Raw genomic sequence first — 70,726 nt, forward strand, 5'->3', positions numbered from 1 at the left:
CTGGAGCAGTCAAGATAATCACTGGGGAGGAAAATCCTCACCAGGCTGTGCCAGGGCAGCACCAGCGTGCCCACAAGCTGTGACATCCATGTCCTGTGTCACAGCATCCAGCAGCACGTCTCAGGAAACAACCAAAGTAGGAATAAAAGGAATCAAAGAGGTGCAGGCAGGCCCATCCCTCCCCACTGCAATGCCAGGGCTGGGGGCAATATTGCCTCTGCAGCTCAGAAATGGGGTACAAGGAGGGTAGGGACTATTTTGGTTCACTCCCAGGCCACATCACACACTGTTCACACTTACTCCAGCCTTCATGCATTACAAAAGAATGTGTTCAACCCCTAAGAAAATCAGCGTCATAGAAAGACCTTCGGGAATCAGTCGCTTGCAAGTGATGTGCAGGAAAGGTGGCAGAGAGTCCTGCTGCTGCCAGGTTTCCCATTGCCTGCACCACAGAGCAAGTCGGGAGGGAGAAATTCAAGATAACAAGGGAGTGAGGGGTTATGGGACAAGGAGAACAGAAAAATAAAGAAGTTCAGCCTGGAATCTGGAGCTGCTCCAGGCCACGCAGAGTATGGAACCAGAGAATGGGCGTGGCCCATCTTTCATCAAGCCAGATCCACTAGAAGTTCATTAAGGAGGTGAAAACTCCTGTTGTTTTCTGAATTTTATTTGATTACTGTGAAACAGAAGACACTGGCAAGGACAGAGGGTTGATTTTTAAGTAAAGACCCTGGAGCCAAAGGAGAAAGACGGGGGGGGGGCTGGGAAACAAAGCCCCTATTAACTTTGGTCCTGACTTTCAGGTCATGCATGTTCAGTTCTTTTTACCTGGAAATGAAGATGTTAATTGGAGGTGACAGCTTCCATTGGGCTCCCCATTAGCAATATTTTGAACCACAGTAGGGCCCAGATCTTCAAACACTTTCCCAAGGGAAGGTTTTAACCTTTCTTTTGAAACATCTCATACCACTTGCAGGGAAAAAAGACAGTTGTTTGGCTGGAGGCATTCCAATCCCCAGCCGCGATGAACTCCCAGCTCCTCTGGGCAGGAGGCACAGCAGGAGCAGGGAAAGCAAACTGGGGAGGGCAGCCGGGAGCCAGCACCGTGCAGGCAGCAGCGTCTCCCCGTGGGTGTCTGTCCATCCAGCCCCAGCCCTGCCCCGGGACAGGCTGGGGCACGGCCAGCCCCAGGGGACACTGGGCTGTGCTGTCCCCGCTCCTGTGCTGTGACAGCTCCAGCGCAGAGCCAGGAGCACAGCCCAGAGCCAAGAGCCCAGCACACACGTCCTGCTCCACACTTGGCTCTCCAAACCCTTTTCTGCCACAGACCACATCAGCTTTATCCACCTTGCTGCATCCAAGAGCTTTCTCTTTAAACAGCTGGTTTCTTCACACACTGTTGTCATCCATACATAATTTATCATTTTCAGGTGAAACAAAAGCCTCTAGAAAACACATCCAATGCTGAAGTCCAGAACTGAAAACGACACAAATAGCTAACTTTCCATATAAATATATTAATAGTGTGGATATTAATTTTAAAATACAATAAAAATAAAATTGTTTGATTTATATGTATTATCCATTTATATATATATGTATATTATAATATCAGGGATGACAGCACTTTCTCATTTTAGAAACTTTTTCCAGTACACACATTCCACTTACAACACCATTATTTACCCCTACCAATTTTCTAGTTTCACTCCAAGTGGAAACATCTTAGCTGAAATCTCCACTGCCATCTGAGGAAGCAGTTCCAAGCTCCCACAGGAGCCTCAGCACTGACCTCAATTGCACCCAGCGTGATGACTCTGGCAAGGCATTGTTTTGGAATGCTATATTTCTAAGATGGTGGCACCAAGGGGGACCAGACAATTTTGTGGCAATGCTTTACTCATCTGAGATGGGTCAGATCCTGTGGCTTTGCCAGAGCAGGGGCAAAAGGGGCTCATGGCTCCCAGGAGGGGGCAAGGAGCCCCTCTGGGGGCCCCTCTGCACAGGGCTACCTGCAAAGCCACCTGGGTGCTGCAGGGCTGTGAGGGATCAGAGTTCACAGCCTGGGATCCCTGGGGAACACTGGATTTATTGTGTCTGACTGGCTACAGAGTGCCCTTGGAGCCTGGTGTTCCCTCAGTAGTGCTGCCTTTCCCTTGGGTACCAGGGAAAGGTACCAGCACAGCCCCACTTACACCCAAACCCTGCAAATCCATCCCTGTCCAAGCAGGTGTCCCATCTCCACACACAGCAGTTCAAACGAGGCACAGGAGCTGCCACAACCACACACACCTCCCCAAAAATATTTACCTGGGAGACAGAAATGCTTCTCTGTGCTGCAGAGGACATCAGCAAGGACTTAGGGAGAAAACATCACCCCGCTAGGACACGGGGCTGCAGCAAACTCTGCAAGCTCTCCCCAGCCAGGACTGGGCTGTGAGGATGGGCTGGCCCCAGCTGGTGTGTGTTAGCCCCTCTCCAGCTGCCCCAGTGCTCTCCAAGCAGCCAGGGCCAAATCCCTGCTCAGGGATGCGCTGGGCTCTGGGCGCTGCCTGGCCCCCCACACCTCCATGGTGCCTCTGTGCTTGCTGGGGCCAGGCAAAGGGCAAGGGGAGCACACAGGCTGCCCCACGCACCCCAAAAACAGAGTCTATAAAATAAACTTTCCTAGGCAGCTGCTTCCCCCCAGCACACAGAGCAGGTTGTGGGAAAAATAACTTCAACATGAAACCCCAAGGCCCCAGGGAATCACTGCTACTCCAGGGCAAGAAAGACAGCGGAGCCTCCACCTGCTGTTTGCAGTTTATTTTAGCAGAGAAAGAAAGAATGTGGACAAGAGGCATTTTGCATAACTTAACAGAAAAGAACACTTTTCCTCCACTCTTCACAGATCAACAGGCAGAAGCATTTCCTACACACGGCTATTTTTGGGTGCTAACAGTTTGGTGTACTGGTAAAATCATAACACACTGTGATGGTTGGTCTGAAATCCAAAGCCAGACTCGGGCCTGGGGGCTCCTCTGCTGTTGAATGCAGCTCCTGTCAGTGCTGAGTGCCAGGCTCATCCCCACCATCCTCCAGCAGGGATTCTGCAGCCAGGGACTGGCTGGGCATCCAGGCAGCTCCATGGCTCTGCCAGCCCATGCCATGTCCTGGCTGTTCTAGCCCAGCACAGCTGGAGAGGTGGCCCAGAATGAGGGGGGTGTGGGCAGCAGCAGCAGCAGCCTCAGTCCAGGGCCAGCGAGGGGATCTTGCACACAAAGGGGAAGGCTCTACCACAGGCGTTGTCGTTCCAGGAGCGCAGTGCTACCCTCCAAAAAACCACAAGGCATTAGCTGGAAAAAGGCAAAAGGAGGGAACCAAGCACTGCCCTTGGCACCAGGGCCTCCTGCCACTGTGGGGGTCTTTCCCTGGATGTGCTCCCATTTGTGCCACTCACTGCCGTGCTTCCTCCCAGCATCCTCACCTGGGAGATGTGAGAGGGGAGGCTGGGCCCCAGCTTGGACTTGGTAGTGGAGGGGCAGCTGCAAACACAGCCCTGTTCCCCCAAAATTATCCATGGGCTGCCCATGGACAGACATTTAGGTACATCTGGGGGGCCTGGACACACCTGGCTGGTCTCACCAGCAGGGAGGTGTGAAGTGGGATTTTTGCACAGGCAGGGTCTTGTCCCACTTCAGCAAGATGTCCTGGCCCAAGCATGGGAGAGATAAGCTGGCAAAACAATGAGTGTTCCCATAGGTTTCCCGTGGGGGAGGGGAAATAGGGAAATTCAATCTTTGACTAAATTTGGTAATTCTTCAAGGCAGCTGATGCTCCTGCCCTGCTGCTATGGGAGAGGGAGATGGGAGCAGAGGGAAAATGAGTATGTATGCATATATGTACATGGCGAAAAGGAAAACACCTTTTCACTGTAAAGAAAAAAAAGACCATAATACCAAAAAATTAAAATGCAAATCCTCTGCCTGCCAGCAACCTCTTCAGAAAAGCAGAAGCCGCAGTAGATTGAATGTATTGCCACACAAATAACCCTGAGGGTGCCCTGGGTGCTCACCACTGCTGTGTCTGTACCAGATCTGCACGCAGTCCTCCTCCTCGGGGATGGAGTGGATCCCATCGTCTGGCTGGCTGCCATCCCAGTACTGGTAGTCGTAGGAGGAGCCATCTGTCCACTCAAAGTGACCCTCCTGCCATGAGGCCAGCAGAGAGAGGCTGTCACCACAGAGCTGTGACTGTAGAGGGTGGGAGGCCGCCCCCATGCAGTGCCCACCCCCATCCCCAGTGCCACACAGCCCAGGGACACAGACAGACACCACTCAGCAAAGCCCAAACAGCACGTTTGGGTTTTACAACTGGAAACTTGCCAAGAACAGCCCCTCACAATTTTCTCACCAGGGGAAGCCCAGAAATCAAATCTATGTATTTTTAACACCCCCACCCAGTTCTACGTTCCTTTTCCTTTTCCATTCCTTTTCCAATATCTACAAAAAAATTGCTGACATGAGACTGTTCTCCTGATGGTCTCCATTTGTCTTTCTAACATATTAGACTATATATTTCCAACATGTCAGCTTCCAAAAGTCACAGAGTAGCACAAGAGAACAATGGAACTCGGTGGTTTTTGACACTGAAGACCTTTTCAGTTAATTTGCTCTTCTTGGACCAGCAGTACAATACTCTTTCTATTAATCCTGTAATAAAATGTGATATCAGTAATTATTGGTTAATCTATTAATTCTAGTAACACTTCTATTTTGAAAGCAGACTGGAATGGGTGAAATAAGTTTCTCCACATGCTGCACCACAGATTCTATGCCACCTCCCGATTTCAGGGATATAAGGAGTAAAGAAGAAAACCAAGTGGCTTTCCAGGAGGAAAACACAGAGGTGAATTTTCCAAAGCCTTTCCCACGGGATTCCAGGGAGCTCCCACCTGCCGCAGGTCGTTGAGTCCTGTCCAGATGTCGGTGGGGATGCCGGGCACGCGGCTGTTCACCAGGTCATACACAAAGACGTTTTCTTGCCAGCTGGCAAAACAGAGCAGTACAGGGCAATCAACAGGATATGTCAACAAATGGTCACATTTAGTGTCCCTAAGCACTCACTCTACCACAGGACCCCTGGGCAAATGGGTCCCCAGCTTCCTACTGCTGGTGGTTACTTTCCCAGGTCTGTGCAAGAGGAGCATAGTGTTGGTGAGAGCTGGGGGAGAGGGAGTAAGGAAAAAAGCCTGTGTAATCATGTTGTACTTCTATCCCTTTTTCAACAGTAAAAAAACACAGTTTTGGGAAATTTAGGGAATACCATGCCAGTTTCCTGCCAGTCCAGGAAAAGGCATTTATTTTCTATATTGCCTTTGTGTGACCTGTGCATCAGCCTTGACTGGGCCGCTGCTGCAGAGGGATGTGTGGGCTGGAACACGAGCCTGCAGCTGACACAGAGGCTGTGATGCGGGAATGGGACTGTGCCCCCAGTTTCCTTCCTGCCCAGGCTGTGTCAGTGGGATGATGTTTCTGCACAGCTCACCTGTGGATGGAGGCCAGCTTGGCTGACCTGATGCCGATGGAGAACTCGGCGCAGTAGAGGTCGGCCTCAGCCCAGGTTTTGTTGATGGGGAAGTAGCGGTAGCAGTGCCCTTCGTACTCTGTCCAGAACAGCGGGCAGGAGTAGGCATGGACAGGCTCAGGCATGGCTGGGGGCAGAGCACAGGACATCCAGCAGCTGGTGGTGAGACAGCTTGGCCAGGAAGCTGAGCAGGTGATGGAGGCAGCAGTGCCCAGCCCTGCTCTCCCACCTCACCCAGGCAAATGACCACCAAACACATCCAGGGAAAACCCAGCAGCTGCAGGAGCCATGCAATACTTTGCAGAAATCAAAACACGTTTTAAACAAGCTGTGGGTTTCTCAGTTTTAGCATCTGCCTAAATCAGGAGGGACATTCCAAGCTAGCTTGACATCATTTCATCATTTTAGGCAGAGGATGCTTAAAATAAAGGCACTGACATTTGCTACTGAGGAAACCAAGATAAGGGCTCCTCTTGTCTCTATCAGCACCACTGGAGCCACTGTGCTGGGAGGGGAGCTGACAGCCAGGGCTGTGGGGTTAAGGCTGGGTTCTGCCCTCCTGCAGGGACAGCCTGCACCTCCTTCCCCCAAGGAACCCCCCTCCATGGCCTGTCCCTGTCCCTGGATGCAGCTGTGCACGTAGGCACAGGGTCCCAGCCCAGGAGCAGCCAGTGAGGCGCGTGTGCCACCGGTGGTGCCAGCCTATCCAACAGATATCCCACCACAGACAACAGCCTATCCAACAGATAGCCTATCCAACAGATATCCAACCACAGACAACAGCCTATCCAACAGATAACAGCCTATCCAAAAGGTTTCCCACCACAGATAACAGCCCTGCCACTGCTGCTGCTCCTCCCCTGCTGCTTTTCAGCACAGAGGGGAAGTTGTCCCAGAAGAGGCCCCTGTGGGGGCAGGATGTCCTTTTGGAGCCTTTGGAGTTGCCGCTGTCTAAACACAGCAGTGGCATTAACACATTGCTCCAACCTCCTCCGTGTTGTGCTCCCCCTCGTGTGGGGAGGATGCAGCCCTCAGGACCCTCAGGTCTTGGGGCACCCAGATTAACTCTCTTAGCTGCTGGTTTGTGAACGTGGGGGGATTGCCAGCCCCCCTGAGGCAGTTCCACATCCCAGGGAGCTGTGGCTGGGGTCAGTGCTGCTGTGGAGGCCAGTGGGCAGTGGGCAGGGTGGGTGCAGGGGGTGAGGGCAGATGTCAGATGCCATCAGACCATCCAAGCAGGTAACAGCCTCGAGCCCAGAGAGGTCAGGGTGGTGCCTCCAGCACTGAGGGGCCAGGGGAATGGCTTTCCTTGAGGGAAGAGCAAAACTGCCAGCAGCAGCAAGGGATGTGGCAAAGGAAGCAACAGCACGGAGAAAAAGAGAGGCAAGGTGAATCCAAAGCAGCTGTGTGAGCATTGATAGAGCCAAATCACTCCCTGTGCCAGTGCTGGCAGCTCTGGGTGATAATTGCATCTTTCATCAGCTCTTTCCACATGGGGATCTCTGAGGGCTCTACAAACAGCCACCAGCCAGCCCACGGGGTCCCTGCTGCCACATCCCCTCCGGGTGACAAACCACAAAGGCAAAGAGCATTTTTTTCCTCCTGAGCAAGGCCAAATCAACTGCCAAGCCCTGAGGGGCTGTCACCCCATCAGCCTGCCTTGGGATCCCCAGGCATCCTTCCAGAGGAGCTGACTGGGGGCAGCTCTGCATCCTACAGCAACAAACCCTTGAGGGGCTCAAGGGGCTCTCCCATCCTCAGCACCACCAATTATGGGCTGTGGAGGAGACAAAAGATAAGGCCTGCTGGGCTGGGAGAGCAAAATAGCTTTTGGGGAGAGTGGGTAAGACAAAGACAGCTCAGCAGCAAGGCAGAGTTCAGTTCTCTGATTCACACCCAGCCACAAGTGCACTGGGAAAATCCTTAGAACAGCCCTAGGAGACACAAACTACTTCAGTGGAGCAATAGAGCAGGACCAAGAACCCCAAAAGCTGATGTGATTCCTGGAGCCAAGCCCTCCTCCCCTCATGATGCTGGCCAGGGTTCCCTGTCTCCACCAAAACCAAAGCAGAACAAGGGTCAAACCTTCAGCATGAGGCTTCAGCTTTACCACAGCTCACAGGTGAGGCATGTACCCCCAGAAAGGACAGCCTGGGATCTGATCCTGGCTTGCACAGACTCAGGGCTGCTGTTCCCTCCTGCCAAGGACAGCCCAGAGGTCTGTGCCAGACAAGGCACCACCAGCTGTTCCAGCAATTGGGGTTTTATTGTAATGCCTTGACAAAATCCTCACCTCTAGCAGCACGGTGGCAAAATTCACAGGGCTTCACCCACCAGCATCCCCAGCAAACGGAGCCTTCACTCCCCAGTGCTAATTGCAGTGGGTGTCCCACTGCCCTGCCTCAAAGCCAGGCACCCCAACTCCAGGGAAAACCACCCCCAGGCACCCCAACTCCAGGGAAAATCACCCTCATGTTTGCTCAGAGCAGCTGAGAGCAAGTCAGAAATTGAGACAGCCCTGCTTTGTTATTCCATACTGGTTCCCATTAGGTAGCATTAATTTGATGAGCTTCGGTGAACCAGAGGTGCCTGAAGGAATTTAAGGTTAAATGTACCAAAAAGGAAAATATGGGAGGTCAGCTTTTAATTAGCATCTTTTCTGTTAGGTCAGGATCAGAGGCTTTGTCTGTCTCTTTGGAGGAGAACTACTGGTCCCAGTTTATCAGACAGGAACAATTAGGGGAGCTGCTTTATTTGAAATATTTGTAGCAGAAAAACCATAAGAAATCTGATGTAGGGTTGTGAGTATAGGGCCCTACTCATGGCTCTGCAGGAAAGCCTCACAACCCCAGCCAGCAGCTGTGTGTGGTATTTTGATCTAGAAGGTGACAAGGGAAGCATTTGGAGGCTTTTTAGATCAAATCCTCACTTTTAGGGAAAGTGAGAATTGGGTCTAAATGACCAGCAAAACATCAGCTCCTCCACACAGGGCAGGATCAGCCCAGCCAGTGCCTGCAGCATGGGGTTCCTGCCAATCCCCAGTCACTCCATCCATTTGTCCCCAAATTCCTGGTGAAAAATGACTGCAAGAATCCTTTCTACCCTTTTTTTTTTTAATTTACAATGCAGCAGTTTTAAAGGAGGACCACGTTTTAAAGCAGCTCCATCAAAATAAATGTCCGGACTTGGCTGAGAATAAGATTCAGATCAAGCAGCTGTTACTAACTCAGAAAAGCTGGAAAACAAATATTTGGGGTCAGAAATAAAGTTTTGTGCTCTCTGCATTTGTGTCAGTGCCAAATTGGAGCTTTTCTATTTATTTACTCGCTGAGCCCCACTGTAGAACTACCAGGAAAATCACTTTTCAAAATCTTACAGAAGCTGGCATGGCTCTGCCAAAAAAGTTTCACTTCCCCAGCTGGCTTATTTCCAACTAGAAATAATTAACTGAGAAAATCCTAGCCAGTTTCACAAGGGCTTCTGTTCATTTCAGGATGCTACTGGGAAAAAACCTACCACCAGCTGCATGGCTCCCCAGGACTCAGCTGGTGGAGAGCAGGTTTGCTCCTGAAAACTTCATCCCAAGGAGCAATGCTGCCTCACTTGCAGGGATCTGTAGGTATGAGATGTGAAATCTGGGGCTAGGACAAGGTTGGCAAGAGATGCCCAGGCAAGGAGGGCTCCTGAGGGGCTGCAGCTCCATCAGAGGGTTTTGGACAGCAGACCAGCTCAGCTCAGGGCTGGCAGCAGATGCTCTTGTTGCAGAGAATCAAAGAACCCCATGTAATCAACAGCTGACAGCTTTCCTCAGACCTCAGAGGTGCTAGGAGACACCCCCTTGGCACATCCGCAAGCTAATGCTGCCATCTGACCTGAGAAGGCAAGTGAACCTCTTCAGCTCTTGGCCAGCAGCTGGGTTTGGAGAGCGCCCCTCAACACCCCAAAGGCTGATCTGAAGCCTGTGCCAACAGAGAGGAGCTGAGGAGATCCTGTCATGGGGATGCCTGGGGCCTGCCCAGAGCAGAGCCCCTCCACCAGGACCCAGGGCTGAGGTGGTGACAGTGAGGGATGGGCAGGGGTCCCAGCCGGCAGAGCTGGGGCTCAGGAGCAGCGTCCTGGAGCTCACCAAGGCACCCCTGCAGCAGCAGGGCTGCACCCAGGCTCTGCACTGCTGCAGCTCTGGGGAGCTGGAGGGGATGGGGAGACAGCAGGGCTGGGACAGGGGAGCCCCAGAACCACCCCCAGCATGACTCCAGCAGAAACTGCCCGTGGCTAAGCTGGGGTGCCAGCTGAGCCAGAGCTCCATCCCTCCACATCCCCCCTTATTGAGCAAACCCACAGAAGAGGCATTTAAACAGGGGCTTGGAGGGCAGGAGCATGTGGCAGGGACTAAGACAGTGCTGTTGTGTGATGTTGGGATGCCTCCACTCACCCATGGCTTTAGAAGCAACTCCTGAAGCCCTGACATTCCAGTCACCATGGGCAAACAATGCCACCTTCCTGTTACTTGCAATATTTGTTTTTCATTAACAGATGAAAGAGTCTCACACTGAGCATCCACCTTTGAAGGATGTGATCAGGGGAGGGACCTTGGTCTCTGTATCTGGGGGTTGTATGGAGCTACAGGGGAAGGTATGTCCACTGATGGACAGCAATCCCACAACTGGGCAATATTTTACACACCCCGAAGGATTTTAAGGCACATGTCACAAGTTTTCAAGTAAAATATTAAACATCAGATGAAGCACATTGGGAGGGACATCCTCTCAAACCAAGGGCATTGCTTTGTAAAATTCTTTAATGAAACCAAGCTGGTTTTACAGCTTCAAATCCTCTGCATGTTTGGAGTTGGGAGGCTACAGCCAATACCAGCAGCAACGCTCTTGCAGCTGGCACTGACAGATAGAAGTTATCTTGCAGAGATTTTTCCCCCTTAATTAGTTTTGGCGAAGCTCCCACGGATTAGGCGTCTGGCAGGAAAGCCAGGCTTGTATTGATCCCTTTTCTCACGATCTCACCAAGCAGCACTTGAGGAATCCCTTTCCACTCACAGCCCCAGTAAACCAAACAGGGTTCAAGCAAACTTGTGCAGCAACTCCCACTTGCACTGACACCGTGGAAAAGTTTGGAAGAAACCCAAGTGAGATTCAGCAGTCAGCAGCAGCTTGGAGCAAAGAAGGGGAATAAGGGAGAATCCTGTGTTTGTTTCACACGCAGTAAATGTGAATAAACGAGGAGCCTGTCCTGCTGGGCTGCATGGCCACAGCCCTGCACCCTCCATGTGTGCCTCATTCCTGCCACAGCCCTGCACCCTCCATGAGTGTGCAAGGATTCCTGCCACAGCCCTGCTCCCTCCATGAGTGTGCAAGGATTGCTGCCACAGCCCTGCATCTTTCATGAGTGTGTTCATTCCTGCCACAGCCCTGCACCCTCCATGAGTGTCTCATTCCTGCCTCATTCCCCACACCGGTCCCACGGCAGAGCACGGCCCCGAGCGGCGGCAGTGCCTGTTGGCAAAGGCCGAAGAGCTGACCTGGCACACAGAGACACAGCCAGCCCAGAGACCTCTGGCATCCCCAAGCAAGGACGGGGGCTGCCCTTGGCACGTCCCCATGGCGAAGAAGTTGATTTCAAGGAAAGTCAGGGATTTCTGGAGCAGCTGCCGGCCCTGCGGGAGGCACACGCTCCTTCCCTGCCCCACCATGCCCGATGAAGTCCCGGCTGCCGGCGCCGAGCACTCACCTTGGCTGATCTTGATGTTGGTCTGGGGGAAGGCCTGCGCGGCCAGCAGGGCGGCGGCGAGCAGCGCGCACAGGGCCCGCCCGCGGCCCATGGCCGGAGCCCCGGGGGTCGCTCCGCGCTCGGGGTCCCGCCGGCTGCGGGTCCCGCCGGGCTCCGGCCGGCCTGGGGGGGGTCCCTCCGGGAGCGGGGGTCGCGCTCGGGCCGGGCCCCGCGGGTTCTGGGGCGGCCGCCGGGCGGGGCGGATATAGGGGCCGGGCTGCCCCCTCCCCCGAGCGGCGGCTCCTCCGCAGCCCGCCCCTGGCCCCGGCCCCGCTTAGCGCATCCGAGGGGACCCGTACCCTCAGCGCTGCCCAGCCCGCCCCCGGCCCGGCTCCGCACATCCCAGACGGGACCCGCACCCTCAGCGCTGCCCAGCCCGGCCCCAGCCCCGCTCCGCGCAGCCCAGACGGGGCCGGGGCCGGGCCGGGGTCCGTGCGCTGCCCCAGCCCGGCTCGGGCGCACGCTGCCCCCCGAGCACTGTTGTCACCCCCCTCGGCCGCAGAGGAGTAAGGACATCATCCCTGCTCGCCCCCCAGGCGGTGTTTGGTGTCCCCATCCCGCAGCGCCCCTCGGACAGCCCGTCACCTCGGGGGTGACAGACGGGACCCCGCTGCACACCGGGGAGCGGCGGCTGCGGCAGCGAACACCGGGGAGAGAGGCAGGGAAAGGCTTCAAGGGCTGCAGGGCTGTGGGGCTTATTAACGCGTTAGTGCCCCATTGTGTGGTGGGTTTGGTTTGGTTTGGTTTGGTTTGGTTTGGTTTGGTTTGGTTTGGTTTGGTTTGGTTTGGGGGGTTTGTTGGTTTTTCTCCCATGTTTGGTTTGGGATTTTTTCCCAGGGCAAGGCAATGCGCTGACACGCTTAAAGAGCCTGGAAGAAGGATCCCTCCCTCAGCTGTGCCCGGGGCTCCAAGGCTGTTTCAGGAATTCGCTCTGTGCCCATCTGCCAGGTCCGTGCTGGGTCCATGCCGTCATGCAGCGGAAAACCTGATATGATACAGCAGTCTGTACCCATGTAATCCAGCGTGTCTCCTTCCTGTGGTCAACGTTTTGTTAGACATAAACGTCAGATTTTTAAAAACACTGTATAAAATCCTTTTCTAACCGTTGCACTCCGAAGGGAAATAGTACAGGCACAGATACTATACAATTTAGTGGTTCTGTTCAATTTCCAATTTATGCCTTAAATCAGCACTGAAGGAACTGCCTAGGAACATTCTCAATGCTGTTCCCTCTTTATTATTAGCTACAGATTAAAATTTTCAGCATTTTTGACCCATTTTTAGAGATTCAAGTATAAACATTTTGGGGTGACACCAAGCTTTCAGTACAGTAAAGCATCCAGACTTACTCCAGAGACAGTAACTCATTCAATCAACTTTTCTATATTTTCTTCATACTAAATAAAGCTGTTTAAGAACACCTCCCCCCTTCCATACATTGATCTGAAATTATTTGGCTCAAGGAAAAGCCTACTGCAACAGCAGAGCACTAAAAATTAAGGAGTTTGGATTATTAGAAGTCAAGACATGTCTTTTCCCTTCTTTCCTGTGCACCATCCTTAGATAAAGCCAGTGTTACAAACAACTTCTAGCAAACTACGGAACAAAAACCTTTGAGCATATTAATCTACTCCCAAAGCACGAATATTCGTGTTTAAAGAGGGAGCAGAGATCCTGACTAATTTTTATGCTGGTTTCTAACAGCCAGACTCATGGCAGCGGCGTCCCCCAGTGCAGCTGGGAGTTCTGGGCTTCCCCTGAGGCACAGCCCTGAGCCTGGCACAGCAGCTGGGCACCAGCTCTGCTGCCAGCACGACGACAGTGCAGGCACACCGTGCATGCAGTGCCAGCTGCAGCTGCACCTTTGGTTACCTTCCAACTTCACCAAACATCAGATGAGCTTCACCTGCTGGCTGCAGCCCCAGCAGCATGGCCACGATTCATGCCTCCTGCTCCTCTCCCTCCCTCGCTGTTCTGTTTGCTCTGCAGCCAGGAGCTCCCCAGTCTGCTTCTGTTCTGCTCCTGCTGACCTTCCCTCTGGGCACCCTCACCACCTTTTGGCATCCTGACTGTTCCTCCTGTGGAACAGACACCTCATGACTTCAAGGACAGACTCAGGCAAGATTACTTTCTGTTCACATTTCATCCCCAGTGCTGAGCAAAGCTTGTGTCTGCTCTCATGGATGTCCTGAGCTCGTTCTGCTGTCCACAGGACTCACATGGAAGAATAGTCACGTCAACCACAGTAACTGCTGAAACCTTGCCAGAGCCTTTGTGAGCTACAGGCAGAGATCAGCCTCCTACAGCACACATTTGCCCAGGACTGCCCATGGGGTCCCACTCCACTGTGATTTTTTGATGAGACAAACCAGGAGGATGCCAGAGAACACAGATTTGCCATCAACTTCACTGCAGGACAGAGAAGAAATTCCCCTTGCAGAGAGGCAGGTTAGAATTGATAGCCAGCATCCACAGTGTGCTCAGGAAGAGGATGGCCCTGCACAGCCCTGCAGGCACCAGTGCCCTGCTGGTGAGTGCTGCTGGCACAGAGCAGCTGTGCTGGGGAGCAGCAGGAGCCAGGCATGGGCAAAGTGCTGAAGGGGTGCTGATATCAGAGTAACTACACAGACCTGCCCTGGAGCAGGAACACCTGGACAGCAGCAGGGATTATTGACCCACACACTGACACCTGCCAAAGCAAGCGCTGAGCTTTTTTGTTTTGGTTGGGTTTTGTTTTGCTTTTTGAGACTCACCTGTCCCTAACTGTAGCAGATAAATAATAAACAGGTGAAATAGTCATGTGTATTGGTTTTTCCTTTTTAAAAATCAAAGTATTAAAAGCACAGAGGTACTGGGGTTTCATTTAATGAATAGAGGAGGGAGATGAGTGCTGCCCATCCTGCCATGTGCCATCCCTGGAGTCTGACACATCCAACCCCCAGGGTGTTATTGGGGTCTGGCTGAGAAGCACCATGGCCAGACCAAGGCATCCAGCTGGCTCTCCACACCCATCTCCAGCAGCCCAGTTTCTCTCAAACTGCTCCCAGTTCATCTGCAGTGAGTGACAACGGGGTAATTGCCAACTTTTTGGCTTTTTTTCTGCCATAAGCATAACTGAAGGAGCTCAACACAAAGGTGAATTCAACAAGTGTCACCCCAATCTATATGGCACAATTAAATAGAATTTTATTTTCAATAAATATACAATCTCCATCATACCAGACAATATGTTGTGGAAAAATAAAATGTACAGAAGCAACCAACAGGACAGCTTGACTGTAGCTAAGTTCACTTGGTGACCTGAAGAACTACCTGGGTAAACACACACAACACAGAAAGAGCCACTGCAGTCTGTGAGAGATTAAAATTGTGGTTTCTGGGTCTTCTTAACCGCCAAAGTCCCTGGAGCAGGTGGTTTTTTGCACAGCACATGTTTGAAAGGACGTGAGCTGGTTTTCCCAGTACAGATGCTATTGGAAATGTTTATTTTGCTATATCAGCACTGAATCTACTGCACACACAGACTGCTATGGAGACTGGCAGGTCACCGCTGACGGGACATGGGATCTGTCCCACGTGGGCACACAAGCACACACACTAACAGCAGCTTAATTCTGGTAAAACTACTACAAGGACAAAACTGCAGTCAGAATCGATTTCACCACAGGTTCTACCGTTTAAAAAAATATTCTAGCCTAATTACCACGTTCACCAACGAGAGCACACGGGTACTTATATCTCCGAGAGGATGAGCCATGGATTTGGACCGGAAGGACAGCAGAGGCAACTCCCAGCTCCTGCACCCACTCCGTGCTTGCCACGGCATGAGCTGCCCGGCCCCGGGGGCACAGCTGGGCCCAGTGGGGTCACTGAGGCCAGCACAGCCGGGTGCCAGCGCGAATCCAACGGAGCTGCCGCGGGGCGCGTGCGGGGCGTGAGGCGGGAGCTTCAGTGGTCGGTTCGGTTCTCATCTCGTCCGCCCGCCCTGCCGCGGGTCACCCGGCTCAGGTCACCTCGAGGGAGGCGGGCGAGACGCGGTCGCAGTCCTCGCGGGAGCGCAGGCTGTGCCACTGCTCCACGGCCGTGCGGTGCGCGCTCAGCATGCGGCGCCAGTGGTTGGACTCGGGGGCGCCCGTCGAGTACTGCCCGATCACGATCCGGCCGATGAAGTCGTTGCTGCTCTTCACGTTGTGCCCGTACACTGGGGAGAGCAGAGACACACGCGGGTCAAGGGAAAAGCACAGCCCTGCCCCAGGAAAACAAACACAGATGAACCCCCACAGCACATGCCAGGTTGTGGTGGTGTTCGCAGGACGAGAGATGAGAATCTTGACTCCATGTTTCAGAAGGCTGATTTATTATTTTATGATATATATTATATAAATATATATAATATTATATATCATAATACATAATATTATATATTTCTATAACATATATAATACACATTAAATCTAATATAATATTGTATAAAATATATTATATATTATAAATATATAATATTATATAAATATATTTATTATATATATTATATTAAAAGAAAATTATATATTAAAACTATACTAACAGAATAGAAGAAAGGATTTCATGATTTCATCAGAAGGCTAGCAAAGGAATAATAAATAATAAAATCTTGTGACTGACCATTGAGTCCGAGACAGCTGGACTGTGATTGGCCATCAATTAAAAACAACCACATGAGACCAATCAAAGATGCACCCGTTGCATTCCACAGCAGCAGATAATTATTGTTTACATTTCATTCCTGAGGCCTCTCAGATTCTCAGGAGGAAAGATCCTAGCAAAAGGATTTTTCATAAAATATGTCTGTGACACCAGGTGCCCGCATTTTTTGTATGGAACTCAGCATCTGAAAAATGTTAGAGAAACAGGAGCTTGGAAGGACTAAAATAAGCTGTACTACAGACTGAAATACAATTCAAATACATGAGACACAAATCCACAGTTACCACAGTATTTACCATGATTAGGTAAAGTAGATTCATAAAATGATTTGGGTTGGAAGGGACCTCAAAGATCATCCTATTCCAGCCCCCTCCCATGGGCAGGGACACCTTTCACTGGAGCAGACTGCTCAAAGTCCTGTCCAGCCTTGAAGGAAAATTACATCATATAAAGAAGTGCCAAAACTCTGCCTGGGCATCATGAAATCACAAAAGCAGCCCAGCAGCCTGAGGCTGGGGAAGTGCAGAAGCAGCATCTCAAAGTGCCCTGCTCCAAACACACACTGCACAAAGCACTCCAGTGCTAATCCACAGCCTGCCCTGCTCCAGACAGGAATTACACAGGCCAGGCTGTCAGCAGGGTGTTTACACAGCAACATCTGCCATAATTATCACTGCAGCTACTTGTTAAACCTCCAGGAAAGCAGCTGAGGGGGAGACACCAGCCCAGCACCCTGTCCTTGGGATTAGCCCAGTCTGCTGGAAGGAAAGGCTGCAGACAGCAGCAAACGCTAATGATGGGCCTGATCCTGGGAGAGGCTGAGCCCTCCCACCAGACAGCAGCAAAAGCACTGCGTGTGTTGCAAACTGAAGCCCTGCCTCAGCTCATTAAAAAGTTGAAAGGAAGTCTTTGCAAGCTGAAGCCAGGATATCCACAGGCACTGCCTGGAATATTAATGATTTAAAAATCTCCTCAGGAAAGAGAGGGATTTTTAAGGACAAATGTCAACAGGAGCTCCAAATCCAGCTGGGCTGGTGCAGCCAGAGCATGTTCAGCCTGGCATGGAGCACCAGCTCTGCAGGGCTGCTGGAAACCAGCACTGGCAGCAAAACCAGCTCTGGGAGCCCCCATGGCATCACCCTGGTGTGTGCACACCCTCTCAGGCAGGCAGGACCCCAACACAAGGCACTCAGCCCCACTCCAACCACACACCTTGGTCAGGGATGTGCATCTCCTGTTGTAACACACCCCCAAGGGACCAGCATCACTTTAACCTGCCCCTCTGCCATCTCCACACTCTGCCAGGCTGGTTCCTCACCTCTGCACCAGTCTGGGATCCACCTGCCAGTGCAGCCCTGAGATCAAGCAGTGCCAGGTTACAGCTCACTTCATCCCCTCTGACAGCTCTGACACACACAGTTTATGGGCAGAGATGCTCCTGCTCACCAAATTACCTGTGGATTTTTCAGGTGACAGTAAAACCTTCAAATGCCCAAGTAATTTGTTCAAATAATTGCTCTGAAAAATCTACCCTGCAACTCAGAGCCCTGTAAGTCCATCTTCAAGTGACATTTAGAAATGATCTGGGGTTCCCCACCCCAGCAGGAAGACTGTATCTCTTCTGCCTGTCACCATCAGTTATCTGGGGCTGATGCCATCAGGACATGTTATCAAGTAAGTGCCTCTGTCAAGAGGCCAGGTTGGTGTTTTTTGCAAAGGCCACCTTCTGAGGACAAAGTCAGGAATTCTAAGCCATCCATCTCCAACTAATACACAGCTTGTCTGGGTTATTAATGAGTTCTCCTACAAGGCAATGGATCACAGGTGTAGCTAGCAGGACTATACTAAATGTTTTGCTATGATTTATTAGCCTACAGAAATCAAATATTGTGATAAAACCATGTAAAAATACCCCAAAACCAAAATTTTCAATAGGATGCTTTTCTTCTTTTTTTTTTTGTGGTCTTTTTGTTTGTTTTTGGTCTTGTTGTTGTTGGGTTTGGGTTTTTGGGGTTTTTTTTGGGTAAAATTAAGGATGATAAAGCCTAATCCTGGGAGACAGCACCAAGGAATTTAAACCAAGAAGCCTTACAGGCCATCAATTAATCACAGGATAAATTAACAGTGGAGAAGAAGCACCCCAGGCATACTGATTCTTCAAAAACACTCCATGCCAGGACTGTAAAACAAGCAGGTGTGCTAACTAAGGGCACCTGCCATTCTACTGTTGATCCAAGTATTTTGAATTCTTGTAATGCAACCTGCTAATCTCATTGTGTCAGGTAATTAGCATGCTGAGTCCTTTGGGGTATTAATGGGCTAATTATACAAGCATTGTTGCTTCTATCATTAAGTGCTGTAGATAGCACAGAGACTCATTGCTGAGGAGCAGGGAAGGCATTTTGCAAAGCCAAATTCTAATTCCCACACAGACCAAAAGAGGCTGCACTGGACTGACCTCAGGTTTCCACACTCACAGCTTCACCACAGCAGCTTCCTCAGATGAGGAGAGGTCTTTGTGTGCCAAAAATTCAGCTTTACCCGTCAGGTCAGAGCCTTTTAAATTCAAGGGCATGCCTTTCTGGGAGGCTAACTGCTGTATTCCCTGCTAAAGGGCCAGGATTTAGGATTTGCTGAGTCCAGGTGTGTGACTGAGCTGTGCTCCCTCATGTCTGAACATCCCCTGGGAGAGTCTGAAAGGAGCTCATAGTAAATTTCAGATTCAATCTGCCCCTGTCCACAAAAACAGTGACACCATGGAGCTGCTCAATAGCAGAAAATAAAGTCATTAATATTTGGGATTTTCAGACTGACCCAGACTCTGGTTATGAACTGGTAGATGCTGCTTTCCATTTAAGAAGCATATTTTCCTGACAGAAACTACACACCTGATCTCATGAGCTCTTTTTCCACCCTCACAGTAATTTACACAATAGCAACATCCATTTCTAGGCCAACACAGAGCAAAAAGCAATTAAAGAAGCAGAGGTCAAACCAATTCTTTCTGCAGCTGCTCTTCAGAAGGACACATTTGGAAACAGAAAGGCTTCTTAAAAAGACATTCTTTATAGCAGAAGTGCTGAAATACAGAAGCAAATCACCTTTACTTATATCCATTAAAAGGGTTGAATCATTGAGGACAAGGTACATGATGTAAATAAAACATTTTCACGTTATGAACTTATTGATGCAGCGTTCCTAAATGATCCGTATCCCACTGATGGGGGCCTGGGTGCCACTGAACTGTTCCTTTGGGGTCAGGGCCCTTGTCCCCTTCAGGGCTCCTGCACAGAGGGAAGGCTGAGCCCCCAGCCTGGCTGAGGGCACTGCACAGCCCAGAGCTGCTGCCCAGGGGATGCAGTGGCCATTGGAGCTCCAGCATCTGCCTGAGCTTGCCCTTGTCTCCCACCAGCCTCAGCCACAGGGAATCACTTTTGGCCAGTCAGTTGTTTTCACTGTGTAATTAAGCCATGAGGCTGCCTGGGTGGCATCAGCCCTGGCACCAGACCCAGCCAAAATGCCTCTCACCTTCCCCTGTACACTGAGAACTGCACACTGAGCCCTTGTGCAGAGCATGACTGCAAATCATCATCATCCGTGAGTCACATGCAATAACAGGATTTAATCTGGCATTTCAGAAAATCATTCATCCTCTGACTGACCACATCAGCATCCTGGGAATGGCCAGGGAGGAACATTAACTAAGAAAATTTCCTTAAGGTAACTTCAAGGCTATCAGTATCATTTACAGGATGGGGACACGCCTGAGCCTTGCAGCTGGGGCCGTGAAACATCTGCATCTCCTGCAAACTCTGCTCTGCCAGGTGTGCTGGGCAGTTACTCTGCAGCTACTCAGCAGTTCCTCAGCAATTCCTGAGCAATTCCTCAGCAGTTCTGGGCGTGCTGCTCTGCCCTGTACAGCCACACAGCGCCTCACTGCTGCCTGTCCCGCAGCACCAGCAGGGAATGTCAGCGTGGAGAGCTCCACACCAACAATTCACCCCTCTGCAGCCACCTGCACCATCACCTGCAGTGCAACTAAAACATGTAACTCAGAGAAAAACCAGCAAAACCATGCCCAAGGCTGTACACGGGCAGCTGAGGGGCAGAGTCCCCCTGAGCACACGGATCTCCTGGGACTGTGTGGTCTCTGGCAGAACCACATCCCTGCTGGCACTGACCCACCAGCACTTCAGCACTTCCCACTCAGCCTCAACCCTTGGTGAGCTCTCACAAAGTGCCTCCTTCACACACCTGCCCATTCAGGCAGGCAGGAGCCAGTGCCCCTTTCTGTGCCCAGGGGCCAGTGTCCAGCAGCCAGGAGCCAATGTCCAGCCCTTTCTGTGCCCAGCAGCCAGTGCCCAGCCCTTTCTGTGCCCAGCAGCCAGTGCCCAGCCCTTCTGTGCCCAGCCCTTCTGTGCCCAGCCCTGCCTCAGCCAGTGGGGCAGAGCTGCCAGGTTAAGTAGGACTGAAAGCTGCTCCTGAACTGCTTGACATCAATGCTCAAAGGCTGTTTAGCACAAAGAGGTGCTAGGAGGAGCAGCAGCAGCTAGGCTAATGATGCACACCGAGAAGGTCACAGGCATGGCCCAAACCCTGCCCTTGCTCCTCCAGCATGGCCTGGCATATTTAGTAGAGAGGAGAGAAAAGCACGGGAGAAGATGCCGTGGTTTCCCATTTATCAGTTTGATCTCCACCAGGGTCTGATGGGCACATTAAACTCTTTCCAGCCTTCCCCTGCAGTGGCTGCACCTGCCCAGCTCCAGAGGGAACTGGCACTGCTGGAGTTCATGACCACACACAGGCCCAGATGCTGCCCCAGGGGACAGTGCCACAGCAAGAGACCCTCTGGAAACCTCCCCCAGGGACAGGGAGCTCCTCCCTGCACATGCACCCCAAACCAGGAGTGTGCCAGTCACAGCCTGCTCTCACACAGGGAGGGGAAATCCTGGAGCAGACGCAGGGATCCAGGGGAAGTGTGAATGCACAAGTGTGTCCTGCAGAGCTCAAGGGCAGCAGGGATGACACCTCATGAAATTACCTCATCATTACACTGGAATAATGGGCTGGGATCATCTATTGCAACAGCCCAGAGGATACTGAAAAGGAGTGTCTGTGGCTGCCTTTTGCCACTTCCAATTCCCCCTTTTGTAAAACTGCATCTTAATTCTCTGCACTATAAACCCCAGCTCCAACAAAACACATTGACAACACCAGAGCCACACAGCACCTGCAGACACAGGCAGGGACAGCCATGCAGGAGAGGCAGCCTCTGCCTGCACCATCCATCTCCTGAGACAGGCACAGACATTCCATTTGCAGACACTGCTCTGCTGCCACAGCAGCTCCTGCCACCCAGACTTTTCTTCCTTTGATACACAGGCAGATTATGGCCCTGTAAGGGGTTTGAACAATTCCTTTCACTGCAGTGTGAGCCAAACAAGATGAAGGGCTGAGGGCAGCAGAGCCATGGCACTGCTTAAATTAAGAGGCCTGGCAAAAGGAGCAAGCACCTATCATCAGCCTGGAGGGAGGAGGGCTTGCTCCTTTCCTTAGGAGAAAAAGATTCTCAAAAGATTCCAGAGAGCTCCAGGACAGGCAGTTGCTGCCACATCAGATGCAGTACATTTATTAACTAAGTCAGGAGACTTGATGAATCTAATTTTGCCTCCTAAGCAAGCAACAGATCGGGTCAGGAAGGGTCAGCATCTTGTTGCTCTCACCCTGATTAATGGCATTTCACTCCTCCTTGTTAAAGCAGTCAGTCTGCTGCAAAAAGCCAAACTCATTCCAGAGCATCTTCCCTGAGTGCCTCCAAACAGGACTGGGCCTGCAGGACCCCATCCAGCATCTCTGCCTGCCCCTGTGCTGTCCCCTGCTCCAGCAGCACCTCCATGGAGCCCAGCAAGGACAGAGAGGCTGAAATGCAGAGCAGTGGGGCCCCTTCTCCTCCCAAAGGGGATTGGGACATCTGGAAATGCACAAAGAGATGCTGTGAAGGGGCTCTGCTGGGCCTCAGGGATCTCCCCTGCCCTGCATCTCCCCAGGTCCCTCTCCCAGGACCTGCTGGGCCATCTTGTGGGGCCACCAGAGCTGCAGCAAGGCCTGGGGGCAGGAGGCACCAGCCAGGGGCTCCCTGCCCTCCCCAGACCTGGGCAAGGACCATATGGTGGCTGCTGCATGAATGGATGGAGCGTTTTATAACACCACACACAAAGGCCAAATTCTGATCTAAATTAAACAGGTATAAATCCCAGAAAACACAGTGCTGACATCAGTGAGTTTTTTCCATTTTTTCTCCTTTGGCTAAAATAGGATTACACAGATTTAGTCAGGGATTACATTTTGCTTCTGAGCTCTAGATATGGGAAATATACAGACAGTCCAATACTTGCAAAAGACATAGCTAATAGATGACAAGAAACAATTTTCTAGCAGTGAGTTGTCTAATTATCCTTCCATCTAAGAGATGTTATGATAGTATTTCAAAAGAGAAACCAAATCTCCCTCCTGCATTTCTGCATGGGAAGAAAACAATTTAATTTGACTCATATATTAGAGATTTCTTCCCTATATCTGTGTGCAAAAGACAAAGTGCCTGAATGTTTGTTGGGTTCTCATGTGGGAAAGCAAAAGCAAGAGGAGAAAGGAGAGATGGGCAAGTCAAACTGCAGATGTGTGGTGACTCCAGACACGGTGGTTTCCATCCCTGCAAGCAGAGGTGATGCTGGCATCTCCAGGTCACACTTCCACATAGCCAGGGAAATCTGAATTCAGATACATTTCTGCAGAAGCCTCAGGACAAAAACTTTATAAACTTTCAACCTGCTCAGCTGATTGGGACATTTGGAAATCAGTCTGTTAATTAAGAAAACACCACTGAAAAGCCCCACTAGCTCTGCATCCTGCTGAAACAGGCAGCATTGCTTCATAGAGAAAGCATTTCAGTGAAAGCACCCAATATCCAGAACTGCATCATTATCAATACACACCAAGAGTTACTTTTTCTTCCCCTTTCAAAATACAAACTTCATTAAATGGTCCCCATATTTTCCTAAAGGCCAACTGCAAATAAGCCAACAGAGGAACCAGGTATATTGCTACTGAACAGCAACCTGTTATTTTAATTAACTGGAAGTTAATTAGAGCCCTGGAATAAAGTTGTGCAGGGGTCTGAGGACACACATTGCAGCACTTGGGGCACAGAGGGGGCTGACAGCATTGCCAGGGCTCCTCTGCTGCAGCCACTGAAACCACAGGTACAGCTCAGCAGAGTCTCAACACTCTCGGGAACAAAAATACTAAAAAAAATAAATAAAATGGGAAAATGGGTCCTAAATATTTACAGAAAACAGAGACATTGCCAATTTTTAAAACATATTTAACAGTGAGGAGTACCAGCAAATCCTACCAGAAGACAGAGTGCCCATGAGCTGCACCCCGAGGCAGCAGTGACTGTTAAGATGTCACCAGTGCAGGTCACACATTTTGGGTCAATCCCTCCACCAACAAGCACTCCCTGCCCAGCCTGCTTCCCTCTGTCCCAGGCAGAGCATCCTGCCCTGCTGGAGCCATGGCTCCCTTCCAGACAGGGATGGAGCAGCAGGATCAGCCCCGCTGCTGCTCTCCCTCAGCCCCAGGGCTGTCCCAGCCCAGCTGCCCCTCCAGCCAGGCCAGAAAGAAAAGCAGATTTTCCCTCTACAGTTGCATGGAGATGATTTCTCCCTCTTTGGGGGCTCTGCCTGTGTAAGAAGCCCTGAGATCCTGCCATGCAAACATTCCAACAGCTCATTTAAATGGAGAAAGACACACAGCCACCACAAGGACCTGGGGGAGACAAACATCCCCTCCCTGTGAGTGCTGAAGGTTGTTTTTTTAATGGTAAGTGATGAGAAGATGCTGAGGAGTCACTGAGACACAGTTTGCCCTGGAGTGCTGCTGGTTTTTATTGGGCCATCTGGGCTTTACTGCAGAGCAAACAGCATTGCTGATGATTGTTATTGACAACATTATAATCATTAACAAAATGCTACAGGGCTCAGGTTTCAGCTCTGCCTTCCTGCTGCACAGCCCCAGCTTTCTGACAGACTGAGATTCACTGCACAGCCCCAAATCCCCCAGTGGGGAGAGCACAGGGCCTCTGGGTGCCCATCCAGCCCTCCCAGCACACAGGCTGCACTTCATCTCAAATATTCTTTTTTCTTCATGGAATTGATCTTGGCAGCAGCTGCCAGTGCTGCTGTCAGGGTCAAACTCCACCTTCCCCTTGCCATCAGACACAGCAACACCTTTGCTCACAGGTTTGTTCTCATGCTTAGGAGAACACCCCACCTTTCAGAGCCTGCCCCATTTCCCTGCAGGAGGTGACCATGACTTGCCTGCACTCAGGCAGGAGATGGGGGATTTGTGTCAGGTTGCCAAAAAAACCCCAGAAAGTGCAAAAATGAACCACCCAAAAGAGTGCATTTCTGTTACAACATGTAAATGGCTGCTCATTACCTAGACAACCTGTTTGATGAAGTAAATGAAAATCAAACATCCTCTCCACCAGCTGTTGCCTCACTCTTTTTTCTTTTTTTTTTTTTGGTCAGGACATCAGACTTGTTATAAGTGCGGTGGCTTTCCTGGTTTCAGCCTCTTTGGGGAGGAGCTGTGACAGACAACACTCGCAGCAGCAATCCTGACCCTGGATGCTTTTCCTGGAGAGGACATTTCCACCAGAGCTGATCCCACCTCATTTTGGGCACTGGCCTGGGACTGTGGGTCAGTGACAGCCCCAGCATCCTCTGAGGAAGGAGCAGAGGGAAGGCAGGAACAGCTGGGACAGGGCGTCCTGCACCAGGGTGGAAGGAGAAGCATTTTGGTCTGTAAATGCCAATAACTGACAATATTGAATCCTTGTGTGCCTGAGGAGGAGGAGGAAAAACCAAAGATCCAGCCCAACCAGTCCTGGCTAACACAGAGCTGTGCCTGGGGACATCATCTTGGAGCACCAGAGCCCTCTCCAAACCCAGCTGTGCTTCAGCCCTGAGCCTGGTGTGGAGTCCAGCTCTGCAGAGCACCTCCAGGAGAGCAGGGATGGTGCTTTACCATCTGTCTGCACTCACAACCCTGGGTAACTCACAGCAAAGGGTGGAGAAACCCACACCAGATGCCCTGAACACAGACAGCTGGATCCAGAATGCACAGGAGAAAAACACGCAGGGGGGAAAACAAAATTCATCTCACTTAGTGTGGATGGTGCCTTGCTGTGCAGTGTCCAGCCCCAGGGGAGCAGGAGCCCCAGCTGATGGGAACTGGCACAGCTCCAGGGCTTTCCATGAAGCCAAGCCAATGTAAAGACAGCTGGAAACTGGGGCCAAAACACAAAGCCACAATAAAGGTTCCTTTAAATTATTGAAGACATGCTCACTTCTGGCTCCCATGGCTGCTTTTACAGCTCTCTCTTCTCTCCATTCAAAGCATCATCATCCACCCTTGAAGCAGGATTATTTTGCTTTTCAATTGGACTTTGACTCAACAGCAAATTTAATTAACTGACCTAATGGACTAGAGACATGGATTAGAGGAGAAAAGAAATAAGAAACAATTCCAAACAAAACACACAACAGAAAGAACCATCACTGCAGCAAAAAAGAGCCCCAAAGCACCTAAGTTAAAAAACCAAAACAAAACTACGCCCCTGCTATGCTGAGATGCAAAATAGAGAGCTCACATTGCAAGATACTCATACTGCCAAACATTTGTTCCTGATTATCTTTTAACAGAGGATCCCAAAGCCCTTGACGAGCCCTTAAGCTGAATAATACTGTGAGGTGCCAAGAGGGAGCTCTGTGGGGAACACCACAACCCCAGACCTTCAGAAACTCATGTCAGCAGAGCCCACAGATGCACACAGCAATAAACTGGGGACACAGCCCCAGCACCATCAGGAGCCACTCTGTCACTGGGATGGACACTGAACGTGGCTCAGCATCCTCACCATCACCACGTGCCCTGATCAGAGGTTCCTGTGGCAGACAGTGCAGGCACTGACCCAGCAGAGGGCTGTACACACAAAAACACAACCAGCACCCCGGCCCCAGCTCTGCTGGCCACACCAACCCCACACTCACACCAGAGTGTCCCAGGCACAGCACAAGCCCCAGCCCAGGCAGGGCTGTGCCCACCCTGCCCCACACCCCTCAGGCCAGGGGAACCTGGTCCCACTGGTATGGGGTGTTCACAGGGGTCCCAGGACAAGGGGAGAGATGAGAATCCTGACTCCACGCTTCAGAAGGCTGATTTATTATTTTATTATATATATTATATTAAAAGATAATTATATATTAAAACTTACTAAAAGAATAGAAGAAAGGATTTCATCAGAAGGCTTGCAAGGAAAGGAATTGAATGATAATAAAATCTTGTGACTGCCCACAGCCTCAACACAGGTGGCTGTCATTGATCATCAGGTAAAAACAATTTCACGTTCTGGGTAAACAATTCTCCAAATCACATTCCAAAGCAGCAAAACATGGAGAAGCTGAAGCTTCTCAGGAGAAAAAGATCCTAGCAGAAGGAATTTTCATAAAATATGTCTGTGACACACTGGTCCTCCCAGAGCTCTGCACGTTCCTTCCCAGCTGTGGAGCTGCTGGGGACATTTCTGGCCTGGGATTATTTATTGCAAACTCACAGCAAGCAGTATGTCACTCAGAAAATGAAGCCCCACTCAGAGGCTCAGTGCTGTGTGACACAGGGTGATGAATCAGCCAGGTTCCCATTGGCTCCCTGGGAATACTCCCCTCTGCACAGGGAAAAACACCCAGAGAGCCTCCATCAATCCTGGCTCCATGCACTGTGCTGAGCAGCACTGCTCCCCTCACCCTCCAAGGGCACAGCCCTGCTCTCTCTGCCTGTTCTGCTGCCAGCAGCAAAGGGGACAGCACAGGGAGTGACTCAGGCCTGTCACAGCAGCACCTGATGGGAGCTCCAGGAGCAAACCCATCCCTGCACATGCAAGGTGCAGGCAGGCTGACATGCATGCCAAGCAGTGATTAATTACTGGTGTTCTGCTGAGGAAATTTCTGAGCATGAAGGGCAACATTTAAGCTGCTAATCAGCATCACTTTTTGTTCTAACATGTTTGAAAACAAATTAATGTGTTGGAATAAGGCTCCTTGAACCAGCTTTGACACCTGTATCTTCCACGTGAAAAGTAAAATTAAAAAATGCTTCAAAATACATCCTTTCAGAAGCAGATTCTTTTCACCAAAAGATATGATGGGAAGTTGTCAGAAGAAGTGTTTGTGAAGCATGAGAGCCCAGTGTGGTAGGAGAGTGTGGGCCCCACCAGCCAGCCCCTCTGAGCCTGCTCCTGGTCGTGCCTGAGCTCCAAAGGGGGAGCAGCCATGGCATGGGAGGGGTCCCTGCAGCCCTGCTCAAGGCTTTCAGGGTGGGAAAGGGCAGAGAATGCCACCAGCCCCAGCAGGACCCTGGCCTGGGACAGCAGCCCTGTGCTCTGCCCCTCCTGCTCTCCTGCCTGCCTTCATGCCTCAGGAACAAATACAGGAGATGCAGAAACTGCTTCAAAATAGAAATTCCTACCCCAGCCAGCACCTCCAGTGCTGCCAGAGCCAAGGTCAGCTCTGAGCCTGCCCGTGGCCCCAGGCTCTGTGGGCTGCACCTGGGTCCATCTCAGCTGTGCCATGCAGGGCTTGGCACACAGTGCCAGCCCTTCAGAAACAAAGGCATGAGCAAGGCCTGCTCACAGAACAGCTGAAGTTCACTGTGGAGCACCTGTGGGTGCCCCTTCTCACCAGCAAACCACAGCAAGTACCAGAAGTTATTTTGCCAGTGCTTGGGCTCTGTGACTGTTCACTTCTGTCCTCTCATTCTGCTCAGGTCTGACTCTGTGCCCAGGCTGGGTGCCCTGAGAAGGGCAATTAATGCTCCTCCTCTTCCTCTGCCCATTTCCAGTCAAACCAGGCTGGCAGTGCTGGCACAGCTTCTGCAGAGCACAGAGTGCCCATTAACCCCCCAGGATGGGACAGGCAGAGCCCTGCACACCCACAGCTGCTGCCAGCAGCACCACACTGACCTGTGAACACCAGGCTGGCATTCTCCAGCTCCTCCTGTGGGACCTTGAAGCTGAAGGACTCGTTGTAGAAGGGGTCTATTGTGCCCCGCATGCAGGAGGTCTTCTTGGTTTTTGTCAACTTCAATCCGTGAACAAGCTGGATTTTCACAAAGGGATCTGGCAAAGAGCACAAAGCACAGGCCCTGTGTTATGGGATCAAGAGTCAGCAGCCCCGCTCACCACAGGGATGGACTGAGCTGGGAAATGGCCTTTGGAAAGGGCTGGGACTTGTGCTGCTCCCAGAGACTGCAGTGGGCACAAAATCAGGCAGCCAGATTAAAAACAGTCCCTGCCAAAACCACAGCTAATGTCAGCCTTGACATGCTGCTCTTTTTGGGAAATGCCAAGATTCTGGCAGCAGCAGAGGCTGGGGCAGGAACGCGGGGAGACCACCTGAGCACAGAGGCACCAAGCAGCTCCAGGCAGAGTGGCCAGGGCCAGCAGGGAACAGGGGCTGCCTCTCACAGCCCAGCCCAAAGGGACCAAAACTCCATCAGGGAGCAGTGCCCAGGGGCTGCCTCACACAGCACAGGGAGACCAAAGCTCCTGGCTCCTCACCTCTGCCTTTACTTTAAATTTGGCAAGCCCTCCACTGTACCCCAGAGAAAGTGCTCAAATACTTTCACTATTGTTGTCTATACATACAAGAGGGACTCAGAATCCAGAGCCTTGTACAAACAGGAACTGAGCATCAAATCCCCCTGGGTCCCCCACAAACTGCAGCCTCACTGCTCTGCTTTAGAGGCACATATAATCTGAGCATGAGTAATGTGAGAAATGCACTGCCCTTTACCTGAACCTTGGCTCATGTCTGTCTGAAGCAGCTGTTTTGCTCTAATGATGTCCACGTTCAGCCTTCCTGCACTGGGTAGGTAGTTCAGTGACAACAGCAGCTCTCCCAGCTCCACTTCATTCTGCAGGGAAAAGAGAATGTGAAGATTTAGAACACAGCTCAGAGGGGAAGAGAAGGGAGAGAAATTAAATAAATCCCATTTGTCTAAGTGCCTGAAAAATGAATTTTAGTCACGCTCTGAACTGCAACCAGGAACCATCTGTTGCTACCTTGAGCTAAGTGGAAACAAGAAAGGAACTATCCCCAAAAGGAGATCTTTCTCCAGACACCATTCCTTCACCAGCTCCCCAGGTGCCAGGCAAAGAGGAGAGAGGGGCACAAGGTCAGTGCTCCATTTTTAATGGCTCCAGGCAGTTCTGATCTTACCAAGGTGCACACACAGACCTACTGGAGAAGACATTATCTTTCCTCCCCAGCCCCCATAGCACAGCAGGCACCTGGGGAGCTCAGACCTGCAGTGGTTAAAGCACCCCTGGGTCACAGCTCAGATCCCCTTGGCCCAGCCTGGCTGTGCCCTTGCTGCCCCCTGCCTGCCCCATGGCCACAGCCACACTGCTGTTCTGCCATCACTCCTGCTCCTTTTCCTTAATGATGCTTAAAATTAGTAATTAAAGAGCTGGAGAGCCCACATCACTGCTCCTCAGGTGTGAGGGTTTGAAATAACCTCTGCCCCTTGCCATGGCTCTGAGAGGCTCCTACTGCTGGATGCAGAATGCCCACACTGAAACACTCTGGAGGCTGGACACAGCAGGCAGGGATTGATCCAACTGCCCAGTGCCAGGGCCTTGCAGGAGTGCAGAGCTGGTGCTCCGTCCCAAACAGTCCCAAACCAACCCAGGTCAGGTGTCAGAGCCCATCCCAAGAGGAAAAGGAGCTGCAGTGATTTGCAATCATAACAAAAGGCTTAAATGTCTTTACTGATGCCCCAAATATGAGATTACAGAAACCAGAGACTGTGGGTAGACAGTAAAAGGTTCTCAGAACAGCCATAGCCTGAACTGACCCACAGAACCAGGTGCAATGGGTGAGCCAGCACAGAGGCACAGCCCCTGGCACAGACATCAATCAGTGCCTGAGGGAAACTGAGGCTGGGAAACCCAGCCACGAAAAGCATCTGATTCCTTAACTCAAATTCCCTTTGTCACAGCAGCTTGTGGGTCACACTGTGACTGCACATCACCCACACCCACATTTACCACATGCATTTTCTTTTGTCGCTACATTATTCCTGCCTCACCCAGAAGGAACCTCTCCTCCATCAACCTGGGCCAGCTCCCACATCACAGTGCTGGCCAATACATGATGTTTTAAGTTCTTTCCATCAGAAAGACACTCCCCAACACACACACAGTACTCACATAGCCACACACACCCTGGTGCCCTGGGGTGGCACAACACAAGGATCCCAGAGTCTCACTTCCCAGGTGGTTTAAACACCATCCAATTGATTTAAACTATCATCCCTCATTTGATTTTGCCCAAAAATGCTCCTCTCAGGTCTGTGGCTGGAACAGCCTGCAGACATGTTTATCATCAAGAACAGCCAGTGATTTTTAATCCTATTACCAGGACAGGATGGAAGCACCACAGTGCCCACACCACCACCCTCAGCAGGAGCCACACGAGGCAGCCCTCCACCCCAGCTCATCTTTTATAACACATAAACCACATTATCAGACCCAGACCTGCTTGCATTCACTGCTGGTCAGGTTCCATTCAGGCTTAAATTCCTAGAAATTCAGGTGCATTTGGAAATGCAAATGAGGCAACTGCTCAGTGATTTTATCACCGGCTGGGGAGAGAAAAACAGCTCCAGCTGCAAATACCAAACTGCTGGCACAGCCAGGGGCAGGCTGGCATGGGGCAGTGATGGAGGCCCTTTCCAGGCACCTCAGGCTTAGAGTGCTTAAAATCTGCATTAAGAGTTGGGATAATTACTTGTGGAGCTGTCCATTGATGGAACCTGTTGACCTTATCCAAGAGCTGCAGGCGTTTCCCTGGGCCAGAGAGGAGCCATGGAGCTCAGCAAGGTAAGGCAGAGCTCCCTGCTTCTAATTCATTTGCATTTCTGATCCATTTATTAAAAAAAAAAAAAAAAAGCCTGATGATATACACTGACAGTGCCAGGCAGGATCTGAGGATCTGTAACACCCATTTGGGCACTGGCAGCAGAACCATGTCCCATCACCCTGCAGAGATGATGGAAGGAGCCCCTCAGTGCAACCATCACAGCGTAACCAACCCACCCAGCCTTCCACAGCTAAGGGTAGGACCTAATTCTCTGTAGGACCTGACCTAACAGGGATTTCAGCACCTCTAGAAAAATCCTTTTGGCTATCTAGGCTTAAATTTGAGTAAGGATAGATATAAAATGCTATATTCCGTGATCCACCAAAACAGCAGGCAGACTATGAGCAGCTTCAATCAGTCTCAGTTCAAACCTGATCTCACAAATCTCAACAGCACATTGTGAAGCTCTCCAGGAGTGCCCACATTTGTGTCAATTATTTTGAGGGGAGGAACACAGAGCCTGTGCCCAAAGGCCAGGGCAGGATGGGTGAGCTCAGAGCCAGCAGAGAGGAGCAGCAGCAGCACCAGAAGGGGGTCTCCAAAAGGGGGCCCAGATCACAGAGAGCTCCCCTCCCCAGGCAGGTGACTCAGCCTTTCCCAGGCTCTCAGTGCCAGCAGCCAATGCCTCTGCTGGTATAAATGCATTTCTTCCAGCCCAGCCACAGGATCTGGGAAAGGTGCTCCAAATGCTGCCCCCTGGCTGGCTGAGTTTGGAGCATGTTGGTACCTTGCGCTAAGTGGATGGGATGTCAGCCACAGGAGAAGGAATCCGTGGCTGCTGTCACTGTCCCTGCCATGCCTGGCTGCTGTCACCAAGGCTGGCACTGTCCCTGCCCTGTCCCATGCTCAGTCACTGCTGTGATTAGCGACCGAGCAGACAATTCCCAGGTGCCCCAAGGAGCAGGGGGCACAGGGAGGCACAGGCAGGAGGTTCCAGCTCCCTGTGCCTTTCCCAACAATGCCATGGCTCCCTTTGGTGCTGTGACAGCCTTGTCACCCAGGCTGGGAACACTGGGCAATCATCCATCACAGTGACCTAACTCCAGCCCGTGCTCAGGGACACCCGTGGGGAACAGAACAAACATCATCACCCTGTTCTGCCCCACTGGAGCATCCCCAAAGCTCCAGCTCCTGCAGGGGCTGGGCTGAGATGGGGATGGATCCATGCACAAGAGCTGCCACGGGCACAGCGCTCACCCCAGGGCAAGGAAGGGCCTGCATTTTGTGTTTCCCAGGTCTGTCCATCAGGAAACTACAGTGTTGGTTTTGCCTTGGGTGTTTTGCCGTGCAGAGGAGCCCCTCTCTGCTAAGGCATCATTCCAGCTGCCATTATTATGCTGATGACGAGCAGTTCGTGCCGAGATCCCAGATGACCCTGGAAAAGCAATTTCCTGTTTGATGAGATGCCGGAGTGACACGAGCCTGGGATGTCTGAGGCTCTCCTGAAGCTCTGATTAACATTTCACTCCTGGCTGTATTACTCTGCCAGGTTGGACTTGCAGCCTCGGGCTCGCCCGTGATCCAGAACCTTCCCCAGTTACTGCCTGGGCTGAACCCAGGAGTTTTGAACCAGAATCTTTTCTGTCATCTCTGAAACACAAAGAGGCTCCCCCAAAGGAAGATGAGCTTTGAATTAATGCACATCTCGTTTGGACCAGGTAATTCCTTCCTCACAGCCCCCCCAGACTGTTTCTTGTGCATTGGTACACCACCAGCAAAATTCTGCAGCTGAAACCCTTCCCAACAGGAGCAGAGCACATTGCATCAGCACTGACACCCATGCACTGCTCCTAATGAAGTTTCAGATTGATTTTCCTCCTCAAGGTGCTCTGTGTTGGTACCTCCAGGCACATTAGGAAACTGATGGTTTAGAACAGTTTGCTTTAACAGGTTTTCTACAGCATCCTGTGACACAGCCATTGTTTGGGGAAGGTTGAGCTATTAAGGACCAGAACCTGAGAAAAAAAATATACTTAACAATGAATAAGAGCAGTGTTTCCTACATAACTGGCACCAACTGGACGTAGGATGAAGAGAGTCACAAAACCCCTTCTAAAGCCAAATTGTCTTTGCCATGAGAAAGCCTCTATTGTGCAAAAAGCTTTGGGAAGAACATATCCCATGGAGAGGTCCTGCTCCTGGACCCCACCAGCCTCTCCTCTCTGTTCCTCCTCCACAAACACACCTCCAGCAGCCCAGCTCTCCGCAGGAAGGGCAAGGAGTGAACAGCACTGAGGGGAAGGGTGAGGTGACCAGGAATACAGATAAGGATAAAGGGAGAACAGTCAAGAAGAAAAATTTTTCAATGCTGGAGCTTTAGAGACTCAAAAAGGAAAGGGGGAAAAAAGTTCCATTCCCACTGAAACTGAACTAAGGAAAAAACAAACATACAGAGTGAAATAAAAGAAGATAGAACAACACAAGCCAAAATATGAAAACAAACCACAGGTTAAAAGCTAAAAATGTTGTTATCATGATGGACAAGCATCCATCACAGTGACCTAACTCCAGTGACCTGCAGGGTGGGGGTGTCCTGCCCTCTGCCAGGCTTTGCCCAGGGCATCTCCTCCACTGGCCACAGGAAAACTTCCAGGGTGATTTTACTATCCAGCTGATGAGCAAACATGGCCCCATGGAACCACCTTGTACCATCCTGAGCATCACAACTGACAGGTCATTCCAGTGCACTCATAGTATGAAGTTAAAAAAGCAAGTCCAACACACACTCTCTCTACTACCAAAACGGCTTAATTTGAGGGAAGAAGGAACTTCATGCTATTTTCCCACCATAACTAGGCTTTTTTTTTTCCTTTTGCAGAATGATCTCCAAGCTCTCATTACTGCTGGTCTAAAACATTTATTCCTGCCCACTCAAATCTGCCAAAAGAGAAGTGAATCATATGTCAATAAAACTTGGGGTCCTGAACATGTGCTTCAGAATTCGTTTCAGCAGCGAAAAATGCGAATGTGAGCCCAGCTCAGCGAGGCCTGCCAACTTCATTCATGGCAATTAAGCAAAGCCACACACATTTCAGGGGATATTTAAGGAGTGCAGAGTGTTCCTATGGGGACTGGACTCAAGAGCCTTTCCATGAGCAGCTACAGCATTTTAGAAAAGCAATAATTACCCTGCAAGAAAAAACCTCCCAGAACTACCAAGGATAAAGGATTTGGCAACACCTGCACTGACATTTTCCACAAGAAGTCCTTCTGCTCAGCTGCTGGCTCTGATGATGCATCAGGCAGCAGCTCCCTGTGCCTCCACTTTGGGCTCAATCCCCTTTTGTATTTGGGCTGCCCCCAGACGAAGGGAGGAATGATGAATCTGGCTCCATGTTCTCAGAAGGCTAATTTAATATTTTATGATACTATGTTATATTAAAGATTGCTATACTAAACTATACTAAAGAATACAGAAAGGATACTTAGAGAATGCTAAAAAGATAATAATGAATACTTGTTACTCTCTCCAGAGTCCCAACAATGAGCTTGGCACTCATTGGCCATTGAGTCAAAAGAATTCACACCAGAATCCAATTAAACAATCACCTGTGGGTAAACAATCTCCAAACACATTCTACACACAAGCAAAACACAGGAGAAGCAGATGAGATAATAGTTGTTTCCCTTTTCTCTGAGGCTTCTCAGCTTCCCAGAAGAAAAATCCTGGGCAAAGGGATTTTCCAGAGAACGTGAATGCCACAATTCCCCTAAACACCGAACGCAGACCCAAGCTCAGAAAGTGTTTCTGTGCAGGCACAACCTCCTGCCCGGGGCTTGGCACCCAGCAGTTTGCAGCTCTGGCTCCTCAGGCTGAGGGGACAGCTCAGCTCAGCTGTGCTCAGGCTCTCTGGGCACCCACTGCAGGACAGTGCTGCTCAGCACCTCCTCACTCCAAGGAAATGCTCTGCTTGTCACTCACTGCAGCTCCATGAGCTTGTGATGGAGAGATTCCCCCAACAGTGAGGGGCTGTACATCCCATCCACAGGCCTCAGGAGCTGAGCTTGGTGCAGCCCCCAGAGGAGAAGCTGGACCATGCCCACCTGGGGGAAGCTCACTGTCCCTGCTGACACTGCACGCACCACAAGATTCCTGGCCTTCCCCAGCTCTGCAGCTCACAGGTGCTGGCACAGCCCTGTGCTAAGGCACGTTCCAGCTCAGTGGGATGGTGGGACAAGACCTGGCACCTGCCTTTATCAGCACACTCTGTGTCCATGGCTCCCAGGTGGAGACAGCAAGTGCAAAGCAGGTGTTCATCTTAGCTCGTGTCACTTGGCCACTTTCTCTGCTCTTTCACAGTGCCTGCCACCCTCCCACTCCCACCAGGATGAAGAGAAAACTTCCCCAAAGCTCCTGCCATCTGGATTCACTTTCCTCCATCTCCCTCCAGCTCATGATGTTTCTGTCTACAAATTCTATAAAAAAACAAAATTCATGTATTTTGTGTCTTTCATCTTCACATATCACGTCTGTGACTGTCTGTGTTTCTCTCCCTCCTGTTCCTCTTTTCCAAGCACCTGCTTCAGCCTTTTCTCCTGTGGCTCTGGGGGTGCTGCCAGTTGCTGCTCCGTGTCACAGCCCCAGACTGGCAAATTTTCCTGCCTGAAGATCAGAACTGCACCACAGTGGTTGGTTTGTGGTGCTCTCCAGGATCCAAGGATGCCTTCTGCCAAATAAATTGCAACTGCACGTAGATATTTATTTCTGTCCCTGCCTATCAGCATCTCTCAACACAAAGCACACTTCAGCAGGCTCAGGTTCAATCCAACAAGGAACTGATAAAGGCTGTCTGTCCCTCAGCTAATCAAGCAAAAAAGTGAGAAGTATAAAAAAATTGTCAACATGTCAAATCTATCATTCCACAGGCAGAAGGTTCCAACTAGTATTAAAAAATCCCTCAGAAATTTCTAGCACAAACATCACTGTTACTGAAAGACATAAAAATGTATTTTTTCAAAGCAATAAGCTTTGTTTTACTTCTTCCAAGATTTACCTCAACCCTTTGATCAATTAATTTAATCACCACTAGGATGAAACATGCCCTACTCAACGAACTTTAAAAATTTTATCATTGAGAAAATATGGGAAGATGATGCCAAACATCATCCCTGGATGTCCTGTATAAGCACTGTTGATCCCTTTACAGTTGCAGTCTGCCAGCTGAGGTAAAACCAGCAAAAAGATATGAAAGGACCACTTTACTGATCAAAGTGTGGAGGAATTTTTGCCTAAGTTCTTCCATATGATAGCAAGGGGATAAATGCAAAGGCTTTTAAGCCTGTGCATTCAAATGGAGTTTTGTCTTTCTCTTTCCTTTTATAAATATCAGAAATGCCAACTTCTGCATAAATAAATTATCTTGAATGCTGGTGAAGCAGACAGCATTGCTGAAAACAGCAGCAGCTTTCAATGAAACTTTGGAGAGGGGGAAAGGAAAAGCTGGCTCTGAGCTTGGCACATGAAGGCAGAGATGATCTTTTCTAATCAAGGTCTGTATTGGCTGTGGAATGAGTCCATGTTACTCAAAGAGATGCAAAATACAGAAGAGTATTTATCATGCAAAAGTAGGGAGCAGGGGGAGAAGCAAAACTGCATGGTGGGACTCACATGAGGACAATGGGATGCAAAGATATGCCCTACATAGGGCACACATTCGGGGACCACAGGGTTTTCACTTGTGCACAACTTGCAAAACTTTCCTTTCTTGCCTGAGCACCATTGAAGGTAATCCACAACACTCCTGTCTCAGGAAATCCAGCTGGCTCTGCTGCAGTTACCGGGGGCCCGGATCCTCCTGCCCTCTGCAGAGTGCAGCAGGTCTGAGCAAGAGAGGAAAGGGCTCCCAGCCCCCCTCCAGCCCAGCTGGCTTCACTTCCAAACACTGCTCAGGGTATTCCCCTTCCACGAGTGTCTGATCACAAATTTCCACTCCAAATCAGACTCTTGAACCCACAGTGTAAAACAGCAGCGAGGCCAATGATTTACTGCTCATTTCATCCAGAATCTCTGGCTATGGCACTCTTCTGTGAGCACTTAAAAATCAAAGGAAAAGTGAACCATCCAACAGGGTTTAATTCAGCAAGGACTCCTTGGAAATTGCAATTTGTGAGCTGGGAAGGAACTGGGAGAGGCAAGCTTGTTACACCAGTTTTCCCGTCCTTAGTAAAACACTTGAGATGCTGTTCACACCATGTTCTTGTCTTGGTTTTTCACAGGGTTCTGTGCCTCTAGCTACATGGGTGATACCACTAGTGCTGCAAAGCCCAGATCTTTCCACTGAACAGAGGTGAAAGCACACAGATCCTCTGATCTCCTCTGCCCATCCCACTGAACGGCTGAAATGCCCAAAATGCATGCAACACCTCACTTGCATCAGACAAATATTTATGGCAAATTTAGTTCCTTCAGGGATCTAATGAAAATAAGTCTGCCACTCCTTTGCAGATTATTGCTAATGCATTATGCCACAGGTCTGGGTGGATTTCATCTTCTACTTGGCTTTATTGAATCAAATCATTACTGAAGTGGCACCAGTGGTTCCCTCTCAGAGCACAGGAACGACCTGGGTGGGACAGGGTCACAGCATTCCTGAGAAGGGATGCAGATCACAAGAAATACCTGCCCAAAGGTGCAGACTTCCAGAGCAGCCTTGAGTTGTTCTCGTTTAAGCTGACACAGGATCTTTGCTCGTGACTATAAAGCCAGCTCCTCTCCCTCACAGTGTGAGTTATAAAACCAGTCACAGGCCCACATAATCCCAACCCAGCAGATGCTGCGTTAACAAGATGACAATTACTAATTAGAAACAGCATTACTTGCCAACAGGCAAAGGAACCACACAGACACACAAAAACCCCCAAAACAGCAAGACGAACTGTGGCAATAATCTGATAAATTCTGTTACCTGAGAACTAGGCACAAGGGCTTTCCACCAGTGTCCACCTTTCACAAGGTCGACATCGCTCAAGGGCATTGACACTTTGCCAATAACACAATGGCGTGAGAATTTGTCAAAATCCACTACAGTTAAAAGCAGAGTTCTTCTCTGGGCTTCTAAAAAGGGGATTTCAAATGTGTACCTCTCCTCAAACACCGGGTTCTGCGTTTTGCGCTTCACTCCGGTCTGCTTGGAGTTCTTCTGGTCAGGAAGGAGGCAGATCTTCACATAGGGGTTGGAGTGAGCCATGTCTTGCCTTGAGCCATCGTAAGAAATTGGAGGAGGCAGATCTTTAGCCTCAATGACTCTCACTATTAGGTAATTGTGCAGCAGATCATACTGTGTGCTAAAATGCAGCATGCCCAGCTGGTACTTGGACAAGATCTCCTCATCTGTCAAGGAGTCCATGTCATCACTATTTGAGTCAAGAGAGTACAGCCTGGGTTCAAATTTTCTAAAATAGTCATCTGGGGTGTAGGTTTTTCGCAGGATAGTTGGCTGAACTATTTCTTTCTTAGCTCCAATTATTCCAAACTCGATGGGTTTGATGTCAATTAGTGGAGAACTCGGCCTCCTCGACTCCAGACCTGAATGAGAGAAACACACAAATGTGATTGTTAGGAAGCCCAGTGAAGCAATTACAGGGGCTCATCAGTTTTGGGTGCTCCTATTCTGTGTCTGTGCAGTGCCAGCACAGGCTCCACAGTGGGGCTTTCCCCCTTGCCCAGCCCACAGTTAACTAAAGAGCACTAAAGCAATTACAGGCGCTCAGCAGCTTTGGGTGCTCCTATTCTGTGTGCGTGCACAGGCTCCACAGTGGGGTTTCCCCCCTTTTCCTGCCCACAATTATCAGCCAGGCTGGAGCACAAGCTGGCCTGCACTCCTCCCTCCCTGTCCACGTGCAACAACCCCGCTTGTGTTTCAGCAAGAAAAACAGGGCTGGCCCCTTCCCCTGCACTCCTGCAGAACAGGATGAGCTTTTAACCAATGTGCCTTCAACTTGACTTGGCTCCCTGTCCAAGGGACACGACAGCAAGCAGCACAGTTTGATTTCCTGCCCCAGAAGAACTGCATTTCTGGTGAAGGAGCCTTACTGGAGATGCGGCGCGTGAGGCTGTACGCGGAGCGAGACGTGTCCGAGGACGAGCGCCTTCTGTCAGGGGACACGTCCTGCAGGGCAGGAGGCAGCTCGCTGATGGCATTGTCAGGGTCCCCATCCTTGTCCTCGTTTTGGCTGCTTATCCTGGTGTAATGAGAGACCTTTGGGTGATTCAAGCCAGCGCAAGGAGGATATACAGGATAACAACGTGCTCTGGCATTCTGGGCTAGTCTGGGGTATCTCCTGATCAGTCTAGCAAGCAAAAGGCTGAGCAACTGACTTCAGATCTATGTAAAAAACCAGATTCTTGACCTTTCTGCCTGTCTTTCAAACTGTTTTATCAGTATTTCAGCATGACAGAGGCTACTAAGGCAAATATAACTCAGATGTTGATCAGAAATATTATGCTGTTATCTTATTGCAAAAATTCTATACCTTCTTGGTGATTTCTCATAGGCATCTCCTCACAACACAGCCAACAAGCTCTCTCCTCACCCAGCTCACCCAGTCTTTTATAGCACTCATCCTCATTGGACACAGCTGTGGCCTGTTAAGGGCAGGCCTGTTCCCAATCCTTGGTAATTAGTACAGCTGCAACTCCTCAGGGGTGAGATTACCTTCTGCACTATCTTCATTTTCTTACATTCTATCCCCCCACAATATTATACTTCTCTCTAAGGAAAAAAAAATCAAACCAAAACCCCACAAACTTCAAACAGTAGCTTCCTGCTATAATTCACAACTACACTTTGGAAGCACAGACCTCACTAGGAAGGAACCAGCACAGAAAATCACCATGTTCAGAGATCCCAAACCTACCACACACCTCCTGGTAAAACACTGCAGGTTTGCCAGTAAAGTTTCAAAACTTGATCTTGCAGACACAATTCACTATTTGATATTTATTGGCATGCCTTTTAAAATATTTGGCTGCTTTTTATCCACTTCTATAAACCAGATGTGGTTCTCAGCAGACAATAATTGTACTGCCCAGGGATGATGGTGGGAGCAGGGAATTTGGCAGGATCTAAATGACAAATCAAGTTCTGTAGCACCTTGGAGAAGACTCTACAGAAGGCTGGCATCATAGAGAATATATACATTTAAACAAACTGAAAGGGGAGATACACGTACAGACAAGTCGTTTTTATCTAAAACAACATTCTGGTTAAAACCCGCAACATGTCCCAGCTGCAGTGGCTCCTGAAAGAAGTGAGGATCTCCCAGCTTTGGCTGAGAGCAGGGCAGGAGCAGCCAGGACAACTGCAGGAGGTAAAGCCTGCAGCTGTGTGCTCAGAGGGAGTGCTGCTGGTGGAGATGGAATCACACAATGGCTCCGTGACGTGTGGTGCATCCTGCAGAACAGCCAGGCCACCAGACAGAAAACAGCAGCAGATCACAAGGAAAGCATCAGCACAGAATGAGCAAAGCAAAGGGGAGTTCTGTGTGAATTTTGCTTCCAAGCCACCCTTTCTGTGTGCACAACTCAGCTGGGTATAAATGAAATATATTGAATCATTTTCATTAGTAACCAATGACTGGAGCAGAGCAATTGATATATTCTGCTGAAAGCAGTAAACTTGCATAAAAGCCCAACAAGCATTAAGAAAACAAACCAACCCCCAAAACCAACTGGAAATTCTTATCCAAGCCACAAAGTTCACAGCAGGATCCATGCAAATTTCACCAAGTCAGACTCACACAACTCATCCACACTAAAAAAAAAAAAAAAATCTGTTAATAATGGAAACGAAACCCTCTGCTAAGAGGGGTGTACAATATTTGCACAGCTCTGCAGCCCATTAAAGGCAGTCCAAACCATACAGTTTGATATATAATCAGTACTTAGAACACAAATAGCTTTTTCATGCCTAAATGCAGGTCCACACAATCACAGGTGGCATTTGGATATGCTTGTGTTTGAGAAGCAAATGCACAGAGCAAGGCAGGGTGAAAAGGGAATCAGGAAGAGAGGCATTAAGGATGTTCTACAATGGGTAAACGTAATAGTGAGTTAATAACATACAGATGACCTTTAGTAAGGAAATTGCTACTGAGCCACAATAATTTTTCCTCAAATAAACTTTGGCTCTGGTTAAAGCAGCTCTGTTTCTGTTTAATCTGAACCTTTGGAAAGAGGAGTCGTGTCCTGATTTCAATTCAGTCCCACAGTGTGCACTGTTTATCTTTGGGGTTTGTGTAGAATATTCCATAACAAGCAGCTCAAACGTCCACCCTCATTCCCAGGCCATTTTTGCAAGGACCAGGGTGGAAGTGCTCCTCATGAAATAACAAAAGTTACCACGCACTCAGGTCATTGAACTGGACTCATTGCAGGAAGGTTTGGGGGTTTTTCCCTATGCTGCCACTGCCAAAACATTCAGAAAGTGAGAAAAATCCATATTCTCCCAAGAAGAAGGGCTTAAACTTGCAGCTTTATCATCCACTCCTGAATTTCCAGGACAATGAGGTTTCTCAGAGCTGCCAAAGGGAAAACCTGGGGCCAAAATAAAAAGGATGGGTCATTAACCACAGGCATTTATGTGTTTGCTCATTCACCAATGAGGACCATAAAAACAGTTTTCCCCTGGGGAGTGGGTAGGAAAGTGAGGAAGGCACAAATTGCATTCTACATCACACCAGTGTCTCAGGCCCATGAAGCATAGGCAAGATGGAAAGACCTCAGCTGAAAACGTAGATCTATTTTTAAAACATTTCCAGGCTGCAAGCAAGGAATACAATAAATTGATTTGTTCCCAAATTCAAAGCATGCATCTAAATGAAAAATAAGGAGACGTCAAACCTGTTTTTCCTTGTAGGGAAATCCACTAAATACAAAATTCCCCTCTCCAAAAATAAGAGAGGAAAATTAAAAAAAAAATGAGGTGTTCAACTGGTATACACGGATCTCTGAGCATTTAAAAACATTAAAAACCTTATTCTAAGAACAAGTCCAAATTCTTACTCTGAGTAACTAACTCATCTAACTCCAGAGATCATTCCCTACACCCAAAAACGCATACAGAGATATAAAACTATAAGATCAACACAGTGAAAACAGAATTCTTCTTTGGTTTCTAAATTCTGAGTCAACATGGGATCATTTCCACACAAAAAGCTTGGGTGTCCTATTTGCCAGCAAACAAAATATACCAAATCTGGCTCCTGCCTTTTACTTTCTTTTCCTCTTCATCTTCCGAACCCTTGTTCCTCTGCAGGCTCATTTTCTCCCCCTCTCCTCTCAAACACATCTTAGGGAGAAGTAGAGGACCTATCTCCTCTCTCCCTTTGTCCTCCCCACTTAAATAGTTGTTGTGCTCCCTGACCATTTTCCAGCAAACCACCCTGGAAGCACAGAGCATTATTATCCCAGAGCCTGGCCCCACTCTGGGTCCATGCAAGTTCAAGAGGAGCCCACAGCATCTTCAAGCAAGATGAATGAGCCTCATGTCCAGCTGATGCACCGCTGTGTGTCACAGGCACCCTCAGAGATCACAGGTGAGCAGTGGTGTCACAGGAGAGGTGACTGCAGTGACCCTGGGCCATGGCAGCACCCAGGCTCCTGTCCTGTGCCCTCCTCTTTGGTGCCTGCTGCCCCTCTCAGCCTTCACCTCTGGGAATTCACCTTCTCTCAGCATGGAGCAGAACAGGGAGACCCAAACCAAATCACAAACTGCACCAAACCACCCAGAGCTGGATGGAAAGGTGGGAAAATGGCCTGGGCTGGGGTCACAGGGACCCTTCCCAGGGCTGTGAGCATCCGTGGGTGAAGCACAAAGTGCAGCAGGGTTGAAGAACTGGGTTGTTTTTCACCAAAGAGTGTTGTCCTCTGCTTATGGCCATTCCATGTAGGGGCTCTCAGATGGAGCAGGACCAGGGAGAGACAATACAGGCTGCAGAGAGCATCTTACAAATCCAAAGGTCTCCATGTCTCTGCCCATGGCAAAGTCCAACTCATCTGCAAAGCCACCACAGAGCTGAGATTGGAGATGATAAGAACAGGGCTCCAGCACTCACATCAGCCCTTTAGCCAGACAGAAGAATCCAAGAGTCAAAAACTTCACCCTGGAACAATCACCCCACACCCCAAAATACACAGGATGTCCCTTCTGCTGCTCAGCACAGCAGATAAGCTCTGAATCACCCTCTCCCCTCAAGCCCAGCTCCTTGTTCCCAAGATGTAATTGCTCCTGCACCAACCTCTCCACGTCCAATACTGCAGCCTCATCACTGCGCTCTCCTGTGCGTGATGCTTTCCTATTTAGCATTGATTTTGTTTCCATTCCCCATTAATTGCAGGTGAATCAGTTTCTGAGCATATATCAGACTCTTAAATATGCTGCTCCACATCTAAAAACCACTCTAACACATCCTGAACAGCTCTATTTTTATTGCTTCAGTATTAATTACCATCCTTTTCTACCTGAATTCAAAAGAGTATGTGGACAAGACTGAGATTTAAACATGAGAAAATTTATTTCATGCAGCACCAAGACATGACCCTTCCAGAGCTGAGACAGAACAACAGCACAGACTCACAGGAGTAGATAAAATTACCTGAGTGCCTCAGTGCCCAGGTACCAAAGCCCGAGCATCACACAATGCAATAAGCAGGGCTCTCCTATGCCACAAGTTCCAGACGTGCTGAAGCACTGTCCATCAAAGGCTCTGCTCCACAAAGCCCAGCCCAGCTGACAAAACAGCCACTAAACACCAGAGAGCTCTGCTCCCTCGCTGGCTCCACTGCTGCCTCCACAGGGTCACCCCTGTGCTGCAGACTCCTGGCTGAGAGGGAGTGAAAGACTTCGCTGACTTCCTTTGTAGTGGATTTGCAAACACACCAATCAAAGCTCCAGATAAGTCCTGGTGCTGTGGTTCCTTAATGATTTGAGAAGAAATTCTGATGAGTACTATGGTGACTCAGGAGATCAAGTCCTGCTGAATGAAACTTGAAATGAATTTCCCCTTCAGAGCACAGAGGAGCCATGCCTTTCATCTGCCTGTATGATAACCACCTTCATGCTAGGATAAGAAAGTATTTATACACAACCTCATCAGCATTTCAGCCAAGCTGAAGTGCTCCAAAGGGTTGGTCCATTTGAAGAGGAAATAGGACTGAAGATGAAAGGTATCTTTAGAGAAGGGGCACAGCTAAACCAGCTATCCTTGTTTTGCCAGTTTACAAAACAACTTCTGTCCTACCCATCAGAAACAGTTTTTACAAAGACTAACCTTGCTATTTGAGTTAACAGAGCTGCCCTTTTCACCATGCCAGGAGTAGTCAGCATTCCCACCTCAGGAGGTTCCTGCTCTCTAAGTGGCATCCTCTGAGTGTCCCATTGCAATTCATATAAATTCTCTCATCCCAGCTGAGCAGCCCTACTCTTGGTCAAAGCCAGGAAATCATGCATCTAAACTTACAACCAGGCTGGAGTTTGAGCAGGGAAAGGCCCCAGGATTTCAACTTCATCTTCATTTGTTTGGCAACAGCTGCAGTCAAAGCACTTCTGACAACAATTCCTGCAAGTCCAGCGGCACAGCAAGAGATCCGAGAGGCGAGCGAGCAGACCCTGCAGCCATGGCAAACCAGAGCACAGGATTACAGCCCATCAATGGCTATTGGGAAAAACACTCAGCTGTATTTGTGCTTGTGTTTCTGCAACAGAACATTAAGAACTGTATTTATTTCATCTATACCAACAGACAAGTGCTTTGCAGTTACCAGCCCAACCCCACGATGCCATAACAAGGCAGGAAAATAAGCATTCTCTGCAGGTATTTTCTCCTCTAGTAGCAATGTATTATTATGGAGGTTGGCAAGAGGGTGATTTACAAAGCACTGTGGCACAGCAATATGTTGGAGTGGAAACATGCATATTCCTCCACACACATCAACAATCTAATAGATCAGCAAACATACAACAGAAGGAATTACTACCAGAAGGTAAGTGAAAGCTTCAATTTAATCCAGCAAGGATCTATTTAATTAACACAGCAATGTGAACACACTTCATCCCTGTAGATGTCCCAGTAATATTTGTACTATCCATACACATGGAGCATTACAGCCCAACAAACTCACCACTAAAATGGGGTAGCCAGAGCACACTATCCTCATGCTTCTGCTCTGCTACCATGATTAATTTAATGAAGAGCCTTCAATGATATCTTTCAGAAGAATGGGTGACCCAGAAGAGTCTCTCATTCCTCAGGTTTATGGCAGCACCAGTTGTACCAGAGCTGTGTCAGCTCCCCAGTGGAGCAGCAGCATCCTGTGTTCCCATTTCCACACCATCCCCACAGCCTTCCCCCCACTTCAAAGCTCTGCTTGGAGAGGAGCAGAGAGCCAAACCTCAGCTCATTTCCCACCCACACCAGCCCCAATTCCTGCTGCTCAGGGAGGGCTCATTAAGCAGCACAAGGGCTCTGTAGGACACACACAGCCACAAGGGCACAGCACCTGCACCCAGGTCAAACTGCTTTACAGCTGAATGTGACCTTGAGATGCTCCTGAGAAACTGCAGAAATAAAGTGTATGAGAGATTCTCCATGGTTATCTCCCCAAAATACTCCAGACATTTGCAGTATTCATGAGTGTGGACCACGTGGAGGGGTTTCCTCAGAGGAACCTCATCTGCAGAGAAGACTTCATTGGAACATGGCCTTTTGCTACAGTAAAACACACATTTCTTTCCATAAACAAAATCTGGGCACTGCAAACCAAAAAATTACCAGCCCAAAATGCAGTGCATTACTTATATCTAGGACATCAGGAAAGAGTCAGAAAACACGAGACAATCCCCTCAGGATGGAGCAAGGAGACAGAGCGGGGAGTGAATCATCAGATTAACTCACCTCATTTATTGGTTCCAACTGTCCTTTTAGACATCCAGGATGAAGCAAAGGGGGGCAAAATGAAAAAGACAAAAACAAGTTAGCAATGCTCAAACAACTTTAAATTTTCTGCCATTACATGCCCCAGCCTGGGATGAGTTTGAAGTACCTTGTAGATGTTAGAGGAAGGAGAGGTCTGACTGGGCATCAGCTTCTGCCATTTCCAATCCTTCCCTACAAAGCTCCTTCTGCTCCTCCCTTCCCACAATCAAAACTCCCAAACTCATTCTGAAGCATGAAAATCCTGCCCATTGCTTCTTACCAATGGGTATCACATGCAACCACTTATTTTGTTTTCTTTAGTAACCTGACTCTAATTGCAGCAACTACTTGCTGCTGACAGCAAACCATATCCAAATTTTTCAGCAGAAAAAAAAAGGCTTTTCTCCACATTCAGCCCATATCAATGGAGTTCCAATGCCAACTCAATAAAGCAACATTTCTAGGAAGGGGTACAGACTGAATACTCTTCATTGCATACACATCTCTGGCACCTTCAGCCTCATCCTCAGATGTGACTTGAAGAACATAAAAGATAGAAGTTAAAGGCTTGAGTCCCACATTCCCATTCAAAAATCTGCACTGCAGCCACCTCCCCCAAGGCACAGGGAAAATCTACAGCAAAGGAAGAAGGCATCACAAACCAGTTTTTTATTCACAAAGCCACCCTGGGAACTTTATATACATATATAATGGACTCATTTCCTTTGGAGACTCGCTAGCATTTCTGATACCTGCTGAAATGTCTTATCTATTGCATTGCCTTGATAATGTCTAAAAGTTTCCTATTTGCTCTGGCTGTCTTTGTATATGGGGAATCCCTAAAAAAAACCACCAAACCAATACAAAACCACAGAAGAAAACAATACAAAATAAAACCCCAAAAAAACCCCCACAAAAAACTCCATCCTACTCTTCCAAATGTAGAAATTGGTTCCTAGCTTCACACTCATGACATGACACAAACATCCTTTTCTGAAGAAGCTGGGATGCAGAAGTTGCCTTTAGTTCCAAGAACTCTTCCATGGAGCACGTTTTGGTGCAAGCCTTCCTTTTAAATTTCTTGGAAGCCAGTGCTTGTCAAAAAAGCCAGCACTTGTTAGGAGCAGTTAAAAGACTGGAAGAGCTGTGGTGCAATGAGACAAGACAGTGATTACAGATACCCATGGGCCAGCTGTTTAAGAAAATGCTAAATGGCTAAAAGGGCTTTATCATTCCTTATTAATGCAAAGTTGCAGCCAAAGCTCCAGTGGTTTAGCAGAGCTGCAAGGAGGATTTTTAAATCGCTCTAAAACAAAGCGGCTGGATCGGTGCCACGCGATCGAAGGCCGAGCACGTGTCACACAAAGAGAGGGATTTTCCAAACAGCCCACAGGGACACGGCAGGCTCAGAGCCAAGAGCCCTCCTGGCCACCACAGGTCACAGGAGGCCAGCCCTGTGTGCCACCAGCCCCGAGGGCACATGGCCATCCCAAGGGCACACAGTCATCCTTAGGGGACACAGCCATCCCACAGTACCGGGACAGAACGAGCCGTTGGCCACCCCCAAATGGGAGGACAGGGGTAAGGACTGAGTGTGATGGTGCTGGAGAGGTAAACAAGTCAACAGCAGCTGAAATGCAGGGGCCGATGAAAGGAAAGCAAACACAACCACCTGGTCCCCCACCTCGCTGGCACCAGGCACGGGGGGCAGGGCTGGGGAAGGACAGGGATGTGGGGAAGGACAGGGGTCTGGGGAAGGACAGGGGTCTGGGGAAGGACCAGGGCTTGGGGAAGGACTCAGGTCTGGGGAGGGACAGGGCTGTGGGGAAGGACATGGGTTTGGGGAAGGACTCAGGTCTGGGGAAGGCTGTGGCAGCGGGCTGGCGCTGGGGGATGCCCGGGAGCACAGCAGCTGCCGTGTGCTCAGCAACCCCTGGAGAACAGCTCCGTCTCCGGGGTCAGGGAGGCACCATCATGCTGTGCCACGTCATCCCAACTGGCCGAGCACAGAACAGGCCAGATGGAGTCTCCAGCACGAGTGAACCCTCACCAAGGGCGAGCCTGGGGGCAGGGCTCCATCCCCACCACCTGCTGCAGGGCCCCTGGGTGGGGGTACCTGCTCCAGGTTAGCAGAGCCACCAATCCCTGCCAGGTCCTCAGAGCAGTGACAACAACCCAGCGTGGCAGTGCCCCCGGGGATGCTGCAGCAGGGTGGGGTCCTCGCTGGTCACAGAGCGCAGTGAGACCCCAGGAAAGGCTCACAAGCTCCATCAGCAGTGGACAGCACAGCCTGGGGACAGTGCGGTCCCCTCAGCCACACACCCCCCACCATGACTGGCACCGGTGTGGGGTAACGGGGTGCTGCTGATGCCCTGCTCCGCATCCCCCCTGTACCCACGGGCCCCGACGGGAGGCCTGCCCGGCCCCACTGGAGACCCCGCCGAGCCGGGGGGCGCCGGGAGCCCCGAGCCCCTCAGACATCTCGGGCGGGCTCCACCCGCGGCCGCTCCAGCCCGGCTCCGGGACAGCGCCCGCAGCATCCCCGCTCCCGGGGCGGCGGCTCAGGGAGGGGAGCGCCGGGCACGGCGGGGCGGGCGGAGCGGACACGGCCCCGCGGGACGGGGCACGGCCGGCGTCGGTAGCGGGGTCGGAACCAGCGCCCGCCCGGCTGGAGATTCCCCCCCGGCTCCGGTTCATCGCGAACCGGGCGGCTGCGCTCGGGGCAATGCCTGGGAAGCGGGAGGCTCGGGGGTCGCTCAGGGTCTGACCAGCTGGACAAAAATTCAGCCCCCCAGAGCAGGGAGAGCCCATCCATCCATCACGGCCCAGCCCGGGCTCCAGCCCGCAGCCCCCCACACCCCGCCGGTGCCCCCCGCCCGCAGGACCGTGCCCAGCCCGGGGCGGCCCATGCATCTCAGCCTGCCCGCGGGGTCAGCATCCTCCTCCCTCCAATAAATCCCTGTGCGGGACCGGGACCGGCTTCCCCGTCCCCGGGGCCATCCCGCTCCCCCAGCAAAGAGAGGCCCGAGGGCTGCTCGCCAGCCCCGCGGGGATCCTCTCCTGCTCCGGTGCCCCGCTATCAACAGCTGCCGGCCCCGCTGCCGCCCCGGCCCCGCCTGGCCCCTCGCCGGGGGCTGCTGTCGCCTCCGGGAACTCCTCCCCAGAAGTTAACCCGAAGTTGCGCACCCGCACCGGGCGCGGAGCTCGGGGGGGCCCCGCTCCCGTTCAGCAGCCGCCCCAGAGACCCCCCCATCCCCGGGGACCGCCGCCGGCCCGCTCCGCACGCACCTGGATGTACGCCATGGCTCCGCGGGGCTCCGCGGGCGCGCACGGCGCCTCCGCCCGCGGCCCCACCCGCGCCGCAGCGGCGCCGCCCCGGGCGGGGGGACGGGGCCGGCCCCGGGCAGCGGCGGCTCCGCGGCCGCGCGGGCACCGGCACGGGCACCGGTACGGGCACGGGCACCGGCACGGGCAGCGCAGCGCGGGCCCCGCCGCCCCCGCGGGCGATGGGGCGGGCGGCGGGCGCGGGGCCGGCGCTCGGAGCGGGCGGGCGGCTCCCCCCGGCCCGGCCCTGCCCGCGGAGCCTCCGCGGGCCCGCAACAGGTCCGGCGCAGCGCGGGCGAACACTGACCTCCAGAGGGCCCCGCGCGGAAATTCAGGGATGCGGAGCCCTCCTGGCCCCCGGGACACGGCGCGGGAGGCGCCGGTGGAGCCGAGGCACGGCGGGGCAGCGGTGGCCGCGGCTCATAAAGCGATTCCACGGCAGCGCCTTGCCGCGAAGAGTTCGCTGGATGAGAAAACACACCTGAGTTTCAGGAGACATGCGGTTGTTTTGTGAGCTTGAATGAGCAAAGTCAAAACGTACAAAGTCACACCTTCCCCAGCTGAGGCGAGGAGCTGGAGCGAGGAGTGAGCTGGTAACCCACAGAGCTCAGTGAGCATCCTGTGCCTGCCTGATGTCTTGGGTCCAGCCAGAGGCAGGGTGGGAGGGAACGTGGTCCAGCAATGGGCAAATCCCACCACGGGGGTGGCTGGACCTGGAGAACTCAAGCAGCAAAACATCCCTGAGGTCAAACTCTTGAAAGGCAAAGCACAGGAAAAGTGGAGCTTTTTTGCCATCCCAGCATCATGGTGTAAACAAAGCCCTCGGCTTTGGAGGAAGCTCAGGCCACACTTCTGGCACCTTCCTGGTACATTGAGATTCACACTAAACCCTGGACAGAGGCAGAGAGGCAGCAGCTTCACCTCAGCCCAGCTGGGCAGCCAGGGCACCTCCCTGACTCAACACAGCTCTGAGTCACCACATTTCAGCGCACTGTGGTGAGTGCTGAAAGCATCTCCTGCTCTGGAGAAGGGGACGCTACAGCTTCAGGCATTGGCCAGCCTAAGAGCACTGGTGACTGCTGCTCCCTGTGGTAGGGAGGGAGCATCTGGGCCAGGATGTCTTTGGAAAGCTCTTGCATTACTGATCTCATTTAATGGCCCTTTTAAGTTCTCGTTGAATTCAATGAAAAACTGCCATTGACTTCCGTGGGAAGGGCCAATACTCTGAATTTTAAAAAAAATGAACTCTCTGTTTCCCCAGGGAGAGCAGCTACTGCTTTAGAAGAATAATTATCACAGTGGAGATAAGCAAGAAAAAAGCCTGTAGTGCTTGCTTGTTTCAGGCAGTTTTGAGCATATGATTAAGTGGTGGTACAAGTTATTTGTCAATTTTGCTCTGCAATTCTTTTTAATTCCACTTCTTTCCAAGTGCCAGTGTTTAAAATGTCAACCATTACTTTGACTATTGTTGCTCTTTTCATGACTGCCTTGATGCAGCTTGCAATAACCAAATGCACAGATTTTCTTTTTTTTATATATTGCAACATAATGAGGAGAGAGGCTTAAGCTTTCAGACAGATTTTTTTTTTTTTGACTCCTTAAAGGCAGAATGCTGTGAGTCACAAAACTGTGGCAGGCACTACACAAACATTATGTGCATGTTTGTACTTATTCCTTTAAAAACTTACAGAAGAGAAAGATCAAATGCTGCATCACTTCACAGTGACTTTTTGGCTGACACATATAAAAATTATGAGCCAAAAAAGAAGAGCAAAAGAAGTTTATGTGGGGAGTCACCAATACTATTGATTTTTACATGAAAGGAATGCCCTCTTTTCCCCTTCACAGCTTTGGCAGCAGCTTTGTAGCACAAAGCCATGAGATGCATGTGCTCCCCTTGCACACTCATACATAAACATGCATTTAAGTGCTTTTTACATCATGCCATGAAGGCTTTTAGATGATTTTCTCCCAGCACACACATTCTGTAACCCAAGGAATATGACAAGGATTCAAAACAGTAGACAGGTGGTTATTGTAAAATCTAATTTCAAATCTGCATATGGCTGATGCTCTGATTAAGCTCTGCTCCTCCAGCACGCAGAATAAACAGATCCATTTGACGTGATGACAACATAACCTTTGGATGTCCTTTGCTGTGCACGCTCTGTGTGTGATAAGACACATTCCATACTTCCCACATGTAATGGCTGTGATGCAGATGGCCAGGCTTGCAAATGCAGGATATTTTAAAGCAGAAAACGAGGAAATGAATACTGCTTTTGCAGAACATGATTTTATGGCAGATTTCTATTCTTACTAATACACACTGGGAATAACATCAGCTCCATCCAAAGCACGCACTCGAGTCGTTACAACCAGCCCAGCAAGCAGCAAAATCAGCTCAGCAGCTTCCCAGACAAACCAAACCAGGGATGTTGGTGTTCAAAATGCTGTGCCATGCCCAAACCTACCCAAAGACTTTCAGCCTCTTTGTGCCTGAAAGTTAAGAGAAAAGAGCATCACTCTGAAAAAGTAAAGAAAGCAAAGGAAGGCAGTCTGATGGCTATTTCTGAGCATTTCCATTTGAATCCTGCTAAAGCAGCTCACAGTGCTTCCTGCTGCAAGGGGGAAGCAAGAAGAACAGAGGCTATGCAAGGTTAAGATGAGGTGTTGTCTTCCTCTCCTGTTCTTTTGCCAAATCCTTATTGCCACCACTTGAGCTTGCTGGAATAGCCAGCTACCACTCTGCCAAAAAAATAAGCTTCTTATCTCCAGATGTTTTTATAAATGGCAAGCCACTGTAGCTGGTGCTTCTCCACTGCTGGTGGCAGCTGATAAAGGTCCAGCTTCTCTTGTCCTTACAGAATTGACTTCATTTCCTCACAGCAGCATCCCTCCAATAAAGGTACCTGCAATTAACTCTTCAGAACCATCTCTAGCAACATTTGTCTCTTTACAGGCTTCATGGCAATGCAGTTTCTTCCCTTGTGTGATTTTGAGGCTTTTTTCTGCTTTGGGTTTGTACGCTGAAGGGACAAATGCAGGAGGTTTTATTCAAGAAGTTCTGGGGAACCAGGAGCAGGACTGTTTCCTACAACCCTCTCTCCCAGTCTGTCAGCAGCAAGGATTAGCTTTGGCTTTGCCACAGGGACCTGTATTTATTCCAGCTCTATGACTGACTCCGTGGCAGGGGCAGGGAGTGCCTGGAGTGAGCTGAGCTGAGCTCTGTGCCTCCTGCTGATGGCAGAGCTGCAGGCTCAGCCCTGCTGGCTGCCTCCCAGGCTCACGTGCTGCTCGCTTCAATCCTTTCTCCCAAATTCTCACTGGGCGTCGTGCCCAGACAGCTCAGTCTGTAGTGGAAGGTTACCCCCCTCTCCTACATCATTCCTGGTGTACTTCAGGGATCAGCAAGAAGCCTGGGCTCCAGTGCCTCTGTCTCAGGCTCTGGTCCCTTGAGGCACGAGAGAGTCACAGCAGCTGATCTTGTGCCAGTGATGATGCAGTTTCCAGCAGGAACTGGGCTGACATCAGTGTGACAGACACAGAGTCCAGCTAGTGACAAAAGGGGAAGGTGCTGCAACCCATTTCCATGACTCACCCAGCCTTTGCTCTCATCTGCCTCTAAATCAGCCCAGCAGCACCAGGGACACCTGTGTGTCTGTGTGATGTGGACTCAGGGCACCATTGCCAGGGGCCAACTGCTCTGTGATTTCATTGCATTTCTCTCCTTCTCTGCAATTTTCCTAAGCTCTCATCCCTTTATGGATTGCATTTCCCAGCCTGGGCTCCCTCTCCTGTCACATCTCCCAGACCTGAGTCACTGCCATAGCCAGGAGGAGCTGCCTGGTGCTGTGCCCTGGAAAGCTCTCCCCTGCTCCACTGCACACACAGCCTCTGCTGATGCTGCATCCTGGAGCACATCTGGGCTATTAAATGGCCACCTGGCAGCTCCCTAATTGGTAATATCAGTAAAAAGCACATTTTTCTCTTTTCTCAAGTCTCCAGATAAAGCAGTTAAATTTGATCTAAAATCCTCACATCCTCATTGCCTCATATAATTTGTAATGACCTTGCCTGTGTGCCACAAAAAATTACAGCTACTTCTTTTGCACTCACACACTTTCTAGTTTCTCTGACATCCACTCTGGCAGGGAACTGAATGACACAGCATAATCTGCTAAAGCTTTTTCAATAGTAAACAGAGATAAAAACCACAGCCAAAGGGCATGCGGGCTCCGAGGAAGCGAGCACCGTGTGTTATGTGCCAATCCCAGTTCCTGCTCAGAGGAAAGCTGTCCCTGGAGGAGCTGTCACCGCCCAGTGAGCTCATGCTCCATTCCAGAGCCCTCGGTGGCTTCTCACAGGGTCACTGGTGTGAGCCAGTGGCACCAGCAGGACGCGTGGAAGGGGCACGGGGACTGCTAGGTCAGGTGTGTAAATGGGAATTTTTGGTCGTGGTCTCTCAAGGACCTCATTTTGCAGTGGGGATGGGAGCTCTGTGACCCTGCTTGGCACAGCCACTGAAACTCTGCTGCTCTGGAACTCACTCCCTGCTTTGAGGCCAGAAAATCCTGGATGCAGCAGCCTTTGGGTCAGGCTAAAAATCCTAGAGTATTTTCAGACTTCCGAGGAGAGGACGTTGTATTTATAGGGAAGTTCAGTTCTTCAGTTGCTTTTGTAATTCATTTTGTTTATGACTGGTTTATTTAAGCTCTAGGGCTGAGGAGTTAGCTGCTAGATTGCTTTTCCAGGCTCACATTTCTAACTGTTTGCAGACATAGGGCAGAGCTATTTTTGTAATATAAATCATTACAGAGAGAATATCTCACAGTCCCCACTGAAGCAAATTCCTAAGGAGGACAGCTCTATTTTGGAAGTAAATTTCTACTTCACATTTTTTTCAATTTAATGACTGAGAAACAAGGAGCATCAGTGTGAAGCCAAGCAGTGTCCCTGTTTCTCAGGAAGACGAACTCAGTGGAATGAGAATCCCTTCCGCCAAGAGGAGCTGGGTGAGAGCTGCAGATGTGGGGATTGAGTGTGATCCTGGTGAAGAGCTCAGCAAATGGGGCAGAACCCAGGCTTCAAGGTGACACAACTTCACACATAAAGGTACTCAAGATACTTCCAGTGCCCACCTTAAAAAGTAAGACAATATCTTCTAAAAAGACCAGAGTGTGGGATTTTATAGAATAAGGCAAAGTCTGTCTCAACATCATCTCTCTGAAACTCAGGGACAGTTGTAAAATAAATGCTGAGAGCTTTGGTTGTGTTACAGACTCATGGATGACTTATTTTAGAAGAACAGTCTCATCCCCTGGAAGTGGTTTGAATAACTGTGCTATGACTCTTCCAATTTAATTCACACTAATTTGGCAAGTCACAATTCATATTCATGGGAGCATTAGAAACTACATCAAACCTAGAAAGTGGACAGGGAAGGAATTAGAATTTACAGGTTTTTCCTTTCCAGCAGTGGCTTAAAGATGTAAATTAACACAGAAACAGATGTGGTCAAGCACATTTCTTCAACTGAATCAGCAAGGCTTTATAACTGAGCCCTGGGCCATGCAGCTGTGAAATACAGGAAAAGTAATCCAAAACCATTTAAATATAGCTCATAAGAGAAAAGCTTTTAAATTATGAAATAAATTAAAAGCAGAAAAATAGAGATTGCTTACATTTTTTTGAAAAAACCTGCATCAACAAACATCAGCAAAAAACCCCCTATATCAACAGCAGCAAACCCCACTTCTGGGCTGCAAAGGAACAGCTACAAGACCATGTTCAGGATCATTCAGCTGCAAATACCAAATCATGATTTGGAAAAATATGCCCAAGACAGCTTCAGAATTCAACAGGTTCAGAAGGGCATGACTGTTTTTATGACAAAAGGTTCTGTTTCCAGTCGTCTCCTCTCAGCAGCAGAGACCATTACATCTGGTTTTCCCATTCTGCACATCTCATTAAGCAGATGTGCAAAATACTGTATTGTGCAGTAGAGCTAAACTTGGTGGGCTAAAGGGGCAATTTGCATTCTAAAGCACTGCAGTGCTGTAGCTGAGAAATAAATGGAATTCCTGAATATTTCTGCCCTGAAAGGACCCTGGTTTCACCTGTCTGTTTCTGTTGTTGAGTTCTTTCCCTCCTCTCCATCCTATGCATTTACCCTGCAGCGTTTTCAGTAGGACACAACTCTGCTGAGGAGGGAGGCTGCAAGTCCAGTTAATGCAATCAATATAGAGGAACTGAGTCCTTTCCAAATTAAAATTTCCTTCTCATAAGGAATCTCTTATTTGGACATTAATGGAACCCAAAATCACTACCCACACACCGTGCTCTGCCATTCAGAGCCAAGCTTGGAAGGCCAACCTGTTTTCATTGCAGACTGAGCCAGGCTCCTATGCAAAAGTCTGCTAAAATCCAGGTGATAACATTCTTCCTTGCTGCTGGGAGTTCCCCTGGGTGTCTGACTGAAAACCCTGCTGTTACAGATCAGATGGGAACACCTTTGATCTTGGGGGTGCTCCTTACATGACACAGGCAGCAGTGTGTTATGTTCCTGCCCCAGAATGTGACTTGCAGCTGATGGAGCAACGCTGTCAGGGAAGATGTCCCTGCTCCTGAGCCGTGTCCTGGTGTGGGTCCAGCCCCACCTTGCACCTCATCCCACTGTGCCAACAGCCCAGTCTGTGTCCCCTGCCACGATGGGTGACAGACTCTTCCCACTGGCCCAGCAAAGCAGTTTAAATGAGTCAAGGACTGCTTTGCCCTCTCCCAAGGGATGAAGCTCACTCCTCCTCCTCCCTGCAGCGTCCCTTTTACAGCATTGGGCTGGGGACCTCGTTAGCAACACAAATAAGTTTCCAAGCAGAAAAGGGACAGAAGTAAATCTGATCTCATCCCAGCTTCCTCCCCCGCTGGAGAGCCGGAGTGGCTGTGGCCAGCACGTGACTGCCATCTTGTCCCCATTCCACAGGGATGCCATTGAAAGGTTATGAAAATACTGAGCAGGACAGAGAAAGGAGGCGTCCATCTGCTCCCCTCTCTGCAAGGGCCTGCTCCCTCTGTGAGCCTGGACCAGGGAGATCTGCTGCAAACAAGCCCTAGGTGCTCTCGAGGGGCAAAGATGTGCCAGAGCAGTCAGGACAGCATACTGTGGTGTGTGCAGGCTCCTGTGTTCAATCAGAGAAACAGTTTATTCACTCAAAATTAACCTTCCGCTCTGTGACTTGAAAGTTTCTGGGATAGCCGTGTTTGCTGACTCTGAGAGTGAGCAGTTTTATACAAATAAAATACCTGTGCACTTCACATACAGCCACTCTAGTGGCAGTCAGGCAAACAGATACTCAAACTGCTGCACTGCCAGAGCCCTTTGAAGTGAAAGTCTCATTATGAAGGTCTTTATCAGCCAAAGAGATAAATTTCATCGCTGAAATGACCCTTTTTCACAGTCCCTCCAGCTGCCCAAGACAGGTGAGCAGCACTTTCCTCAGCTGGCATTTCAGAGGCAGGAGCAGGGCTCACACCACATCTTCCACAGGAGTTACAAACCCTGACAGCTTTGGCTGATGAGGTTCATGTAAATCCCATGGTTCTCCCTCAGAAACATTGTCATTGAGGGCTGATCTTCTGATGACCACCCAGTAGTGACCATGTTCCCCAGGGTGAGCTCCTGTCCCTCCTTGCAGGGCACCTACTGCCTTCCCTCCTTACCCCTTCCTCCCATCTCCCCTCCAGCTTATCTACTGATGCCTCTGTTGCCATTCCAAGTCAGATACTAATCTCATCCAACAGCATCTCATTATAATTAGCTCTTAATTGCCACTTAACACAGGGATCGTTTTTGGAAGGCCATAACAATTCTTCCTTGAGGAATTGAGTGTTAAAAGCTCGTTATGTGCCCCTATACACCCTTTGGGTAATGAAAATTATTCCAAGAGGCAAATTTAAAACGCACACAAGCTCTGCACACAAGATTTATATGGTTTCCTGGAGCACTAGTAGCATTTTCAAGGAGCAAACCACAGAAGTCAGTGTGTTTTTGCTATCAGTCTCCCTCTGTCCCTCCCTCATGCACTCACCATGGCTGAAAGTCATGCCAGTAACTGAAATTTTAAGAAGCACCTGTAAAATGCAAGGGGTTAATGCCACAGTAAAGTTGCATTGCTGCTGCTCTGCTGCAACTGGTGCCCCCAGCCAGGTGCAGCACATCGTGGAGAGTCTGCATTTCAAGGCAGGCAGCACTCAGAGAGCCAGGAGAGAAACAGACTGTCAGACAAAACTCATCCTTAGGCATACAAAGCTTCAGCCAAGACTTCCTTCATTCCTGAACAAGTCAGACTCCTGAGAGATTTGAAAGCGGACAATTTGCCAAATTCTTACCAAGATCCTCAGGGTTCCCACAGCAGGAGCTACAACTGAGTGCCAGTTCACTTTACTTAATCATCCATCTGTCAGTGCAGCAGTGAGGACACAGAGAGGCCTGATGCTTCTCAAGCCCTGCCCCATCCACCCTGTGCCAACAGGGTCTGTTCACAGTGCTCTGCACAACACCATGCTGAAATATAAGGCAAGAAATGGGCCTGGTGCTTTTTCAGAGTGTACTGTGCTGTTCTCCTCCCCACTCCCCCTTTTCTTTTACTATTCAGGAGATGCCATTACTTTTGGTAGGGCATGAGTGAGTGCTGAGCTCAAGTGGCTCCTGGGGAAAACATACAGGCTCTGTGCAGAAATATTTTTTGGAGAAGTGCCCATGATTCACAATCCCTATGAGTAGCAAGTTTCTCTTTTTTGAAACACACTTCAACAAGTTTCACACGGGACATGACAAAAAGAGATGCTCAGAAGACACACTCATACCCCCATCAGTCACCTCTTGGGCAGCAAACAGGCCCAGAGGTGAGAACTGCACAAAATTGAGGGTTCCTGAAAATCTCTCCTGTTGAAGCCAAGCCTGCACAGCCAATTTAAATGAAGAAAAAATCTGTAATGTGCCCGCTCATTTGCTGATGCTTTTATGCCTCAACGTGGTCCTAGGAGAACTTCCAAGAAGCTGTAGGAATATATTCCTAAACGCATTGCACAGCACAGAGAAGTCTTTTGCAACAGAAATAGAGGAATGACTCATTTCCTCTGCACGGCTGCTCCGGCATTTCCCTCGCTCAGGCAGAGCAGCAGCTCCCTTGCCACGGCAGGAGGAGCTGGGAAACTCAGGAGCAGCTTCCAGCTTGTGTAAATCAGAGTGAATTTTCACTTGCCTTCAAAACCAGTGATCCCTGATTGTCATCTGGTGGAGCACAGGAGACAGACTGGCAAACTGCACCCAAACACTCCCTCCCTCGATGGGAGTTTTGCATTTCAGCATTTTAATTTTGCACAGGATTAAACCCTGAAAGAGAGAGCCAAGAGCTGCCCTCTCCTTTGCCCTCCCCTGAAGCAGTACACACATGGATTGCCAGTGAATTCAGCTCCAAGTTTCTCTTCTCCCCTGCTTGAAACTAAAAGGAGTGGACTGAAATTGTCAGGCAGAAGTGGGCTGTTTGCTGTTCTTCCTGTTTCTACTGCTGTTTGTTTTCAGTCAGTACAGTGAGACTTCTCAAAGCAACTCTTTCACTTTACGCCCTAGGAATCCATCATAAATTTTTGGTAATTTTTGGTAACTTTTCCCAGCACGATATCCATCAAGCCTGTCTGCTCGTTTCCTTGCATCCCCTTTTTCCCTCCCCCGCACCCAGATTATCATGGGCACCCTGTGGCAGGGATAAAAGCCAACAGACAATCACAACTATCATGAAATCACTAACAAACCCTTGTCACATTCAGCCCAGCCCAGAGAGATGAGTGTTCTCTATGCAGCTCTGGTCCCATTTTTTCAGAGGTTTGGTGGGGGTTTTTTGGTTTTTTGGGGTTTTTTTTTGGTTGTTTTTGTTTGGTTTTGGTTTTGGTTTTTTTTTGGGGGGGGTGGGGGTGTTTATGTTTCATTTTTCTGTTGGTTTGGTTTGAGGTTTTTTTGGATGGGGTGGGAGAGGGGGGAGGAACTCCCAGAAGTGTCAAGAACAGTAGCTTGTCATTGGAATACACCGAATTCTTCCGAGTCTCTGAATCACCATTGCTATCCTTTAAAAGGAAAAAAACCAAAGCTTACCACAGAGCCTGGTACACGGTGACATTTGATGCACACGTTGCTAACAACCTTAGAGCGTTTTGCATATAAATCGTTACTCGAATCCACGGGCTGTTTACAGACACAGAGCACACATTACCTGTAGAGCTCTGCTGCTGATCTCTTACAGAGCACTGGCAAATACCCCAATTCTTGGTTACTTATTTAAAATAGGACACTGAAGGTACGTGCACAAGAGCAGAGGTAGTCTGTTAATTAGCTGCCTGTTTTATTTGAGAAACCCAGAGATCTACCCATGGTCAGCCGTCCATATCCTGCTTATTGTAGGGCTGGAGCTCCTTCAGCCTCTCCAGCAAGCAGAGCAGCGTGCTCCAAAGCATCAGCAAGCACTGAAGGAGAATCCTGGTGCTGTAAGGGGTGCCAGTCCTTATTCCTCTCTCAACCACCAGCTTCCCAGTGCTGTCAGCCCAAGAAAATTGTGACTGACTGCTCTTCTTGCCAGCTACTGAAATTATGTCACTTACCTCAGGAAGATCACCAGGCATACATTGAAAGAGGTGACACAAGAAATAAACCAGCCTGGAAATTTCTCGTGTCTGAAATCTTTTGGAGCCATATGAAAATGGGATGCACAAATAAGATCCCCTTCCCTTCTGACAGCTTTAACTTCCATTAGCAGCATTTAATCAGCAATTCACTGCTGATCTTGGCTGCATTACAAGGAGGCATTTGCACAAGCATGGAAAGATTTTAAACAATTTATCCAATGTGATGGATGCAAACAGGCTTTTCTTTAAACATCGTGCATGCAAGTCCTTAGGCCATTTAATTTTTTGTTAACAGATTTATCACTAAAGGAAAGTACTGTGTTTCTCTCCTGTTGAATAGGAACTCAGGCTTCAAACAGAGAATAACTTCAGAGCAAGAACTGAATGGAGACCAGAGGAGGGCTATTGCTTTTAAGGAAGCCATTAACAAGAGATAATGTTATTAGAGGTGAAGCTCCAAATACATTTTCACCATGCCAGCTTGGGTGGCTGAGTGTTGACACTAAATGTTGACATTTCTCCAGACTTTGCCAGTAAGAAGCCCGTTAGCCCCCCTGTGCCAGCAACTGCTGCCCCTCTCAGAAGCAGCTCCTGCAAGGCAAAGGCAGGCACACAAAGACCTGCAGAAAGCCACTTCCAGCCTGCCTTTGATTCAATGGTTTAAAAGCTCAGGGTCTTGCTGTTATTTCATTAATAGGGAACACCAGCAAAGCTATGTGTACAGTTGTTGCATCTTATAAAGACGAATAAAGGCAATTTGGTGGCCCATCCAAAAAGCTCCTGCTGCCTTCAGCAGGACTTTTCCCACATTTAATAAAAGCCTGACCTCCCCTGTTTGGCACGGAGACGTGTCTGGACATGCCATGCTGAAGGATCACACAGACACTGTGAAATGAAGCACCAGAAAGAGCAGATCTGCAGCAACCCAACACTGGAACGAAGGAAACAGCAACTCTGAGCAAGCCAACCACAAACCCCAAGGTGCTCCATTTCAGAAGTCAGCAGCACCACAGGCAGTGCCAGCTGTGCTCCACTCTCCCTTCTGGCTCTGCTCCACATCCCTCTGCACAGCTCCCAAGGCGTGGACTTCCTGCTTTTCCAGCATTTGGCCACTTCAGGAGTCTCCTCCCAAAGAGCATATACACCTGCCAATTACAGTTCTGTGGCTGCAGGTAGCTGTTAGTGAAAAAAAGGCAACAAGGAATTTAAATCTTGAGGCACAGATGCTTTAACACAGTTGTTTATTATGACAGTGAAATATTCAAACAAAACCACCAACTTTTTATGGAAACAATAAAAGTGCAAATGTACTTTGGAATTAAATAGGAAATGAATTTATAAACGTTTCATTAAAATGGGCTGACACTTTGAGCCTATAAACACTTAAAAAACCAAAACAATAGCAGCTGAACACTTCAGTTTCCTCTTTGGTCTTATGATTAACCAGCAAAAAATAGTTGTACCAGGAATGTCCATTACAAAAAGATACTTAAAATTTACATTACTCCACAGAGATTCGAAATCAAAAGAGGAATGTTTGCAAGATATTTGGTCAGATAAAATATAATGCCTTTGAGAAATAGAGAGCATTTTTCAAGACAAAATGAAATTACATATATGAATTTTGGTACTGTAAATTAACTTATTCTCTTGCAGGTCTGACTCCTCTTCCCAATCAATGTTGGATAAAAACAACTTCATTTGCACAGTCTTTGCAAAATTAGGTTGCAGGTAAGAGAACTAAGAGCCTGTGTTAGTGCTAAACAACGTGCTCCTTTGTCTGTGTTTGTGTTTCTGTCTACACACACACAGGCAACCCTACTGAATCCATGGTACATTTCAACAGCTACAGTCTTAGCAAACAGGTAAGCATAACCTTGCTGTGTATCCATGGGCTGGGAGAGGAGGAAGAAGGCAAAAGGGCCACAGGATTACTCATATGGTTCAAGTTCTCTGTACACCTCCCTGGAGATAAGGCCCTGAAACAGCCCCAGCACACAGCAGGCACCAGTGCTGTCATGTTTCTGTGGAAAAAGATGAATGCTGTTACAGAAACCCAACTTCTGTCAGCTCCTTTCATCAGTGCTATTCATGAATGCATGCTTTAGAGCAGATAAGGGGAATACATTTAATATCTCAGTTGTACACCTGAGCCACCAAGTGCACACACATTGCCTCATGGCAGGATGCCCCCTCACCTCAAGGCTCACCCAAGCTTAAGGTGAAAGCCAACACATGCATTTTCTCCATCATCAACTCAAAGCATGCCTTCTGAGCAAAAACTCACATTGAAGATCTACTTGCATAGCTAATGAACTGAGGGTTTGCCTCACTTTTTACCCTGATGGACTCAACTGCTTTGGAAATATTGTCAAAACAAAACCCACTTAAATCTCTTTACCCTACACTCCAAATCCACTTGCTTTCAATAGTTCTCCAATTTTACCCCATGTCCTTTGGCTTGTTTGCAGTGCATCCTCACTGAGAGTTTACCATCATTGTCACTCACCCCTCAGCCCAACTTTCATTTTTTAAACTATTTACATTCTCTACCGTCTCTTCTTGTCATGTATTTTCCAATGCAATTCTCTTCTCCTGACCTTACCACATTTTAGTGAGGAAGTCCTTACCAAGTCCATTACAGATTTCCATGTATTGTGGCCATACTAAACAAATGCACACCCCTGTCCAGAGAAAAGTTCCCTTTTCAGAGACAGGGATGCAGTGATATAAACAGACAGACAGCTGACTGAAGTGATCATGATGCCAGAATTAACAACTCAAGGATTTTCATGTCAAGAGTCCAGGCAGCCACAAGACCCTGGGCTGGCCATCTAGTTCTTCTTTGGGCAAAAGATTCAATGGCTTTGATTGCAGAACTGAATCTTGAATCTTATTTTAAATACCAAGAAACACAAGCCTGCAAAAATAGTACATATCATGGTCTGCTACAAAAAAACCCCAACAACCCAGAATGTAGCTGACTTAGTCTTAAATACCATGTGCAAAGAACATTTGATCAATACTACCTATAAATACACTATTTGTATTTGTAGAAAGAAGCACAGGGCTTCGAGTACAAAAATAACCCAGCTTGTGGGTGTGACCTATGCCATAATTACCTGAAAATATGACTGCAAGAGCAGTTAAAGAAATGGACAAAAGTAGGCAAACATCTGCCTAGGGAGTGTTTCCATTTAGAAAAATAGATTTGTATAAAGCTTCATAGATTCTGACAATGTTTGTTTCATGTTCTGATGCACAGAACCGGGAGTAAGGCACACCAATCCATCAGGGAGAGGAAGAGCAGGTTAGTTACTTCAGGCTATCCTAAAGCTCCCCAGAAGTTACACTTGGTCCTTCACAATTTGAGAGTGCTGTCTCAGGACACAGCACTGCAGGTAATAAGGCACTTGCTTAGCTTCCTGAGCACCAGCAATTCAGCAACACATTTTGGGATTTAATACATCAAATGCTTGAGCAGATGACCAAAAAAAGTAAGGATTTGAATTTCAAACCCTGGTACACCTGCATTGTAAGGACACTTGCAAACCTGGCTGCATCACAACTCACCAGGTTATTCCAGCAACTGGGACATAACCAGACAAAAAGTGGCAATTATCTGCCTGATATTTATACTCAGAGGGCATCAGAATCTGCAGCCCACCAGGACTGCTACTGTACCACGAATCAGTGCTAAATAATTCTGAAGTACCCTGAAATATTTTACTTTCTTCTCCCCATAAAAAAATAACAATTTGCTATAATACAGCACTAGAAAATCTCATCAAGGTTATTTGGTTCAAACACTGACACAATCAAGACAACTGGTTAGGCAGTTACCCAAAAATCCTACCAAACTCCTACCAGGGAGCAGGAGGGTGCCACAGTCAACTTTTGGCACTGAGATTTGGACTGGTTTAAAGTTTGTTCCAAAATATAATAGAGAATTTCTTATTTTGTTGTTGGTCCTTGAGGTAAAGCATATTCTAAGGAAATAATACTTGAATACAGAAACAAATAATAGAACTCAACTAGAACCCACAAACAAATGAACCTCAGAGTATTTATTTTAAAAGGTTTTCCTTGGGGTAATTTAACCACCACTCTAACAAAACACTAATGCCTCCTCAATAGCAATATTTAGTGCAGCCAATTATCCTAAAAATAAGGCCTTTGTGAAAATAAAGTGCTATTTGTTTCCTTCTATCTGCACTTCAATCCTTCAATATAACCTTCACTTGAACACAAATGTAAAACTAGATTCTTCACCCTGTTATAAGAGCAGTTTCACTTCTTCCCTCAAGTTTACATTAACATGTGTTACATATCTATTTAGCACAATGTGCTCCATTACCCAGGAAATTTAAAGCATGACATTGAGCATTTCAAACTGCGATCCACACCCATGCTCTAGTGCTTATCACATTTTAGGAACATCTTGGTACATTGATGGATGAGGGATGTGCTGTTTGCACTTGGAAGATTTTTAAATCCCACATGGATTTTGCATCATAAAAAGAAAATCTCAGAAAAAGCTATTTTGCCACTAAGACAAGAAGTTAACACGGATTTCTAAAAATCTCAGTTTGAGCCTTTTAGTTTGCAAACTGTAAACCAAAGGCAACACTTGAGGACTAAGGCATTTCCCCAGAAATGTCAAAATTTCCCCACGTAAAACCAATGAGAATGAAAATCACAACTTCAGTAAGTCTTGGCCCGCTCTTCTCAGGGCAGGAACAGAACCACAGAAGAACAATTCATCAGTCCCAGCATCCTCAGGCAGATACAGGCTCCTGAAGCACCAGTGAGTCTGGAGTGTGTCATGGAGAGTCTGGGGTGCCAGCAGCTCTCCCAGCACCAGTGAGTCTGGAACGTGTGATGGAGAGTCCCAGGTGCCAGCAGCTTTCCCAGCACCAGTGAGTTTGGAGTGTATGATGGAGTCTCGGGTGCCAGCAGCTCTCCCAGCACTGGGGAGCCAGGAGTGTGTGATGGAGAGTCCCAGGTGCCAGCAGCTCTCCCAGCACTGGGGAGCCAGGAGTGTGTGATGGAGAGTCCCAGGTGCCAGCAGCCCTCCCAGCTCACTCTCCCGCTGCCAGCTCCCGCTTGGTCTCAGCACTGTGGCGGCACGGGGCGGGCACCGGGCGCCAGTACCGGGGGCTGCTGTACATCCTGATGATGTGCGGGGCCTGCACCCACGTGCTGATCAGCTGGAAGGCCACGAGGTCCAGCGTGGGCCCGTCAAAAGCAGACAGCAAGTTCACAGGGGCGGCTTCCTTGAGGAACCGAGGCAGCGCCACGGCCTCGGGGAGGCTGGTGTTGCCCAGGAAGAAATCCATCAGCACCTGCTTGCGCAGGCAGTCCCTGAGGTACAGCACCAGGTCCTCCAGCCGCTCCACCAGGAACTGCTCATCCCAGGCCTCCAAGGGCCCCTGCAGCAGCAGGGAGAAGAGGGCCGTCTTCAGTACGTAGGAGGAGAGCACCCGGCCCCACTGGGAGCAGAAGGGCTCCTCCAGGCCGTGCCCGCGGAGGTCCCGCAGGCCCTTGAGGATCTGCAGGCACTTGAGGTGGCAGGAGGCGGCCGGGGCCTGCTCCTTCAGCCAGCCCAGCAGCCGCTGCTCCTGCCGCGAGGCGTTGAGGCCCCAGAGCGCCTCGGGGGCCGGGGAGCCGTGGGGGCCCTCGGGCGGCAGGGCCGTGAGGTAGAGCGCGTCGCCGAGAGGGATGGCCGGGATGAGGCGCACGGCCATGGAGATGTGGCAGCACACGTAGTCGGAGCAGGGCAGGATGTGCAGCGTGGGCGGCTGCCCGGGGCACGCCGAGAGGCTGACGCGGCACCGCTCCTGCAGCCGATAGCGCACGGCGCCCAGGCACCGCTGCAGATGGCCCTGGAACCAGCGCAGCACCAGCCCCGAGGAGAGGTGGCTGCGGCCCTGCAGCTCCACGCAGAAGCCCTCGGCGAAGGGCCGGCAGCGTCGTGTCCAGCCGTCCCTCGCCCGCAGGCCGCAGACGAAGGCGCCGCACGGCCCCAGCCCGTCAGCGCAGCGCGGCTGCGGCTCTAGGTGCGGCGGCAGCCGCAGGGGCACCAGGATGTCGAAGCAGTCGGGGCTGCGCACCTTGTGCTGCTCGTAGGCGCTGCCGATGCGCACGAAGTCCCCGCGCAGGCTGAGGGCCAGCGGGCCGGGCTGCAGCCCCTGCGCCTTGGCGGCGCGCACCAGCTCGGCCACCACCCGGCCCACGTGCGCCTTGCTGTGCCCCAGCACGTGCGGCGACACCCGCAGCTGCCGCGCGTGGAACCGCTCCAGGGCTCCGCGCCGCGCCCCCGCCGCGCCCCGCGCCCCGCCGCGCCCGGGGCCGCCGCCCGCCGCGCCGTAGCAGCGGGCCAGCAGGCAGCCGAGCAGCAGCAGCGCCGAGCCCTTCAGCAGCGGCAGCCCGGACCCCGCCGCCGCCTCCGCCGCCGCGTCCTCCGGGCCCCCCGCGCCCTCGCCGGCCGCGCTGCCGCGCAACGCCTGGTAGAGGCAGAGGAGCGCGGTGCAGAGCGCGGTCAGCAGCGGCCAGAAGCCCCGCACGCGGAGGGGGGACACGGGCAGGGCGCGGCGGGGGCTCGGGCCGCGGGGGGAGCCGCCGCCGCCCGGCCCCGCGGGCGGGGAGCGCCCGCCCCCGCCGGCCCCCTCCTCCGCCGCCCCGGCCGCCCCCAGCGCGGGCCCCGCCGCTGCCCCTCGCCCGCCGCGCCCCTGCCTGCCCCGGCCCTGCCTGCCCGGCCGCCGCTCCGCTCCGCTCCGCTCCGCCGCCGGCTTCCTCTTCCGAGGGACCGGGCCCGCGTCAGCCGCCGGCTGAGCTCAGAGGAAATGCCGCGGGCGGCGGCCCGAGGGCCGGGGGCGTTGTCCGACGGGGGCCGGCCCGGGGCGGGGAGCGGCGCCGCCCGCGCGGTCGCGGCTTTCCGATTTCGCGATGTCCCGCTTGTCCCGATCTCCCGCTGATTTCCCGATCTCCCCTTTCCCGCCTTCCCGCCCAGGCGGGCAGAGCCCCCCGCAGCCCGGCCCGTGCCCAGAAAGAAGAGCGAGAGTCGGGTTCCGTGCCCCCCTCCCTGCATCGGCGTCCTGCAGCGTGTTTTGGTGTGAAGCTGAGTTTCTGTACCCCCACAGGAGGGGACGGCGGTGTGGTGTCACAAGCTCCACGTTGCACGGTTTTCCTCAAAGAAGTCCTACAGGCCTGGCCCGCTGCAGGCGAGTCCATTCAGCTCCCAGCTCTGCCTGAGGGTCTCGGTGCCAAAGGAGCAGCATAAACCATCAGTGCCAGAGCACCAGGGTGTGTACGGGCTGCTGCCGTACTAACAGCTGCCTGCAGTCATAGAATCAGTCAAAAGCCTTGGGTTTTTTGTCTTGTGCCCAAATTATTAACAAATTAAGAGAGAAGAAATAACCCCGGGGGTTAAATCTACACAGATACTTGAAATTATTTTTAAACACATAGTTTGCTGGGAGTATGTTAAACTGTCTCAAATATTGACGAGGACAGGGTCATCATCCTCAGCTTCTGTTTGCCTAATAAATATTTACAGAGTTTTGAAGCTGTTTGCTGAAGTTTGAGGACCATCTATGTAAGCATTCTGCTTGGTTTAATTTTGGGTGATAAAGTTCCTGTGCTGCATCTGCACGGTGCCATGAGTGGCTCCACGTAGGTGAAAAGCAGTTCTTGAACACAAGAAACTGAACCCAGCAAACTGCAAGTGCAGTAACAAGGAATGGGTCAGAGAACCAAGAAATAATGCCATACAAATGTTTGGTTATGTAATTGTGTTTATATGAAACAAAATATGAGTTTAGGTACATAAAAATCATTCCTGACGGGAAGTAGCATATGTTGCATAGCCAAGATGCTGCACACAAAGGCAAGCCAGGTAACCAAGGTCCAGCAGCCTCAATTAATTCACAGGTAACCAACCTAGTGTGAGAGTTAAGAGTACACTTGCGAGATACAAAGAGAACTCCTTATCACTCCAACTCTGACTCTTGGAGTTACAATCAAGAGATTGAGGATTTTTAAAATTAAAAATAAAGCAGATGTAAAGGCAAGAAACCACAGGCAATTTTATAACATCTCAGCCAGAAAAATATTCCATGTCCTACAACCAAAAGCATGTTTTCTGACAGCTCCAGCCAGCTAAGTCCACAGCCTTGCTACTCAGAAACATCATCCCACAACAGCCATATCTTGCAAAGAAAACCCAGGAAATGAAAAGCATCTTTCTTTCCCACTCCCCGTTTCATGTTTTCCTATATTTCTTCACAAGGCTGAATGAGGGGACAAAACCATCCATTGTTCTGCTTACTGCCTGTGACCCATCACTTTACTTTGTCCTGCACCCCCAAAACTCCAAACTGTTTAAATAACACAGCTGTCCTGGTATTAAACCGATCCTTCAAGATGTTTTATTGGAAAATATTGTTGAACTTTGTGAACCCTTGGCTCATACATTCAATTTTTACTAGCCTGTGGGTTTTTTTCACCCCCAAGCCCAGCATGTTTCACATGCCTTTGGGCCTTGCTCCAGGCACACAGATTTTTGAGGACAGGCTGCACTCTCTTTTCATGCAGGGCTGATTTGATTAGCTGCACAGCCACGCTCAGGAGACAGACAGCTGCATCTGCAGGAGCTGGCACAGCCCTTGGTGCCTGCTGCCCACGGGGGAGCTCACCAGCACAGCAGTTATCCCTGTGGGATTCCTGCACAGGGCAGTGCTGCAGCTTCCCAGGCAGCTGTGGGGGACATGCAGATGTCACAAGAGCTGTGAGCAGCCACACCAGGCCTGGCAGTGCAAACAGGCTCAGCACGTGCTTCTACACGCCCAGGTGGTGCTGGGAGAGACTCTCCCAGGCTGCAGAGTAACAGGTTGAATGCTAATTATGTGACCTTAGCATCAGAAGCAGAATGAATCCACAGCACTGATTTTTACCACTGCTGTTTAAATTAAATTAGTCCTTTCTCTCCTCCTCAGCTAGAGGCAAGATGAAATCTGCAGAGCCTTGGGCTGATGAGAGATGGCCAGTGGCTTGTTTTCTGGGACCTTGGCTGCTTCATGACTCCCTGAGCACAGGGTGAGTCTCTGGGAAAATTGCTGAGTACATCCCAGAGGTGCTCAGCTCTATGAAGTTTTTAATAGATATTGCGTACTCAAGAAAAATAATGGGTTGTACACTAATAAACATGACCTCAAAACTGGGACCAGAGAGAATTCATAACATCAATTTTTACTACCATTGTTTAAATCACCCATTGTTTAAATCTGTTATCTAAACACTCACTCCAGAATGTCCCATATACAGGATATCCTGCTCACTAAATAAGGAATAATGTTATTATGAACCAAGTTGAGCTAAAAATAGCTCGTGGTAGCTCTGGGGGAGATTTGCAGAGGTAAAAGAAAGCAGTGGGTCAGAGCATCCATTAAAGTTTCTCCACAGCTGGCAGTGTTTCATACATCTGTGTGATGGATCTGTTCAAGCTCCAGTACACCAGCCACTGTCAGAGACACGGGCACAGCACCTGGGGAGACAGAAGGAAGGAGAAGGGCAGAAGGCACCAACAGGTGATGATATTTGACTGATGCTTTTATGATCTACCTGAGACAAGCCTGAGGTTTCCTCGCAGCTATCCCAGGCCAGTGTCTGCCCTGCTGAACCAGAGCTGCACAGTCTGTGCAGGTGCAGGGGAAGTCTCTGGGGATCCCTTCCTGCAGCAGTGCTGTGCAGCTGCTTTTCTCCATCTTCTCATAATGCACTATTAAACAGTCTATAGCAGCAAAGTACAATGACTGATTGCAAAAAAATACAAGTCTGAATGGTTGGTCACTTGGCTTCATGCCCCAGTAATTACTCTTCTAATTATTTCCTCTGAAAGCAAAGCTACCAGCACATATCTCCCACAGCTCCCTCGAAGGGCCAGCCAAGGAGATGCCATGATCAAAATAAATATCCTTTGCCTGCCATTCCTCTGACTCCCAGATTTTATGGGATACTATTACCTACAATACAAACCAGCAGCATCAGACAGACATAAATCCAGTTTTTATTGTGGACTAATGGATCTCTGCCAGTCACAGCAGCAGGGGATGGGAAACAGGAGAGGGTGTCCTGCTACCACAAACAGCTGAGGGGGCCAGACCTCCACATGGACATGAAGGAGTTTAGGGTGTAACTGCACATTGTCTCTTAAAATATTTTGTTTACTAAGTCAGATGTGCTTGCCACCTCTGCCAGTCTGTTTGCTCACTAACTATCAGCAGGGTGTAGCACTCCTTAATCTGAGAGCCTGCAGGCAGACTGGGTTGCTGTAAACCACACACAGCCCAATACAGGATTTCCTTTCTGTAGATGGATGGTTTCCTGAGTAATTCACACAGCAATCTCTTGTCCAAGCCTGTCCTTATCACAAACAGAAGCACCCTGGCTGTATGCTGGTGATCAGTACATTTCCAGCTTATCCTGTGTCATTTGAAAACCATGAAGGATTACCTTTTTGCATAGAAACTTGTTTGAGCAGGCCATTTATACTTACCCATTACCTGGCATTCAGGAAGACATGCCTGTGTGTTCCCAGCTAAGGAATGAAGGAGGAATGGAACCCCCAGCCCATCTGCAGCAGTGTCATTGGCACCCTGAGTTCTGTCTGATGGGCTGTGACTCTGGGACTCTGCTGTCCCTTGAGGCTCAAGTGGCTCGTGTTGTGAAGAATTCCA

General features: G+C 49.9%; 3 protein-coding genes across 3 annotated transcripts in view; all 3 read right to left on the bottom strand.

Moving 5' to 3' along the window:
* Window positions 1-2,968: 2,968 nt before the first annotated feature.
* On the bottom strand, window positions 2,969-11,398 carry CLEC19A (C-type lectin domain containing 19A). The gene is made up of 5 exons (XM_054271145.1): window positions 11,308-11,398; window positions 5,527-5,692; window positions 4,934-5,027; window positions 4,055-4,187; window positions 2,969-3,306 (listed from the first exon to the last, which is right to left on the bottom strand). Exons 1-5 carry the CDS (start codon window positions 11,396-11,398, stop codon window positions 3,227-3,229), a joined length of 564 nt encoding a protein of 187 aa, XP_054127120.1. The 3' UTR covers window positions 2,969-3,226.
* Window positions 11,399-14,521: 3,123 nt separating this feature from the next.
* SYT17 (synaptotagmin 17) lies at window positions 14,522-49,331 on the bottom strand. The gene is made up of 8 exons (XM_054270869.1): window positions 49,278-49,331; window positions 45,969-45,986; window positions 44,535-44,683; window positions 39,109-39,257; window positions 37,982-38,601; window positions 28,947-29,067; window positions 28,115-28,270; window positions 14,522-15,547 (listed from the first exon to the last, which is right to left on the bottom strand). Exons 1-8 carry the CDS (start codon window positions 49,290-49,292, stop codon window positions 15,351-15,353), a joined length of 1,425 nt encoding a protein of 474 aa, XP_054126844.1. The 5' UTR covers window positions 49,293-49,331; the 3' UTR covers window positions 14,522-15,350.
* A 15,721-nt stretch (window positions 49,332-65,052) lies between these two features.
* ITPRIPL2 (ITPRIP like 2) overlaps window positions 65,053-70,726 on the bottom strand; it is a 9,257-nt gene continuing 3,583 nt past the window's right edge. Inside the window, exons 4-5 of the mRNA XM_054271172.1 lie at window positions 66,878-67,118; window positions 65,053-66,787 (exon numbers count right to left, since the gene is read on the bottom strand). Coding sequence (XP_054127147.1) covers window positions 65,072-66,787; window positions 66,878-67,118 — 1,957 coding nt within the window. The 3' untranslated portion in view covers window positions 65,053-65,071. The remainder of the gene's footprint in view (window positions 66,788-66,877; window positions 67,119-70,726) is intronic.

The sequence above is a fragment of the Melozone crissalis genome, unplaced genomic scaffold (genome assembly GCF_028551555.1).
Source record: "Melozone crissalis strain CALT ecotype California unplaced genomic scaffold, PUWL_Pcris_2 ptg000012l_1, whole genome shotgun sequence".
Lineage (NCBI taxonomy): Eukaryota > Metazoa > Chordata > Aves > Passeriformes > Passerellidae > Melozone > Melozone crissalis.

Bases quoted from the DNA above. Each gene is read 5' to 3' on its own strand.
- SYT17 (XM_054270869.1), bottom strand. The intron at 38,602-39,108 runs GTAAGGCTCCTT...TCTCTCATTCAG, and splicing joins CCTCACGCGCCGCATCTCCA to GTCTGGAGTCGAGGAGGCCG. The intron at 29,068-37,981 runs GTAACAGAATTT...TTTTCCCTGCAG, and splicing joins CCCTTGTGCCTAGTTCTCAG to AATGAAGTGGAGCTGGGAGA.
- CLEC19A (XM_054271145.1), bottom strand. From the start codon at position 11,398: ATGGGCCGCGGGCGGGCCCTGTGCGCGCTGCTCGCCGCCGCCCTGCTG. The intron at 5,693-11,307 runs GTGAGTGCTCGG...CTCTGCCCCCAG, and splicing joins CAACATCAAGATCAGCCAAG to CCATGCCTGAGCCTGTCCAT. The intron at 5,028-5,526 runs GTGAGCTGTGCA...CTGTTTTGCCAG, and splicing joins AAGCTGGCCTCCATCCACAG to CTGGCAAGAAAACGTCTTTG.